This window comes from Rosa rugosa, chromosome 1 (genome assembly GCF_958449725.1).
Source record: "Rosa rugosa chromosome 1, drRosRugo1.1, whole genome shotgun sequence".
Classification (NCBI taxonomy): domain Eukaryota; kingdom Viridiplantae; phylum Streptophyta; class Magnoliopsida; order Rosales; family Rosaceae; genus Rosa; species Rosa rugosa.
In genome coordinates, this window is record NC_084820.1 from 52,174,331 (window position 1) to 52,245,646 (window position 71,316).

The 71,316-nt window shown below is 39.9% G+C and overlaps 3 protein-coding genes and 1 long non-coding RNA gene across 22 annotated transcripts; all 4 read right to left on the reverse strand.

Annotated features, from left to right (window-relative positions):
* Positions 1-2,145: 2,145 nt before the first annotated feature.
* LOC133725380 (uncharacterized) lies at positions 2,146-3,723 on the reverse strand. The gene is made up of 2 exons (XR_009854406.1): positions 2,963-3,723; positions 2,146-2,419 (listed from the first exon to the last, which is right to left on the reverse strand). It is a non-coding gene; the product is annotated as an uncharacterized LOC133725380 (long non-coding RNA).
* Positions 3,724-5,407: 1,684 nt separating this feature from the next.
* On the reverse strand, positions 5,408-24,330 carry LOC133725378 (ABC transporter C family member 8-like). Of its 17 annotated transcripts, none has more exons than XM_062152607.1 (20): positions 23,708-24,330; positions 23,555-23,628; positions 22,763-22,882; positions 21,178-21,611; positions 18,909-21,069; positions 12,560-12,687; positions 12,251-12,409; positions 11,700-11,747; positions 11,318-11,372; positions 9,405-11,025; positions 8,999-9,319; positions 8,816-8,902; positions 8,061-8,678; positions 7,761-7,925; positions 7,362-7,656; positions 7,044-7,258; positions 6,644-6,949; positions 6,433-6,496; positions 6,064-6,303; positions 5,408-5,719 (listed from the first exon to the last, which is right to left on the reverse strand). In XM_062152607.1, the coding sequence occupies exons 10-20, from the start codon at positions 10,875-10,877 to the stop codon at positions 5,619-5,621; spliced, it is 3,885 nt and encodes a 1,294-aa protein (XP_062008591.1). In that variant the 5' UTR covers positions 10,878-11,025; positions 11,318-11,372; positions 11,700-11,747; positions 12,251-12,409; positions 12,560-12,687; positions 18,909-21,069; positions 21,178-21,611; positions 22,763-22,882; positions 23,555-23,628; positions 23,708-24,330; the 3' UTR covers positions 5,408-5,618. The 17 variants fall into 17 exon arrangements, with proteins under 17 accessions (XP_062008591.1, XP_062008599.1, XP_062008597.1 ...); XM_062152615.1 differs by having other exon boundaries at positions 9,405-10,684; positions 10,945-11,025; positions 12,251-12,687; XM_062152613.1 differs by having other exon boundaries at positions 9,405-10,437; positions 10,522-11,025; positions 12,251-12,687.
* An 8,633-nt stretch (positions 24,331-32,963) lies between these two features.
* LOC133725381 (ABC transporter C family member 8-like) lies at positions 32,964-39,224 on the reverse strand. 2 transcript variants are annotated; one of them, XM_062152621.1, is made up of 13 exons: positions 39,158-39,209; positions 38,818-38,894; positions 36,925-38,614; positions 36,517-36,837; positions 36,300-36,386; positions 35,549-36,166; positions 35,283-35,447; positions 34,894-35,188; positions 34,596-34,810; positions 34,187-34,492; positions 34,041-34,104; positions 33,688-33,927; positions 32,964-33,355 (listed from the first exon to the last, which is right to left on the reverse strand). In XM_062152621.1, exons 2-13 carry the CDS (start codon positions 38,868-38,870, stop codon positions 33,255-33,257), a joined length of 4,155 nt encoding a protein of 1,384 aa, XP_062008605.1. In that variant the 5' UTR covers positions 38,871-38,894; positions 39,158-39,209; the 3' UTR covers positions 32,964-33,254. The 2 variants fall into 2 exon arrangements, with proteins under 2 accessions (XP_062008605.1, XP_062008604.1); XM_062152620.1 differs by having other exon boundaries at positions 36,925-38,894; positions 39,158-39,224.
* Positions 39,225-59,803: 20,579 nt separating this feature from the next.
* LOC133725382 (ABC transporter C family member 8-like) lies at positions 59,804-66,701 on the reverse strand. 2 transcript variants are annotated; one of them, XM_062152623.1, is made up of 13 exons: positions 66,004-66,679; positions 65,625-65,698; positions 63,735-65,352; positions 63,325-63,645; positions 63,156-63,242; positions 62,410-63,030; positions 62,152-62,316; positions 61,774-62,068; positions 61,452-61,666; positions 61,060-61,365; positions 60,867-60,930; positions 60,517-60,756; positions 59,804-60,106 (listed from the first exon to the last, which is right to left on the reverse strand). In XM_062152623.1, the coding sequence occupies exons 2-13, from the start codon at positions 65,627-65,629 to the stop codon at positions 60,006-60,008; spliced, it is 4,038 nt and encodes a 1,345-aa protein (XP_062008607.1). In that variant the 5' UTR covers positions 65,630-65,698; positions 66,004-66,679; the 3' UTR covers positions 59,804-60,005. The 2 variants fall into 2 exon arrangements, with proteins under 2 accessions (XP_062008607.1, XP_062008606.1); XM_062152622.1 differs by having other exon boundaries at positions 63,735-65,698; positions 66,004-66,701.
* Positions 66,702-71,316: the final 4,615 nt, after the last annotated feature.

Sequence of the window (71,316 nt, forward strand, 5' to 3'; positions counted from 1 at the left end):
TTGATGCTGAGTCTTCTAGTGTAATATGCCATTCTTTGGGTCTCGTTTTTTTTTTTTTCAACTGCAGCAATGCAATAGGTAGTCTCTCTTGTATAAGAAAAAAAAATAGGTAGTCTCTTACCAGCTATTTATCTCAATTTATTTCAACAAAAAAAAAAGGATATGTATTTAATGAAAAGATGTTGTGTATTGTGAATGAGGATAGTTTAGGAAGTTTGGGGTTGTGTTTCTAGTAAAATATTAAAATAAAAAAGTTAATGGGTTGTGTATTGTAAGAGATGTGTATCTATCATTTAGCAATGTGTTAATAAAATTTCTCAACAATTAATTATATATAAAAAAAAGGACAAAAACTCAGCAATGAATTGTCAGGGAATTCTTGCTCGATGTTCAAGCAACTCATCTTGGTTGGGCTTGTTTCTGTATCAAACTAGATGCAAATTGATTCAAGGGAGAATTATGAACAACAGCATCCAAGATTAATTGTACATACCTTTTAGGTCCTCCGGCTCATATTTATAGAGATCAATGTCTCTAATAACTCCACCATAATCAATCCTGCCGGTGTGAACCTTGTTTAGTAAATAATAAATAAATTCTTCCTGTGAGGGAACAAACTTGACTCCAGGTGGTAATCCCTTCTTCCATTCAAACTCTTCTTCTTTGATCTCAGTAGGCAATACTATAGTACTTGAACAAGATGTCATGCCTAAATCTTTCCCTTTGCTGCGTGATGAAGTTGAAAAAATACTTGATAACTTCATCTCCGAAGTTTTCTTCTTCTCTTGAGACTCAAAATCTTGGTCTCTTTTTTATTTTATATATAATTGGATTGTATCGAACTCTCAACTCTGTGTCGGATACGGAAATACAAAAGCCCTAATTTTATGATTTTTTTTTATTCGTGTATAAAGAATATATATAGAATTTTGTCACACTTTATTATCGAACAAATTTCAACCTGACACTTCGATCAGGATGGAATGGTTAATAAATTGACACTGTTAATTATTGGGTATGTACTCTATTATATATCAATCCATGTGGCCGGTTTCAAAATTTCATTTTGATGATGATTTCTGTAACAGCTCGGACTCCTTCTCTAGCTTATGGGGGTTCAAAAGACGAAAGCGACCAGACACAAATGAGTAACGTTGTTAGTAATTAATGGACAAAATATAGAGGAAGTGGGAGAATACAAAAGATATAGACTATTTGCCTGGAATTTTCTAAGAAACTCTCGGTTATTGAACAGGAATCAGAGACTTCTTGACTGAGTATACTACTTAAAATAAATAAGGATTAATTAATTACATATAAGTGCATCTTTTTTTTTTTTGATTAAGCATATAAGTGCATCTTTGAATGTTTTTTTAGTCATAAGGCCATTAATTAGTTTTTTTTTTTCCCTCATAAGACCACCAGATTAAAAAGGTGTTATATTTTGGATATAAAAATCAATATATTTACAGAAATACCATTAGAGTAAAAAGTCAACAACCATTCTCTCTCTCCTCTCTGGCAATGTCTCCGGTCAACTCCGGCGGGTCTTCGGCCGACCTCGGCCAACTTCCGACGGGTCTCCAGCCAACTTCCAGCGAACTCCGGCGACCACAAAAGCTATTGTCATTAACATTAAAAACTACTGTGGCTAGCAATAAAAGCTACTCTGATGAGATTTCCGGCAACCTCCGGTGTGATCACAAAAACTACTGTCACTAGCACCAAAAGCTACTGTCGCTAGCAACAAAAGCTACTCTGGTGAGATTTCCGGCAACCTCTGGCGAGGTCACAAAAGCTACTGTCATCAGCAACAAAAGCTACTGTTACCAACAAAACCTACGCTCACCAACACCAAAAGCTACTATCCTCACCAATAAAATCTACTGTCACTAACACCGAAAGCTATTCTAACCAGTAAGAGACGCTGCTGTCACCAACACCAGAAAATTACTCTCGCCAGTAACAAAATCTACTCTCACCGTCACCAAAAGTTACTGTATTCAACACCAAAAGTTATAACCAAGCAGAACAAAAACTACTACCACGCAGAACAAAAGCTACTCCCATAGACTGAGAAAACTATTGTCAAAGACTAAGAAAGCTATGGAAATGTAAATGATACAACCAAAATAAAAAAGCTAGTACAATCAAGAAAACAAATCATATTCAATGATACAAAAAGTATCTCGGGTTCAACAATGATATAATTATGTAAAAAGCTACTTTCATTGTTGTAAAAAGCCATTAATATAGTTGTGAAAATCTATTACAATAGTTATATAAAGTTACTATCAGCACGAGACTTCATTTCCACATTTCTTGGTTAGCCGAATGATCTCTTGGCCAATGGAAATTTCAATATCCAAATTCACATCAGTTTCGAAATCTACCACTACAAATGCAAAAGGGAAGAATTCTACAAGAACAAAGATACAACAAAATATTAGTATTTGAAATAAAAACTAAAAACAACAATGTATTGCTGCACCGCAAACATGGCACTCTTTATCAACTAGATAATAAAAATAAGCAATCTAAAAAGCTACTGACATAGGTACAAAAAGCTACTATAACACACGTACAAAGCTACTAGACCAATAATAAAAAGCTACGGGACTATTAATAAAAAATTACTGACATAGGTACAAAAAGCTACTACCAAACATGTACAAATTAAGCTACTGGTTCTATGTTGAAAAGCCACTATAACAATCATGGACAGCTATGCCGAAAATTTCCAATGCATAAGTAAGGAAACCAACTCATGAAGTAAGGCAATGCCAACTATTCTAGCATCAGAGCACATATCAAGAAACCTCAAAAAAGAAGAGAAAAACACAACAATAGAGCCCCAATGTGATTCGGTAAAACATAAAACATCAAGTATATGATTTCATTATGCATGCTTATCGGACTCGGATTTGGTAACTGCTTCAGGACCTTCATTATCTCCAATTACCTTTAAAATTCCACTCTTAGTCTTCAGCTACGTTCACAGCACATTCATACCTGCATTTTAACTTAAGGTTTCACATACTATAAAATATTAACTAAAAGCTAAACAAATCGAAGATGATACAGTAATAAATCCTTAGCTGGATCCAAATTGATAATTGCAACTTTCCTGCAGTCAAATTGATACATGGTAAATACAATTGTACACTGTACACTATGATTTGTCCCAAAACACAGAGGTGAAAACCAGAATCAGAGTAGAGAATAACCGGAGTCTGGAAGGGTCTTCTAGGATTTGGATTGGATTCGCTCTTTTTGTTCCTTGTAAGTTCTTACCTTCTAAGCCTGGCCGTTGATGATTATCGTGCGACCGCAAAAAGCTATGTACACTCCACGCACGACAACTCTGAAAGCTCAACTTCATCGCCTTTCCTCCATAACTCGATCGAGTAAGTTTTCGAAGCGGCTTCGTTTCGCCGAAACTTCTCTTCTTCAAATCGACCTCACCTCACTCTCAGATCCAATTGAGACTCTGCTTGACTCGCATGAAATTCCGCCGCTGAAGTACGAGCACGAGGTTAAGTTCACAGAGAAACCAGAGGCCTCGCTGCGAGCATTCGGTTTTTGAGACGAGTAGAGAATCAGAGTCCGATCGGAACTTCTTCGTCGTCGTCATCTTTGTCTTCAGGCGTGGCGGCGCCGTTTCGAGGTTTTTGGATCAATTGGAATCTCATTGAGAGAGAGAGAGAGAGAGAGAGAGAGAGAGAGAGAGAGAGATTTTGATCTGATTTGGGGCTAAGGGTAAAATAGGTATAGCATAAAAAAGAGCTGATGGTTTTGGGCCCCAAAGTAGCCTTATGTGTACAAAACAATTTAGGTGGCCTTATAACTAATATAAGTCTCAAAGTGACACTTATATATAATTTTTTAAATAATTAAAGCCCTTCATTATTAACTGTCACCAGGCGCATATGTGAGTAATGACCCATTATCATGTAGCATAATTACCAATTTGTTATCCTAGTTTTCACATTAACTAATTAGTGTCAATTTGTTACTATGTTTTATTTAAGCCAATTTGCTATTATAGGCTTTCAAAATTAATCAATTTGCTTCTCTAAATTTTCAAAATTAGTCATTTGCTATCCTAAATTTTCAAAAGTAATCAATGTTTGGATGGAGGAATGGACAAATTAACATGATGAAAATGTAGTAAATTAGCTAATTTTGAAAACATAGGATAGTGAATTGGCAGAATTAATACTTTGGATAACAAATTAACTAATTGTGAAAACATAGTGTAGCAAATTGATAGAAATATAACCTAGAGTAATAAATTGGCACCATAGTAAAATGTAGGGTAGCAAATTGGCTATTAAGCCAAAACATAATTCTAAACAGTTCTAACAGTAAGTTGCATGTCCCCAAAAGTCCGTAGCATGTGCCCTAATAGCAATTTGAACTCTTTCACTGTGGATCGGACCTATATACAGACATATACATATATAATGTATATATGCATACAGATATACCTAATATGTCTACATATAGATCGCTTTTTGGCTGTAGGGGTTGATCGAATTAGCAGCTTGCATTTGGGGCAAAGTCGGCCCTTAATTGGGTTGTGATTATCTAAGTTGTGGTATATATAATCTAGAACATTTCATCAGTGTTCTACTTGTAAAGTGTAGAAATGGAAATGAAGAAAATGAAGCTTCACTCCGCACAGCTCATCTGCAGAATAGTCCAAGAAGAGGACGCGTGTTCAGTTGCTATAGGGTAGTTAGTAAAATCAGTTATCTCTTAGCTTAAAAACCAACGTCCTGTACAATTAGCAAAGATCAAAAACAGAGAAAGTCTTCGTTTCGCTCCCGCATTTGTTCATAGCTTGTTCTTCAGCTTCTTCAATTTTTTCACCATTTCTGGAAAATTTAGCACTACTGGTGTATATTTACTCTCTCTATTTTCGTTTGTTGGATATCCCCTTTCATTTGAATTGATGTCTTGGTCGGTGACTTTTTCTTCCGAGCAGTAACGTTGTATTGGGTTTTTCTAGTCTTAATTATAATTAAGACTAGAAATTGTTGCTCCCTTTCGAGTCATACCAACTTATATCCCGACCAGTATAATTCCTCGAACCTCGGAAGTCATATCCCCACATTTACCTTCGTCTCAAAAAGTAGTTTACGAATCTTTAGACCGAGCAACCTACAAGCTAGAGATTTCATATATAGTTTGTTCTGAATGTGTAATGTTGTACCTGAAATTTTGTATTATAGAAAATAGGGGTACATATATGATCAATGCTTTCCTATTGTATTAAGGTTTGTTGTGAAGCTGTATTTTACTAGCTAGACTCTTGGTAAACTTCTCCATTTGTACTGCAAAGATTGCAAACATCTCTCCTATATATTCCTTTTGCTCTGTTACTTTCCTCGACATATAGAAGTGAAGACCCCATCAGGCCATAATTCCGTATATATAGTTACCAGAAAGTAGGTTTTACTGATAAAAATCAAAAGAAAACATGGCCGGAAATAAGAGACAGAGCACTCTCAAGTCTTAACCTCACAATTAGTCAATTACCAAAAATTGTGCAAAATAATGGAAAATGAAGCAGATGGATATCAATGGTTGTAGACACGCAGGTTGGGCAATTATCAGTTTGTCTTGCTACTGGACCAATATTCAGCTACAAGCTTGGAGAAGTAGGAGTTGGTATCCAATAGCTTTGAAGGTTCTTCATACTCCACCAGCTTCCCTAAAATTATAGACAAACAAAGCCACACTGCAGATTAGGAACAGCCTTAATTAATAGGTTACATCCAAATACCCAATTAACTGGCTTACACTACATTACCCTTAGACAACTGATACCAACTCAAGACACATTTACACCCCTTGGTAGAATGCACTAAAGAACTTTCTACAATGGTAGAACCCCTCAGTTTGTTTACCTCTGTGCTACTTGTTTTCTTTTTTGTTCTTCTTAACACTTGGCAAATAACATACTTCGCGCAGAAGAAGAAATCAAAAACATGCATGGGCAGAATTTTCAATGTCTAATTCAAATTTGATTCGAGATTCAAATATATATAAGCTTACCATCAGAGAGGACCATAACTTTGTCACTGTCTATGACTGTTGGGACTCTATGAGCTACAATTATCACAGTGCATTCTGCAAATTCCTGCCTGATGATTCTTTGTAGAGTGGCATCTGTTGCAGAGTCGATGGAAGCAGTAGCCTCATCTAGAACTAGAATTCTGTTCCTCTTGAGAAGCACTCTTCCAAGGCAAAACAACTGGCGCTGCCCAGCGCTCCAATTTTCCCCTTCATCACTCACTGTTCAAATAACTATTGTAATAAATGTTGTGTATCACTTCACAAACTCATAGACTAAATGGAATTGGCCACTCAAGGAAGATTTTAATGATAGCTTTTCTCAAATATATACAGGAAGCAGAAACTCACCAGATGAGTCTAACAGATTAGGCAGGCTGCTGACTGTTGCCTTGAGCTGACACTTTTCTAAAGCCTAAAAATGAAGATGTCATTATAATGGTCCATATTGGTAGAACTGCATCTAAAATCTTAGACTAGGTCTGATTAGTAAAACTATACTGGAAAAATCTAATTATGCAGGAAAAGCCTTTTCAAAATTAGGGTCGATCAGTTGGCTCACCGTCCATATTTCATTGTCCGAGTAAAGGCCTAGAGGATCCAAGTTGGTTCGGATGGTGCCCCTAAAAAGAGTTGTTTCTTGAGGGATGATGCTGAGCTTCATTCTCAAATCTTTTAGACCAACAGAACAGATATCAAGTCCATCTATAATAATTTTTCCACTGCTCGGCTCTACTAAACGAAACAAAGCACTTATGAGTGTACTTTTTCCACTTCCTGTCCTTCCAACAACTCCTATTCTAGTCCCTTCTTGAAATGTGCAAGTGATCCCCTTGAGAACTAGTGGAGAATTCGGACGATATTTTATCTTTAACCAACAGACATAATTAGTGATTAAAACATGATCAAATGTACGCAACACCAATAAAGAAGTTCAAGTGTATGATGATGAATATATATACCTCCAGACAATGCAGCTCTATTCTACCCTTTTGAGGCCATGAAAATGGTGGCCTCTTGTCCTCCACAATTGCAGGTGGCTCTGGTGAAATCTGCATGAATTGTTTTATCCTTTCAACTGATATTATGTTGTTTGCTAAGTTGCAATACCATTGAGTCAGATAAATTTGTGTTGTTGTGAGTGTTAAGGCGTAAGAAAGAGAGAGCCCCACAAGCCCTGCAGAAACACTCAGAAAAATTTAGGCTAGACTGTTAATACCTTTGAACAACCTCAAATTCCTTAGTTCAAAACAATCAAACATGAACTACAAGAATAATACCTGAAGAAATGTATCCCTTAGGAAGTAAAACAAGGAGAAAACCAGTGGCGTAAAGGGTCAAATTCTGAAGTGCTTCTGTCCTTAATATTAACCACTCCCTGGTTGCATTAGAATGAAAGAACAGTCTGGCATCAGTGTCAACTAGCTTTAGGTAGTCGTCGAAGAACCTGTTGACCATTTTAAAAGCCCTTATAGTGACCACTCCGAGTGATGTTTCAGCTGCATAATTCATAACAGGAGCTTTGGTTGTTCCATTGATTCTTGTTAGTTCCCTTGCAGAGGCTTGACAATATCTCTTCAGTCAAAAAAATAAAACAAGTAGTAAGTAGATTTCCATCATTCAATTGGTGAAGAAGAGATGGAATGAAGAAACTAAAGCAACTCAAAATTCCAATCCACCTGAATGTATTGTGCAGCAACAGTAGCGAGAATAGCTACAATGAGAACTTCCCATATCACGGAAGCCAGAACTGCAATAGTTGTCAGCAGTTGAATAACAGCCGAAACAGTAAACATAATGGAGAAGGGTATCTCAAAATCTAGAGTACTTAAATCTGATGAAGCCTGAAAAAGTAGTAGAAGTATACATTGTCATGCATGAATCTGAAATAGGTGATTTAAAAAAACAGAAAAAATACTTGACAGGCTACTTTAAGTAATATTTTTTCCAGGTGTTGTTGAAGATCAAAGTACACTCACTCGTGTTAAAATCCTCCCAACAGGGGTTGAGTCAAAGAACAACATGGGAGCTTTAAATATAGCATCGGTGAAACCTTCAAAAAAGGCTCTAGAAGCTTTTAATCCCATATGGGCTGCAGAATATGACCTTAGAAATACAAAGACAGCACAGAGTGAAGAAATTGCAGTGTAAACTCCAATCAGTGTAGCACTGGTTATATTAGGAATCTTAATGCCTAGAGCTAGCCAATAAGTTGAAGCAGCCAGAAAAATAGAAAAACAAAACTGTGATAATATCCCTGAGAATAGAAGAAGTGTTCCCTTGGAAACAAAAATATAATCCCAACAGGACTTCCAGCTAACATCACCAATCTCTTTCTCTTCTTCTTCTGTTAGCTGAACCCCAGGAATGCCCGCCATGGAAGTATCCCCTTCAGTTTCACCAGTGAGATTAGTCCTTTGAGACTCTTCTGGCTGGATCATATCTTCCTTCTCAGATTCTTCTTGGGTTTGGTAGTTTGGGCTGTCCAATGTTGTTACTGCATCTCTATGAGCATTCACAAGCTGCTCAAATGCAGTTCCTTTTGTCAAGAGACCCTCATAGCTTCCGGATTGAGTAATTCTTCCGCCCTCCATTACCTGGAAAGTGGAATAATGTAGGTGTGTAAAACATGTATACCTTGTATCTAAATGAAAAAAAAAAAAAATACACATAAATACCAAGATGTTACTATCTTCTTAGAGAAATTCAACTTGATGAGCTACGGAACATATACCAAGATGTTATCAACTTCTGAGAGAAATTCAACTTGATGAGTCACCAGAATCACAGTTTTCTTTGCTAAAGCAACCTTGACACAATCCTGCATAGCAAAATCATTCAAACTGACTAAACTATTTCTACAATGACAGTAAATTTGGTTTTCAGGTATGAAAATGTTTAAATTTTTCTTTCTTACATGAAATAAAATTGCAGCTGTAGTTGCATCAACTGCACTAAAGGGATCATCAAGTAGATAGATATCAGCATCACTATAGACAGCTCTTGCTAGCTGAATCCTTTGCTTCTGTCCTCCGCTCAAGTTAATGCCCCTCTGCCCTATTTCAGTAAGATCCCCGTGCTGAAAGCTATCAATATCTTTATCCAAAGCACAAGCTTTTATGGTCTCCTGATATTTAGACTTCTCCATTGGCCTCCTATAAAGTATGTTATCGCGAACTGTCCCACTTTGTATCCAAGATGTCTGAGAAACATAGGCAATGGTTCCAAATACATCAACCTGTTTAAAAGCAATTTGAAAGTAAGTGAACATCTTAGATAATGATATATAATACAAAATATGTAACATCTGCTTTTACACTCACATTTCCAGAGACTTTGGGAATTTCTCCAAGAATAGCAAGCAAAAGAGATGATTTTCCAGCACCAACTGATCCACAAACTGCAACTTTTTGCTCCCATTGTACTTCTAAATTCACATCTGTCAGATTTGGGATTCTTGATTCAGGATTCCAGCTGAACATACCTTTTTCTACTTTTAAGATGTCATCTGAATTCTGTGATGTGAGTTCTCTTATTTCATTATCCATTATCTCTTCATCAATCAAAAAAGCATTAAGCCGATCAAATGAGACCTTGACTTGGATCATTACTGAAAGAGCTTCTGGTATAACTCGGACAGGGTCTCCCATGCTCTTCAAGGCTGCTAGAACCGTAAATATGGTAATTGCATTTAGAGGAGCACTCTGGAAAACAATGCATCCTACAAAAACAACTGAAGAAATGATAGTTGGTGCCATCCAGAACAAAACAGTTCCATAAGCCTTGTGTACTTGTGCCTCAGCCAATGGTTTGAACTCTCTTTCGCGAAGGGAATCAATCGAGTTCTTGAACTTCTCTTCCCATGATTGCAACTTAATGATTTTTATACTATTTAGGATCTCAGAAGTGGCTCTAAGCCTCTCATCTTGAGCTACCATGATTTGGGACTGACGCTTCTGTAGTACCTTTGCAAATGGCACATTGAGGAGACCACAAATAATTAGAGGAATTAAGCCAGGCAGAGCACCAACACCTACCACCACATAAAGAACAACAATGCAAAGCAATAGTTGCAATGAAAGGCTCCACATTGAATGGAACCACCAGAGGAACTCACCCATTCGATAAGCATCCACCGCTATGTAGTTCACAATCTCTCCAGCTGAGTGCCTTGTCCTTCCCAAACTAGAAAGCTTCAGCTGCTTTCGATAAACTGCCACCATTAAGGCTGACCTTATTCTCATTCCACACCTTCTCGACTCAAAGAACCAGCATCTCTCGCTCAGAGATTCAACAACTTTGGCGATAATTAGACACCCTACTAACATGAGGCCTTCAGAGAGGCTTTCCGTCTCACTGTTTGAGTAACTTACAAAACCATAGAGTATAAGAGGGGAAGCTACAACTGCAATAGTCTTGAGGAATGCACAAAATACTAACCATATATTTTCTTTCATGTAAACTTTTGCTATGGCTCTGAGAACCAGGTTCTTCATAGTGCTTGAGCTCTTCTCTCTTGACAGTGATTCAAATGCATTAGCAAACTTTTGGTATGCTACATTGGCTTTATCTTCAGAAACCAGAGAAGGGATGTCTTCGAGAGCTAAAGTTTTTGAGAAACCCAATTTCAGTAAAGGATTAATCCAAGAAAATATCAGTTTGCTAAGGAAACTCGCATGGCCTAGTTCTGTTTGTTGGGTTTTCCCAGCTGAATTTTGGGCCAACAAAGGCTCAGATAGACTGCTATCCATGCCTCGTTTATCGACAGAGTTACTGGGATTTCTAAGAGTACACATGAATGCTAGTAGGCTAGAAAAATGCTTCTAATATAAGGAAAAAAGCAAAGAGAAAGAGCAGGTGTACAGCATCAACGCTAGTTTCTTCAGTGCATTTTAAGAACCCAATTCATGTTCTGAATCAAAAATCCAGAGGGGTAAGTACTCCCTGCATATATAATCCATTGCAAGGAAAATTATCAGTATAATATATATAATAGAACTGCACGTTAAAGGTGAACACCTAGACAGCAGTAACATAAATAAAATGATGAATTAAAGTATGGCTATAAATGAAGCCAGAGAGATACATGATCAAACATTCAAGAAATAAAAACACTGATGAAGATCTGTGAATACCAGAATACTGAATATTGCTTCACTGCAAGTGTAAGATAGCAGCAAATGTATTCTCCAATCAACAATTCACATAGAAACTTAGTAGTGTATGTACTATTTACCAAGTAGTCAACTCCTCAAGGAAGCCGGACTGCCGTAGAAATCTCTATGGCTGACCTGGTAGTAATGCATGATGTTCTCAGACTTTGCACATGATTCAAAAACACATCAAGTTTCAGTGGAAAACGGAATGATATTAAACATGTTTGACTAGTTATAAGAGGAGGCCTATCAGTTGATGCTCATCTCAACCTACTTTCCTACTGCACCCTACATTCTCTATTCTTTATTGAAGTCTGTTCTTCTCACCCATTTAGATATCTAAATTAACCCGATTTATGTATGAATCTAAGTGGTCATTACACTCTTGATAAAAAAAAAAGGAAGTTGTTCATTAAGCCTCTTATGTAATGGAAAGGAAAAGAAATATCACAACCTCCATACCTCGATTTATGAAAATGTAATGTTGTTCTTTCAATTACCAAGCAGCTTCTGTCCTACACCAAACAAACAATATGAGTTTTCACTTTCAATTAGTAGGTTTAATTCAGTTTTTCCAGTACAATTAATGATCATCATTGATTACCAGGCCCGCCACCCCCATCCCCCCCCCCCCCCCCCCTTGCAATCTGGTTGATCGAATACTCTCATCACCTGCATGTCACTTCTATATGTAGATGATATTAATGTGTATGGCCGGAATGCACCCACTCTTAGCTAGCAAGGACCAGTTTTCAGTGGGGAGTTAATGTAGCCTGGACAATGTTTAGTGATGAATGTAAAACATGCCTATATAGTCCTTTCAGGTTGATAACATGCATAGAGTCTTACCAGATAACTTGATGTTTTGATCTGGAATTAAGACTGTTGAGATTATACATCCCACATGGGAAAAATGGGACCTTGCTTATGAGTTTATAAGGGTTTGGGCCACTCCATCAACTGCCAATTGATTTTGGATGTGAACTGTAGTTTACTTTATCATGGTATCTCACCTTCAGAGAAAACACCTCTATCCTACCCTTTTGAGGCCATGAAGATGGTGGCCTTTTGTGCTCTACAATTGCTGAAAGGAGGCAAAACTCTTACTCCTTCAAATTCCTCGGTATGAAAAATGGACAACTGCATGAATAAATACCTGGAGCAACATAACCCTGGGAAGTAAAATAAGGAGAAAAGCAGCAGTGAAAAGTGTCAAGTTCTGAAGTGCTTCTGGCCTTATAATTAACCACTCCATGACTTCATTAGAATGAAAATACAGTCCTGCATCTGTGTTAACTAGCTTTAGGTAATTTTGGAAGAACCTGTCAACCATGTTAAAAGCTCTTATAGTCATGACTCCAAGTGATGTCTTAGCTGCATGGTTGATGACATGAGCTTTGGTTGTTCCATTGATCCTTATTAGTTCCCTTGCAGAGGCTAGATAATAATTCTGCAAACAAAACAAGGAAGTCCATCATTTCATTAGTCAATAATGAGAGAAATTTGTTTTAGAATGAGAGAATTCAAGAGAGATTGATGAGAGAATTGTGTGTTCCACTATTGATAATAGGAGCCCTATATATAGGGATTACAAAGTAAATATTCTAATGATACAAGGAAAACTATTCCGAATAGGTCTAGGAATTCTAGAACCTTCTCTCCTATTACAATCATAGAACTAATCCTAGTTTGATAAGGCACACAAAGTCGATATCCTTCAACACTCCCCCTTGTGCCGCTCAAACTTGGTGGTGACGCTTCATCCGTTGCCTCGTTAAAAACCTTGCTCGAGTGAAAAACCCTGTGGGACAAAAACAAACTCGAGAAGGAGAAAAATAGTACAACACGTCCTTCACTCTTCGAGATCGAACATGTAGACATCATACCTCCCCCTGATGTCGATATCTCCCCCTGATTGCTACAATCATGGGAGTTCGGATAACTTTCTCAATCCGATGCTCTTCACATGTTTCTCGAAGGTGGATTTAGGTAATGACTTAGTGAATAAGTCTGCTACATTATCCTCTGATCGGATTTGATTCACTTCAATCTTTAGATGTGATTGTTGTTGCTGATTATAAAATAACTTAGGCGATATACGTTTGGTGTTGTCGCCCTTGATGAAACCTAACTTCATTTGCTCAATACAAGCTGCATTATCCTCATAAATGCATGTAGGTTAATCCGTGGTAGACTTCAAACCACAACTTCCTCGAATATGTCTAATTACAGACCTTAGCCATATACATTCACGCATGGCTTCATGTAGAGCAATAATCTCTGCATGATTTGAGGAAGTAGCAACAAGGGTCTGTTTTGTAGACCTCCAAGATATCGTAGTGCTTCCCATGGTAAAGACATAACCCGTTTGGGAGCGACCTTTGTGAGGGTCAGAGAGGTACCCTGCATCAGCAAAACCCATCAAAATATCATTGTCATTTTGATGGAGGGAAGGAGGAGGACGTCGGCCACCTTGGACGGCGCCGGCGGTGGTAGCATGGTCGGCGGTCATGCTATGGACGGGGGCAACTTGCCTCTTAGGGTCCGATCCCAATTTTCCGTCATTCCTTTTCTCTCTGTAGGGATAAAATAGGCCCATATCAATCGTACCTCTTAAGTATCGAAAGATTGTCTTTACACCAATTCAATGGCGGCGTGTTGGTACAGAACTATGTCGAGCTAACAAGTTCACTGCGAATGAGATGTCTGGTCTTGTACATTGAGCTAAGTACAATAATGCACCTATTGCACTTAAATAGGGCACTTCGGCCTCTAATAACTCTTCGTCCTCATCCTTTGGACAAAATGGATCTTTTTCAGGCTCAAGTCTACGGCCAATCATGGGAGTACTCACAGGCTTTACTTTATCTTCATTAAAGCGCCTTAGGATTTTCTGAGTATATGCAGACTGATGGATCAAAATCCCATCACTACGGTGCTCGAGTTCTAAACCGAGACAAAACCGTGTTTTCCCAAGATCTTTCATCTCAAATTCGGATTTCAAATATTTAGCAGTTTCCTTTAACTCATCTAGAGTTCCAATTAGGTTCATGTCATCGACATAAACTGCTACAATTGCAAATCCGGAACTTGTTCTTTTAATGAACACGCATGTGCATATTTTATTGTTAATATATCCTTTCCCAATCAAGTAGTCACTTAGATGGTTATACCACATCCGTCCGGATTGTTTTAATCCATATAGTGAGTGTTTTAATCTTATTGAAAACACGCTCTGTGGTTTAGAGCCACTTGATTTGGGTAATTGAAGTCCATCTGAAACCTTCATATATATCTCTGAATCTAGATCCCCATAGAGATATGCTGTAACCACATCCATAAGCTGCATGTCAAGTTTTTCAGAAACTACCAAACTGACAAGGTAGCGGAACGTTATAACGTCCATTACGGGAGAATACGTCTCCTCGTAGTCGATTCCAGGGCATTGTGAGAAACCTTGCGCCACGAGGCGGGCTTTATATCTAACCACCTCATTTTTCTCATTACGCTTTCTAACAAAGACCCATTTATGGCCAATAGGCTTTACATCTGGGGTGTCTGCGTTATAGGCCCAAATACTTGTCTTTTTGCTAGTGAATCTAATTCAGCCTGGATCACATCTTTCCATTTAGGCCAATCCGCTCTTCGTTGACATTTTTCAACAGAGCGAGGTTCGATATCATCATATTCTATAATTCCTTTTGCAACATGATATGCAAATGCATCATCAATAGCAATAGAATTTCTATCCATCATCTCATGTACACTAGTGTAATTCATGGAGATCTCCCTATTCTCTGGAATTGGTTCTGACATTGGAGCGTCCCCCAATGATGTCTCTTGGACATAACCATAATCCGGAATATTCTCATGAGATGGATTATTTACATCGATGATTAATGGATTATTTTGTGCCAAACTCGCTTTCTTTCTTGGACGAGAATCCATCGAACCTATGGGCCTCCCGTGCTTCCTGGGAGGAGCCGTGAGCCTAGCCACAACGTCACTATAGGAGGGGATGTTGGCGCCATGCTCAGGTGCCCTTGAGGTGGCGTCATGTCCTCTAATTTTAGGGACATCAATCCTTGCAGGCACGTTTGCAGCAGGTATGTGTGATCTCGTCACTTTAGCGATATCAGAAAACGCATTAGGCATCGATTCTGCTACGTTCCGAAGATCGAGAATTCTCCGCACTTCAATTTCGGACTGTGTGGTTCGGGGATCAAGATGAGCCAAAGTGGGGACAGACCACGACAATTCATGTCGTTCCTGTTGAACATTTGTGTTCTTATCTCCCCCTAACGATGGGAAGACTATCTCATCAAAGTGACAATCCACAAATCTAGCGGTAAAGAGATCGCCTGTCAAGGGTTCTAAGTAGTGGACAATAGTTGGAGAGTCATATCCAACATAAATGCCTAATCGTCGTTGAGGACCCATTTTGGTGCGCTGTGGTGGCATAATTGGCATATAAACTGCACACCCAAATATGCGTAAGTGTGAGACATCAGGCTCATACCCAGTCACCATCTGGGATGCAGAAAAGGGTTGAGTGGTAGTGGGCCTCAGACAAATAAGCACAGTTGCAGACAATATTGCATAACCCCAAGCAGAAATATGGAGATTGGTGCGCATTACCAATGCTCTAGCAACCATTTGTAGTCGTTTAATGGTAGCTTCTGCAAGACGATTTTGGGTGTGAACATGAGGAATGGAATGTTCAACTTTAATCCCAATGGACATGCAATAATCATCAAAAGTTTTTTATGTAAACTCCCCAGCATTGTCTAGTCTTATAGACTTAATAGGATGATCAGGGTGGTGAGCCCTTAACTTAATAATTTGTGCTAGGACTTTAGCAAATGCAGCGTTCCTAGTGGACAAAAGCATGACATGTGACCAGCGTGTCGATGCATCAACCAACACCATAAAATATCTAAATGGTCCGCAAGGTGGTTGAATAGGTCCACAAATATCACCTTGGATTCTTTGCAAGAATGGTATGTTTTCTTTAGTGTCCTTTGCATAGGATGGTCTCGATCCTAATTTTGCTAAAGAGCAGGCTTTGCAGAACGAATGATGGGCTTTAGAAACAACCAATGAGGATTTTGGTTGAGCCATGAAGTCACAATGGACTTTAGAAGTAGGAATTGGAGTCAAAGGAGCATAGGTGGTGTCAAAGCCACCCTTGGGCAGCAGGGGGACTGCAGCACCGGCCTATGAGGGCCGGTTATGCAGGGGGATGGCGCTGTGAGGCGCAGGGACTCCTTCTTGGTCCAAAATTCAATTTTTACTTCTTTTCGTTCTGAAAAATGGATGTCCGTGTGAAGTCTTTAATATACGAATCATCATATCACGACCTGAATGTCCCAAACGGTCATGCCAAAGCCTATATGTGTCGGAATCCCATAGATCATCTCTCATGACATGATTGGATTCAATGATTCAAATAGTGGTTGCATACAACCCACTAGATCGACACATAAGTTTCTCTAAGACTCTTTTATGTCTGTAGTCATTAGAGGTGATGCAAAGGAACTCTCGTCCATTCTCACAATGTGTTTCCACATGAAAACCATTGGCTCTTATATCTTTGAAACTCAATAGGGTTCTTCCTACCCTAGGAGCATAAAGAGCTTCGGTGACATTTATATTTGTGCCATTTGGCAACATAAATAATTGGGCTGGTCCTCTACCATGAATCAATTGAGATGATCCAGCCATTGTAGTCACAGAAGATCGAGTAGGCGTCATCCATAGGAATAATTGCCTATTTCAAAGGATTGTATGTGTAGTTGCACTATCCATGAGGCATTCTAGCTCTCCGGGAAACATACTGAAAAATTATAAAGTTCGAAATTTAAATATGTCCAAGACATTCAAAAATAAATCGATACTTTATTAATAATAGCCAATGATTACATCAAAGTTTCTTGACCAAAATCTAATCCAAAATAAAAATCAAACTTTAGACAAATCGTAGTCACTCAATCCGTTTGGTAACTTCAATTTGGTTGTGACCAGGTAAGGTAAGGCGAGATTTTGGTGGAGCAGTGCTTACTTTTAAAATCGTTCTCTCAGTTCAAACATTTCCTAGACATCACAATTACTCTTGGATGAGCCTAGTGAGAAAGAGTTAATACAATAAGTCATTTTATTGATTTAAGGCATAATTGCCATTACATAATTTTTGGAAAAATAAAGGACTATACTAATCAAAATCTGCAGCATCCTTGTGCAATTCTTTGTCAGATTTGAAGTCCGCTATGGTGAGATTAACGTTGGCATCATCACCATCATCTTCTTCTTCATCGGCAAAATGTGCCTCTTGATCTGTTGCTTCTTTATATGCTTTATAATGTGCAGCCAATTTGTTGCTTGCATTGCATTATGTGAACCAATGTTCAATATATCCACATCTATGGCATGCATCATTGCAAATTCCTCCCTTGAATTGAGGTGCATCTTGTGCACGAGGACAAGATTGACGTCCTTGTTGGATGATGGCGCCACCTCTATGGCCGACGGCATGGTGTCCTCCTCTCCCACTTTGGCTTTTGTTGCCACGTGTTCCTGCTCCATTTTGGCGGTTACCTTCCTTTGTAGGGCGGTTATATGGACCAAAACGTCCATTTTGTCCCTTAATTTTAAGGTTCTTCTCCTTGCGCACTCCTTTGGGTGCATTATTATAATTCGCCTCTTGAACGCTCTTAGTTCAGACGGGCCTTGAATTATAATTCTTCACGAGAATATTCATGTTTCTCAGCTACAGACATGACATTAATTAGCTGATGAAACCTCGTGATCCGTCCAACATTGTACTCACCTATGTATTGCTTTGATACCAAAATTGTTGAGACGAGGAAGGTGGAGAGAGTTTTCTCAATTAGCTCTTACTCCGTGACGGGTTGTCCACAGAACCCCAACATAGTTTTGAGGCGTAGAGTTTCTGAATTATATTCAGCAACAGACTTGAAGTCGGCGAATCGTACATTGCCTCATTGAACCTTCAAGTCGGGGAGGAGGGAATCCTGGACATTGCCAAAACGCTCTTCTAGCGCAACCCATAGTTCTCTAGCATCTTTGATCACCATGTATTCCAATCAGAGTGATTTATCCATGTGGCGTGTCATCAAGATGAGGGCGGTGGCATTATTCGTAGCCATACGCTCGAATATGAGCTCAGGGTTTGGTGCCTGAATTACTGGTAGGATCCCTTTTGAAGTGAGATGATTCTCAACATCCGTGACCCAACTGTCGTATTTCGAGCCAGTTGAATCAAGCATAGGAAAGTCGAGCTTCGGTTTCGACATCCTGAAAGCAAGAAGAAGAAGTATATTAGTTTCGGAGTCAACGCTTCCACGACAACTAATAAATAATAAGATTTCCGAGCTATGCTACCAAGAAATCGATTTCCAAGAATTTTTAGATTAGACCGAAACAATGATGTCTTATATGGTCATTAATCGATGCTTACGGACGCTCTTAGTCTGAAGTCTTACGAACGCTCTTAGTTCGTATATAGCGTGAATCCCCACGATTTCGCTTTTCAAAGAATCGAACCCACGTTATAAGGAAGGTGGGATGTAGAAGAAGGGAGGTTGCAAGTCCCCGAGAAAAAGAAGAAGAAAATTAAATTTCAAAAAGCAGGAACTTTAATTTAAAACTTACTTGTTATTTCGTAGCTTGAAAACTTGAGTTCTTGAATCCTTGAAGTTGGAAGATGACGTAGGCCGAGTTGGTGTGGATGGAAGGCCTTGGGGAGCACACGGGTGTGTGATAGATGAGGATGAGGCCAAGAGCAGTTCAAGTTGGAGTAGAGGAGGTGTGTGGCAGTTGTGGCCAGGTTTCGTGCGAGGTGAGGTGCGGCCAAGAGTATGGCCAAGCTGGCCGGGCACAGCAGGGAAGACTGAGAGGGCTACAAGGGCAGGCTAGGGCGTACGGCGGTGCTACAGGGGCAGCAGGCGTTCGACATGATAGGAGCATTTTTATGCAACGTTTTAATAATTATTTCCTCATATTTTTCTTAGTTATTTCCTTTACTTAATCAATTTTAATTTAGTTTGGCATGAGCAGATAATTTGGTTGAAGCTGTGTGGCATGAGTAGATAATTCCTAGGAAATTAATAGAAGATTCATGAAGACTTGGAGACCAAGTTTCCATCCTCCTATAAATAGGAGCATTCACCACACCACTTCTCCCATAATTCTACACACCAAAAATTCTCTCCATTCTCTAGTCTTCAGAAGCTCTGCGTCTCAACCAAGGAGGAGAAGAAGTTATACAATACATCAAGATCCTAGCCGCCATCCACCATTGTGTCATCCCTAGAAGATTGCTTGCTTTCAAGGATTTTCAAGTTCTTCGTCTCAAGGCTTCGTCATTCATCTTTCACGGTGTATTTCGTACTTTCTTTTGTTTTCCTTTGTTTGATTCGTAGAGTTATGAATTCTAGTTAACATGACGTTAAGGGCAAAGTTTAAAGCTCGTTTATATGTTTTGAAATAAAGTTGTGATTTTTATATGTTGCTTATGTGAGATTGCTTAATTGATTTTGGATTACAGAAAACTTTTGCATGTTTATGTTCTTTGGTGGCCAACTTAGGATATATGCATGTAATTGGAGCTAGATTTAGGTTAACAATTCACCTAATAGTTTTGTGACCCTAAATCATAAGTAGTAAAGGCTTTGGACAAAAGTCAAAATCAATTAAGGAGGATTGCAAATAGATGAACTTTTTCATACTAGGTTGTGCACTTTGGTTAACATCATTTCTTTGTTCTTCATGCGTTGAATGTGTTCTTGATTAGCTAGCTTTCTAGACTATGATTGCACGTTCAATAGGATTGATTTAGGTGCTTTCACTTAGATCAATTATTCAAGGAAAGTAAAATATGGGAAATCGTTTGCTTATTAACGTTTCACATGGTCAACTTCTCTCTCATGACATAGAAAATCGACTATAGGAATTGTAATTGGATTTCATGCATATGATTGTGGTTTTGATCTTTGTTCCTTGCGTTCCACTCTTGTATATATGTTTTTACATTTTCTTTATTTTATTTATTTAATTTTTGATTTAATAATCTTAGAACCCCCTTATTTGTGTTTACTTGTATATATCTTTATTCTTTGTTTTATTTTTGTAAATAATACTTTTTACTTTTATTAATAATTATTATTATTTTTTTTTGCAATTACAGGTGTATCCTCAATCCCCGGCTTGAATGATCCCTACTTATTCTATACTGACAACTACATTTTGCAGGGTTAAATTGCGCGCTTACTTTTAGCGCGTCACGGCAAGGCTAGCCTGGGCTAGGTGCTGCGGTAGTGAAGCTAGAAGGTTTTCGGATTTTTGGGTTTTGGTTTTCTTTTGCTTTTGAGTTAGGGCTCGTGCTGATAACGTGTTTTAGAATGAGAGAATTCGAGAGAGATTGATGAGAGAATTGTGTGTTCCACTATTGATAATAGGAGCCCTATATGTAGGGATTATAAAGTACATATTCTAATGATACAAGGAAAACTATTCCGAATAGGTCTAGGAATTCTAGAACCTTCTCTCCTATTAAAATCATAGAACTAATCCTAGTTTGATAAGGCACACAAAGTCGATTTCCTTCAACAAAATTGAAGAAAATCAAGAAACTATAATTCTGATCTACCTGAGCATATTGAACAGCAAACATGGAAGGAATGGCTACAATGAGAACTTGCCATGTGATAGAAGCCATAATTCCAATGACTGTGAGCACATCAATACCAGCGGTCAAAGCAAAGATAATAGAGAACAGTATGTCAAAATCCAATACACTTAAATCTGATGAAGCCTGCAAAAAATGGACATTGACATGAATTTTGAAATAAGTAATTCAAATACACTTAACAAAGTAACCGAGAGTATGACTTTTTATGACTTAAAGGTCAAGTACACTCACTCGTGTAAGAATCCGCCCAACAGGGGTTGAGTCAAAGAACAACATGGGAGCCGTAATGACAGGACCCGCCCCGGATTTCACCCCGAAATCCGGAGTGACCCTGCGGGGCCCACCTTAGAAGAAATTCTACCAAAAATTTGGCAAAACTTCCCCTAAAAGTAGGCTACCCAAACATGTAGGAAAATTTTACACTTCTAAATCAATCCATCCTTATTCTCCTGGAGCCGCCCTGCTCCCCAAATAACATCAACTTCCATTTCAAAAAGTACAACTATCAACTTGATAACTTGATAACATGAATCCCACAGGTTATCAGAGCAGCTCTAATAACAGATAAATAAGGAAAATAGAAATAAAATGAATGCACGGAAGCTATGTTGTGGACTATGCCTCGACTCCATGTACGCCCGACCACGACTAATCTAACCTGCACACTGGGCATTTGAAACCGAAGGGCCCAGGGGAAAAGTAATTTAAAACACGTTAGCGTGAGTGGACAAAAATAAATAATTTAATATGAATAAAACAAAATAAAACTTCATACTTTCCCACATTTTTCGATATATATATAAAATCCGGATGCATGCAACATTTATAAAACACTTAAGAAAATAATCCGAAAAACGTTGAACTCCAGAAAACCGACTAGCCCCGCTAGTCACAACAACAGAGTAAAAGATTGAAATTTCAATACTCGAAAATATAAGTCCAGCCCCGCTGGTTAAGAAAACTCAGACTAGTCCCCGCTAGTCAAAAATAGTATAAGTAGGGGAAGCTGATAGCCATACGAATAAGCCACTCAGGCTTGGGTGATAGCCTCCCAGGCTAAAGAACTCCCATAACTCCCGTAATATACCCTTACGCCACTAAGTGTAGCGATAGGATACTGGGCTACAGAATTACTGTCACAGAGACAGTAACCTGCACCACAAAGGCGGAAAATCAATGCTAGCATGATAAAATCACCCCTTAGTATGGCACAGGGAAACATAACCGAAAATCCAGTAAATCCAAAAATACATAAGGCTTCCTCATCTCTCGCAAATGGATTTCCAACGACGTGTCCCACACGCCAAGATAATCTCAAGTTCAAAAATAAATAGGAGAGAAAATAATAATAATAATAAAACATAATCTCCGTAAGTTGAAATAAAACCAAATCCAAAATCATCATCAAGGCATTCCCAATGCCAAAACCGAAAGTCGATAAATAAATAAGAAAGATCAATAAATCAACGGCGTGTCCCACACGCCAAAATATTCTCGGGTCAATAATGAATAAGCAAGGAAGTTCAATAATGAACTAATATTCCATTTTGGAAAATACCCTGGAAAATACTTTATTGAAAAACAACATAAATCATAATTTCAAATCCGAGCATAACAAAATTAATATCTGAAAATCACAACCGGAATAATTTATAATCACTTCAGAAAATCATTATTGAAAGCAAAACCACGAGATAAACCGAAATCAAATTCCGAAATCCATTCATATGCTCGAAAAGTAATATGTTAATTAAATAAAGCATTAACTCAAGAAAATAAGCGCATGCATCATTATTTAAAACAAAAGTCCACTCACAGTGATTCAAATGCAATAATCGTCAACTCATCCATCCCAAGTCAAGAGCTCGGAAATTTCTCCGTTCAATCATTTTCGATATTGAGCTTTCGTTCTATCTCAAGTAGTCACGCTCGAGTCCTTAATAAAATAATTAAGTCCAATTAGTAACTTATTAACAATGAAAACTTCCTTAAATAACCAAAACGTGTTAAATTCACCAATCTACTCTGAATTAATAATTACAGGTAACCATTTCCGAATAATCCACTTAATAAAGTAAACTCATTCGGAATATGGTAATTACACTATTTCCAAGTTATCATTCAAGTTAACCATTCGACCATTTACTTAGCCTTTAAACCTTAAATGTAAGATTCATGATCACCATTTCCAAATGATTCTGTCTTTACGGTAATTCTCGGATATGGTAGTATTAGAATATTCCAATTGGCAACTCGTTTCATTAATCTTCGTCGAACAATCGATTTAACTTGCTCAAATAAAATTTGTCATTCTCACTAACAATTTCCTCTCAACATCAATTTCAACTTTCAGTTACTTGCCAAACTCGTCAAAACCGATCCATTCAATATTCACCAATACCTTAATTATTTGGCCAAACTACTTACCACTTCTAGTAAGACATTTCCACAATGGTAATCAATTCGTCACTTCCAAACTTTGCATAAGCATAACACCATCGAAAATATATTTGAAACCATTCTAGTTGCAAACCAATAACTCCATCAATTCAATAATTTGACCAAACCAATTACAGCAATTATAAGGTCACCGAACCCAGTTCCTTACCAATTCTTCATCTTCAAACAGAGGGCCAATTCTAAATAAGTGTAGTCCTCCACCACCAACAACCATTCGAACTCCTAGCAATAACAACACAATTAAATAACAATCTTCAACCAAATTTATATCTCAAAAAAAAATAGAGTTCCTGCTTCTTACCTTCCTTCCTTCATTATACATCAAACTGAACCAATGCCCATTCCTTTCTCCAAAAACTTCATAACTCATAATCAAAAACTAATAAAGGTGGCCTGGAATTCCGGTGGCGGAGCCACGGTGGTCCACACGGCAGCGGCAGCGCGTGCAACGGTTCTGGCCGAAGCAAAGGTCGGGACCAAAGGGTTTTGAAGAATGAGGAGGCTCTGATTCCAACTTTGGTGGTTGTGCAGCTCAATTTGGGCTGGAGATTGGAGAACGAGGACAAGCAGATTCGGAGTCACCGGCAGTGATGCATATAGCAGCTTTCCGGCGTCGATTGGAGGAGAAACATTTGGGTTTTGTGGCTTGGCTTGATCCAAACACGTTGGCGGCAGCGGTGAGCTGAGGGAGTCGCCGAAATTGAAGGAGACAAAATCGCGGGGACTGTGGTTGCTGTGCATGGTGGCTAGGCTCGGTAGAACTCGTCGATTTGGCCTGGGCTTGCGTCGAAACTAGGTGTCGGACCGATTGGTGGTGGCGGTGACGAGAGGTGGTGGCCGGAAACTAGCATTTTCCGGCGCTAGCAGAAGAACGACGTGCAAGAGAGAGAAGGGGTCGTGCGGCCGAGAGAGGGAGAGAGGAGAAAAATGAGAGAGAATTTGGGGTTTTTCCCTTTTTATACTTGACTTTGTGAAAAGTCGGTTTTACCCTTCACTGACTCTCAAAAACTCTGGTGTAACTGAACTTCCGTAGACCGTAACTCATTCATACGAATTCCGATTTTTGCATGCTTCGTGTCTACGAACTCCGTTTAATACATTTTACAACTTTCATGAAGGAAGTTTTCTCAAAATTGAAACCGAACAAAAAGTCAACTTTTGGTCAACGAAAAATACCGAAACGAAGTAAAAAGTGAGAGTAATTGTTGTTTACCGCCCAAATGACCAGTAAATAGGTAAATTGAGATACGAGACGTAACACGTAAAGATAGCATCAGTGTATTCTGCTATCTCAATACTTAGTTCTGTGTTTGTATATCTAAGGACAATTCTTGCAGTCCAATTGGGGTTGAAAGCTTCTGAAGCCTTTTTCTCTGGTAAAAAATTGAATGGCTACAGCTAGCCAATTTTTACTTTTTGTCAACCTATGTAAGGTAGACCTGTAAATAGACTGGATTTTGATCCGAATCCGCTCCAGATCCGTTGTTATTGAACGAGTTTGGATTGAAAATTTAATCTGTTAATCCGTTAATGGTCCAAATCGGTTAACTTGCTTATTTACCAGATCAAACATGGATTTAAATCGAAGCTCATATATGTCTTCGTGCTTCTGGATTGGCTTTTCAAGTTTTTGATTTTAGTTGCGAGATAATTTTGTAGAGATTTTGGAGTGATGGAGTTATCATTTAGTTGAAAAGACAGATTGAGAGAGTTTTTTTTTTTTTTTTTGGCGATGGGAGGATTTTTATTCAACAAGAAGCAACATTACAAGCGAAAGACCCAAACTGGGCCCAAAGAAAAAGAACAAACAAACGAAAATAAACAGTCCAACAAGCTTCAAACACAGTGCAGATCGACAGGAGAGAGATGACGCAGTGACGTCGCCGCCACCAGCCAAACCCAAGGGTGACACAGAAACGTCACCAGATCGCCCGGCGAAAACTTGGATTCCAACCAACAATCCCATACAAGAATAGCAGCACAGAACCCATCGAAATATCTCCATAACCCAAATCTCTAAACCATAGAAAACATCTTCCAAAACAAACATAGGAACCAACAAAGAACAAAAAAATAAACGATCCGCAGAGGGATCAAAGGGACAGACGGCCAAAGACCATGCAGACCCTTGTTGCACTACCGAATTCATCGGATGTACACGCGATAACGGGACAATCCCGTTTAAAGAGACGATCCAAACGACGCCGACGTCGGAGCTCCAGAGGACCAACGAGCTATCAGTGAAGTGGAGTCTGAAAGGTGAGGAGGATGTGCATCTTGACCATGAAGAATCAGAGATTTGAGAAATTGAGGAAAAGGAAGGAAAAAGAGAAGAGAGAATTGATGGAAAGGACATGAGAAGGAAGAGGGGTGGTAGGGATGGGGAGGATGAAGAAAAAAGAAGAACAGAGGGTTGATAGGGATGAGTAAACTGGAATTGAAAAATTAGGAACGGTTGGGAGAAGGGATCTGGGGATGAAAGGAAAACAAAGGCAGAAGAGAAATCATACCGGCCACCGCCGTGGCAGAGAGCTACCACGAGAAGGGTAGGGAAAAAGCCTCACGAAGAGGGAGGGTATCTCCCCCGACTTTCAAGCCAAAGATCCAGATCAAAGAGATCTAGATCTGGCAAGAAAGGGGGGAGGAGGGGGAAAGCTGTGTCGGCTGGGTTTTTTTAGAGAGAAGGCAGAGTTTCTCTCTCTACTTTAGAGAGAAGGCATTTCTTTTTTGAAAGGGGTTTGGAACCCAGCCTAGCTGGGAGGCTCAGCCCCACGCCCGGTTCCATTTATTATATTAATAGTAAAATTTTGCATCGGGGGGGACGTATCACCTAAACCCCGAGCTACAGATAAACAATGACAATAATCCTCATAGAGAACATCCTGAATAATAGCAGGTGTCTCCCCTAACCAAACATCATCAAAAGAACCACTACTAGCAAGATGTGCAAGCCTATTTGCAACACCATTTGCTTCACGGTAAATATGACGGACTCGAATAGACTGGAAAGCATTAAAGTACTCTTTACAGTCATCCAAGACCCGACTTACCTCCGAGAAATTCTTCTCCTCACTCTTGAGAGCAGCAATCAAGATGGCAGAATCGCTTTCAATGTCAACGTCAGCCCAACCTTGGTAAATACCAAGAAGTAGACCAGCTCTACACGCCTCCGCTTCCATATTCAGAATCGAGTGTGCATGTACAAAAGGTCTAGCTAAAGCAGCAATACCCGTGCCAGAATCATCTCTTACCACTACTCCAATACCCCCACGACCATCCTCCAAGCAAAAAGCCCCATCAACATTAATTTTAAGTCTTCCACTCGGTGGACACTGCCACTTAACCTTTGGCCTGCCCTTTTTCTTAACTGCTTTGGGATGATATTTCTGATAATCTTCCAACAAACTCGACGTCCACTGCACCAAATTCATGGGTTGAAATGAAACCCCCTTCCACAATATATTATTACGTTCGGTCCAGATTGCCCAAAGCCCCATGAAAAAATATTCCCGTTGATCCACCGTGAGAAAGTCCATCATCTCCATTATCCAGTCCACCACATTACCCGCTGGGTGGAGCCTAGCATCTAACTTCAAAGGCCCAAAAAGCCAAAAGCAAAGAAGAGCAGGACATGATTTGAAAACATGCGTACCTGTTTCCAATTCTCCCATGCAAAAAAGGCACTGTGGGTCCTCCACCCTAATCTTCCTTCTCACAAGTGATGACTTTGTTGGCAGGATACCATGCAATAATCTCCAGACAAAGGATTTCACTTTTGGAGGCACCCGGGCCCCCCACAAAGCCACCCAATAATTATGTTCCACTCTTCCACACCCATTCAGAGACGTGGAGGCCTTGTCCTTGCTGCACATGAAATTGTTAAGCACATGGTACCCACTACGCACACTATAAAGGCCTTTCCTATCATAATGCCATATAAGACGATCAACCCTCCCACGCAAGCTTAGAGGGATGCATGCAATTTTCTCCACCTCCCCCTCCGTGAAAAGCTCCCTCATAAACTCTACATCCCATTCATTTGTATCAGCATCAATCAAAGCCATCACCCTTAGCTCCTCAGTACCCTCCAACTTAGGCGAATATGGCCTAAATTGACAAGGCTGTGGAACCCACGGGTCATCCCACACCGAGATATCCTGGCCATTGCCCACCTGATACCGCAACCCCAATTTTAAAACTGCTCTCCCTTTAAGAATACTCCTCCACGTATAAGACTCCCCCCCTTTAAGCTCAGCATGCATGAAGGAACAGTGAGGAAAATACTTAGCCTTTAGTAACTTAGTAACAATTGAATCGGGATTCTGGATAAGGCGCCAACCCTGCTTTGCCAAAAGTGCCAGATTAAAATTCACCATGTTTCGAAATCCCAAGCCGCCGTCCTTCTTCGAACAACACATCTTCTCCCAAGCCATCCAATGAATCTTTCTAGTATCACCCTCATCCCCCCACCAGAACTGAGCCATTAATCTATGCATTTCCGAACAAAGATGTTTAGGGAGCTCGAAACAGCTCATCACGTAAGATGGAATTGCCTGAGCAACTGCTTTAATCAAAATTTCTTTACCCGCTGTGCTTAGTGTCTTCTCTCTCCAACCTTGAGTGCGGTTTCTAATTTTTTCATTTAAAAAACCAAAAGCCTCCTCCTTAGAATAACTCAGCTCAGTAGGCAACCCCAAATACTTATCATGTTTCTCCACTCTGTTCACTCCTAAAATCGCCGCAATTCCCTCCTGCATAAGCATGTGTACATTCTTGCTAAAAGAGATACAACTCTTCAAGTAATTTACCTGTTGACCAGAAGCCCTCTCATAGTCTACCAGGATACCCTTCAGAGCCTCACATTGCTCTCTCCCAGCCTTGAAAAAAATGAAAGAATCATCCGCAAAAAATAAATGGCTTATGCTAGGAGCCTCCTTACAGATTTTGACCCCCTGCAGAACCTGCCTTCTTTCTGCATGCAAAATACAACGAGAGAGGACCTCTGCACACAGTAAGAAAAGATATGGGGATAATGAATCACCTTGCCGCAATCCCCTCGACGGTAAGACCAAGCCTCTAGGATCCCCATTGATGATAAAAGAATACGAAACCGTGGAAACACAACTCATGATCCATTTCACCCAAACTGGCCCGAAACCCATCCTCACCATCACTGCCTCCAAAAACGTCCACTCTACTCGATCATAAGCCTTACTCATGTCAAGCTTCAAAGCACAAAGCCCGACCTTACCACACCTCCTCCTCTTCAAACAATGTGAAATTTCAAACGCCATTAATGAATTATCAGAAATTAGCCGACCAGGCACGAAAGCACTCTGATACGGTGAGATCAATGCATCCAGAAACGGTTTCAATCTGTTAGCGAGGACTTTTGAGCCGATCTTATACACCACGTTACACAGGCTAATGGGCCGAAGCTGTGACATAAACTGAGGAACGTCTACTTTCGGGATTAAAGCCACAAAAGTCCTGTTCACCAACCTCATGCACCGATCCGAGACAAAGAACTCCCTGACCGCCTCAACCACGTCATCCCCAATCAACCCCCAAAACGACTGATAGAAACACGGAGCAAAACCATCTGGCCCCGGAGCCTTCGAGGGATGCATGCATTTAAGTGCTGACCACACCTCCTCCTTTTCAAATGGTTTCGTAAGGGCCAAATTAGCGTCCTCCATCACCCCCTCCGTTACTGCTTCTAGAATATTCCAGAACTCTCCAGGCTGAGTCGACGAAAAAATATCCCGAAAATAATCCAGGACGATAGCTTCCAGTTCGTCGTCCCTTGAGCACCAAACCCCATCATTATTGAAGAGCCCTGTAATAGCATTCTTCTTTTTCCTGTTCTTTGCGCGCTGATGAAAAAACCGTGTATTTAAGTCCCCATCCTTTAACCAGAAAATCTTCGCCCTCTGACGCCAGAAGACATGCTCCTTGTGCAATAAGTCATTCAACTTAGACTGAAGGGCTGCTTTATTGCAGTCAAAAGCCATCGACAAGGACCCATCATAAAAGGAAGCTAATTGACTATTCACCCTATCAATGTCCTTTTTAATATTCCCAAAGCTTTCTACACTCCAAGACTCCAACGTCTCCCTTGTTTTGTCTAATCTATTCCATAACTTTTGAAAGGGACCCACTCCAGTAGTACTTACCCAACATCTCTCCACCACCTCCTTACACTTGTCCTCCACCAACCAAGCTTCCTCGAACCGAAACCTCTTTTTCCTCTTTTTCCTCTTTTTCTTTTGTTCTCTGACCTCAAGAAGAATGGGGAGATGATCAGAAGAATTTGGGTCCAGGTGGCGGACCCTAGACGCTGGAAAGCACTCCCTCCATGCAGACGAACACGTAAAACGATCTAGTCTAACTTTCACCAATTGACCACCACGAATCCCACTCCACGTGAACTGAGGACCCACAAAGTTAATGTCCCCCAACTCACAAAAATTCAAAGCTTCCTGCATGTCATTCATTTGTCTGAAATTCCTCAAAGCACCACCTAATTTATCCGTTCGAGAGCAGATTTCATTATAGTCACCACCCACCACCCATGGAAGATTTCCTTGAAGACTCAAATGCCTCAAAAGATTCCACGTCCTAATCCGGTCCTCCACCTTAGGGTGACCATAAACCCCAGTAAACCTCCACCGTTTTGGATCCCCGGCCTCACCTATAACCACATCAATATGATTCTCTGAAAAGGACTGTAGCGACACCTTGATATCCTCATTCCACAAAAGACACAGACCCCCCGCTCGGCTAACTCCTTTTCCTTTCCTTTTCTGAACAAACCTGCAACTAACCACCAAAGCATTCTTCCAACCGATCCGTTTCCGAAGCCCCGAGATGTCATCCTCTGTACACCGAGTTTCGCTAAGGAAAATTAACTTGGGAATGTTGAGAGAAATTATCCCTTTAAGCCCTGTAACTGTCCAAGGGTTCCCAATCCCTTGGCAGTTCCAACACAAAACATTCATGGCTCGTGATGGGTCGAAACCGGACCCATCACGGACGAACGTTCGGAAGCACGTTCACAGCTCCATAAAGTAGACTTCAGCACGTCCCCAGCCCTTGCCATACCTTTCCCTCTACGACCCCCCACTACAAAACCTCTCTTCACACCCTTCTTCCTTATTCCTGGCTTCGTAGACTTGGAGGTCAGCCCAGCCCCAGCAAACCCCCCTTGCCCACTTTCCACTCCATCAGAAGGAGCGTGACTTTGTTGCTGCCCCAAAACCCCCAACCCATTAATCTCCTCAACATGCACGGGGTCCACCTGTTCCCTAACCTCATTGGGCCAATTTAAGTCAAACCCAGATGGCCCAGTCTCCCTAGACTCCCCCGAATCCACCGGAACCCGCTCAACTAATCCCGAAGAAGGTGGGATAATGATCTCTCTACCAAAAATCTTGGACCCCAGCGGGTTATCCTCCCTCACCTCCATATTACCCAAAATCACGGACCCCAGCTGGAGATCCTCCATCACCGCCTTATTACCCAAAAACAATTCCTTATTACCACCAACGCCATTAAATGTCTCCGTAGAATCCCTATCACCATTAATTCTACGAGCCCGGGAAGGAAACAACCCCGAAGATGACTCAGCCACCAAATCCGTCCTTTGACGCCGTCGTTTGATCTGTCGACCGCCGTCCTCCTCCGGCGAATCCTTATCGAGGTCCATCCCGTTTTCAGAGGCTGTCCCGCCAACCATCTCCTCCCATTCCTCCCTATTCCGAACCATCCCAGAAAGCGGGAACTCTGGCACCTGCATCGACCATCCGCCCTTACCTTTTTCCAGGATACCAAAACGACGTCCATTCCGAACCAAATTTTCGAGCGCAGCCTCTCGCTCCCGAGCTTCCTTCTCCGCCAACCACCGATCCTTCTTCTCCGCACAAAGCAGGAAATCAAATTGTTTCTCGCGAATCACACCACTTTTATGAAGCTCACAACTGTTCGAGTCATGGTGGAGCACACCACAGTAATAACAAAACATAGGAAGCTTCAAATAGTCAAGCTCGAAACAGGAACCCTTCTTCTGCCCCGGGAGTCTAACATGCGCCACCCTCCTCAAAGGTAGGTCCGTATCAATGAGAACCCGAACCTTCAGACTCGTACCCAGGTACACCCCATGTTCAGATTCCTCCATCCGCACAAAACGCCCCACCTCATTGCCAATCCTGACCCCTGTCTCCTTCTCCATGTAAAGAGGTGGGATACCCCAAGCCCGAATCCAGAAGAACTGCCACTTTAATGAAATCTGCCGCAGATCATCCAACCCATCGCTAGCCGCAATCGCAAAAAGAGACTTGTTGAAATGCCAAGGACAACCCCATAACACCCGGTTCCGGTCATATTCATGGGAGAACGAAAACACCACCCTGTCACTCCCCTCAAGAGCCACCGCCGTAACCCTACTTTGTTCCCCTAGATGTTTCTTTGGCGTCCAAAGCGCCTTCATCGTCCCAATCAATGCCTCCATGCTATACTTCTTATTCGTCAACAAACGTCCAACCAGCAAAAACTTCCTAGATCTCCATTTCTCCGGGCCCTCAGGAAGAATAATTTCCTTCGCCTCCTCCTCCGTTAAGACTAACCGCTTAATCAGACCCCCCAACTCGTCCTCCATCCTGCAGATCCCCGACCCCACCGATACCAACCCTTTCCACACCGAAGACACCAGATCTGGCATGCGTTGAGACCCAACGCAAGACAAGGATCAACTGTAACCTTTGCCCGTAAGTCAACGAAGCAAAAGGAACCCTAACTCCCTTCCGTCGCCACAGAGAGACGAGAGAGAGAAGGCATTTCTAGATTGAGAGAGTTTGAAATGATAGAGAATCATTTGCGGATAGGTTTTAAAACTGTCAGTGGCACATTTGTAAATACATCATTGAGCTTAACCCAAAATCGTCATTTCACTCTTTTTTTTTGTTAAATGGGCTGATGAGAAAGCAGTTTTTGTTGGTGGGCTGTTGGGGAAAATTTTCTCTAGAAATGGACCTATGTGTTAACGACCCTTGAATTTTTTAGAGAAATTTTGAAGAACGTTCTCTTTTGAGAATATCAAATTGATCTCACCTTATTTTTCAAACAGTTAAAAAATTATCATTTAAAGACATAACATGTCATAACTAGCCTTGATCAAAACTTAACTGAAATATGTTATCATCTTCTCATCTTCTTATACATTTTTGGGTTTGAATCCTCACTATTCAGTAGTTAGTTGCATTTTTATGTAGTTGATTAACTTTTGCAATTAAATTGGTGAGAATTTTAGGCGTTCTTGACTCCAGTCTTATCTCTATCAAAGAACTAGAGTCTACCATTTTAAACACTGCATAAAATTGGCAAGTAGTGAAGATGTAGAAGCTACGAAGGTAAAATGAAAATAACAAAAAACAAAAAACAATGAAGAGAAACGTATCGGAGAATGATTTGAGTTTTGGATTTCATCCGAATATTTGGTAAAGTAAATTAGTTGACCAAAATTATTCATGTCTGAAGAAAAAAGAAAAAAAAAGAACAAAAAGCAACAACAACAAGAAATGACAATTTACACTAAAAAGTAAGTGTAAGAAAATAAATAATAATATGGGCGTGAGGATAAGCCTCTCAGCTTAATTCGGTTCCAAACTCCTTTTTAAAAAAAAAAAAAAATAAATAAATAATTGGTTTAAAGTTTCAATCCGACCCACAGTTCAGCATTGCAGCATTTCCAAACTCATAACAGCCTGTCAATTACTCAATTCTTCTAGGCCCAAGCTCCCATTAATATCTTGGTCCGAACAATGCAAAATGTCAGCATTGCATTTTATGCATCAGTTTGTATTGCAGCTCGACCAATATTCAGCTACAAGTTTGGAAAAGTAAGAGTTGGTATCCAAGAGCTTTGAAGGTTCTTCATACTCCACCAGCTTCCCTAAAATTATAGACAAATAAAGCCACACTGCAGATTAGGAACAGCCTTAATAGTTTACCCAAACTGGCTCGCACCACAGTACCCTTAAACAACTGATACCAACTAAAGACACATTTACAGCTAGCCCATGATAGAAAGCACCAAAGTACTTTCTACAATGTAAGAACCCCTCAGTTTGCCTCTGTGCTATTTGTTTAACTTTTTTGTTCATCTAAACACTCAGCAAATAACATACTTCGCACAGAAGAAGAAATCATAAACATGCATGGCATGGGGAAAATTTTCAATGTCTAATTGAAATTTGATTAAGGTTCAAATATATAAAAGCTTACCATCAGAGAGAACCATGACTTTGTCACTGTCTATGACTGTTGGAACTCTATGAGCTACAGTTATCACAGTGCATTCTGCAAATTCCTGCCTGATGATTCTTTGTAGAGTGGCATCTGTTCCAGAGTCGATGGAAGCAGTAGCCTCATCTAGAACTAGAATTCTATTCCTCTTGAGAAGCACTCTTCCAAGGCAAAACAACTGGCGCTGCCCAGCGCTCCAATTTTCCCCTTCATCACTCACTGTTCAAATCATTATAGTTATATACCCTATTAGAATTTGTTAAATTGGGTGCGTTAATAAGGAGTTCGACATAACTTTTCTCTTTTGCATACAGCAAACAACATTAACTCACCAGATGAGTCTAGTAAATTGGGTAGGCTGTTGACTGTTGCCTTTAGTTGACACTTCTCTAGAGCCTACAAATGAGAAAGAAGTCATCAAAATGAACTACAATTCTAGCCAAGAAATAATGACATTTTATGCAGAATACACAATTACCCTCCATATTTCTTTGTCGGAGTAAAGGCCTAACGGATCCAAGTTGGTTCGGATGCTACCCCTAAAAAGAGTTGGTTCTTGAGGGATGATACTGAGCTTCATTCTTAAATCCTTTAGACCCATAGAGCAGATGTCAAGTCCATCTATAATAATTTTACCACTGCTTGGCTCTACTAAACGAAACAAAGCACTTATGAGTGTAGTCTTTCCACTTCCTGTCCTTCCCACAACCCCTACTTTAGTCCCTTCGTTGAATGTGCATGTAATTCCCTTGAGAACTAGTGGAGCATTTGGACGGTAATTTAACTATTGAACCAATCAAAAAGAACAATCATTAGAATTTGTAGTGATCAGTTGATAAGTGGTCCATCAGCAGGAAGCTCATGTGGATTACTAAAGCAATTCTTACCTTCAGTGAATAAAGCTCTACTCTACCCTTTTGAGGCCATGAATATGGGGGCCTCTTGTCCTCCACAATTGCTGGAGGCTCTGGAGAAATCTGCATGAACTGTTTTATCCTTTCAACTGATATAATGTAATTCGATAAGTTGCAATACCATCGAGTCACAAATATTTGTGCTCCAGTCAGTGTCAAAGAATAAGAAAGAGAAAGCCCCACAAGCCCTGCACATATCCACAAAATTAGGCCTTAAACAGCCTCAAGTTCTATAGTGTGAAAATTGGACTAGTACTGATAAAATAGGTACCTGGAGCAACATAACCCTTGGGAAGTAAAATAAGGAGTAAAGCAGCAGCGAAAAGGGTCAAATTCTGAAGTGCTTCTGTCCTTATTATTAACCACTCCATGGTTGCATTAGAATGAAAAAAGAGCCTTGCATCAGTGTCAACTAGCTTTGTGTAGTTGTCAAAGAACCTGTCTCCCATTTTAAAAGCTCTTATAGTGAACACTCCGAGTGATGTCTCAGCTGCATAATTCATTACAGGAGCTTTGGTTGTTCCATTGATTCTTATCAATTCTCTTGCAGACGCTAGATAGTAGCTCTTGAACAAATCATAAAAGTTGGTTTTATTATCCCGTTGTTTGAAAAAGAGAGAACTGAAATTAAAGAAGAAAGAAACTGAAATTCAAATCCACCTGAACATATTTGGCAGCAACCATGGCGAGAATGGCTACAATAAGAACTTGCCATGTGACAGAAGCCATAATTCCAATTGTTGTCAGCATTTCAATGCCACCAGCAACAATAAAGAAAATGGAGAAGGGTATGTCAAAATCCAAAATACTTAAATCTGATGAAGCCTGCAAAAATATAAACATTCAAAGGAAAGCTTAAAAGGTAGTAAATACACTTAACTGGATTCAAGTGAAAAGTGTGTTCTTTGAAGTTCAAGTATACTCACTCGTGTTAAAATTCGCCCAACAGGAGTTGAGTCAAAGAAAAGCATGGGAGCCTTAAAGATAGCATCAGTGAAACCAGAGAAAAATGCTTTAGAAGCTTTCAATCCAACATGGGCTGCAAGGTACGACCTTAGATGAACAAAGATAGCACTAAACGTTGAAACTGCAGTATAAACACCAATGAGCATTCCACTTTTTATATTTGGAATTTCAATAGCTATAGCAAGCCAATAAGTTGAAGCCGCTTGAAGACCAAAGAAACAAGACTGTGCTATTATGGCCAAGCATAGAAGAATTATTCCCTTAGAAACAAAAATATAATCCCAAAAGGGCTTCCATCCAACATCACCGGTCTCTTTCTCTTCTTCTTCTATTAGCTGCACCCCAGGTACGCCCTTCACAGAAATATCCCCTTCACTGCTATCTTCAGTGAGGTTAATCAGAAAAGACTCCTCCGGAACAACCATTTCTTCCTTCTTGAATGCTCCCTGACTTTGATAATTTGAAGTACCTGATGTCACTGCATCTCGGTGAGCATTAACAAGTTGCTCAAACGCTGTTCCTGTGGTCAAGAGATTCTCAAAGGTTCCTGATTCAGTAATTTGTCCATGTTCCATTACCTGGAAAATGAAGTGATAGGGACATGCTTTGCTTATTTATCAAGCAATATATTCATGCAGTTGGTTCAATGCTAAAATCAATATTTTTCTTTTGTTGCACATAAAATATGAATGTAAGTTAACAATATTGTACCAAAATCTTATCGACTTTTGAGAGAAATTCAACTTGATGAGTCACTAGAATTACAGTTTTCTGTGCCAGAGCAGCCATTACATAATCCTGCATGAATCATTTAAAATGAGTTGGATGAGTAAACTCAGTCTACAATTAGAGAAATCATGGTTTTAATGCATCTAAAATTTGAATTTGTGACACCAGAAAAATGTATGCTTGAATTATTCTTTCTTACATGAAATAGAATTGCAGCTGTATGTGCATCCACGGCACTAAAGGGGTCATCAAGGAGATAGATATCAGCATCACTATAAACAGCTCGCGCCAGCTGAATCCTCTGCTTCTGTCCTCCGCTCAAGTTAAGTCCTCTCTCGCCTATTTCAGTAAGATCACCATGGTCAAAACTACTAAGGTCCTTATCCAAAGCACAAGCTTCTATGGTCTTTTCATACTTATTCTTCTCCATTGTTTTCCCGTAGAGAATGTTATCACGAACTGTCCCACTTTGTATCCAAGAATTCTGAGAAACATAGGCTATGGTCCCAAATACATCAACCTGCATGTTTGCAAGAAACATGACAGTAAGCAACTGAAATTAGTGGCAAAAGGCATGTAAACTTTTCACTTAATGAAACAAACTCACAGTTCCTGAAACTTTCGGCATCTCTCCCAGTATAGCGTATAAAAGTGATGACTTTCCAGCACCAACTGGTCCGCAAACTGCAATTTTCTGGTTCCTATGGATTTCCAAATTTAAATCTCTCAGAGTTGGAATTGATGATTCAGGATACCAACTGAACATGCCTTTATCTATTTTCAAGCTCTCTTCAGAATCTTGTGATGGTAATTTCTTTATTTCATTATCATTTACCTCATCATCAAGTAAAAATGTATTTAGCCGGTCAAAAGAGACCTTGACTTGAATCAGTACTGAAAGCGCCTCTGGTATCATTCTGACAGGTTCTCCCATGCTCCTTAATGAAGCAAGAACTGTAAATATGGTACTTGCATTTAGAGGGACACTTTGGAAAAGGATACATCCTACAAAGATTACTGAAGTGATTATGGTTGGTGACATCCAATACACTAGAGGTCCATAAGCCTTTTTAAATTGCGTCTCAGCCAACCATTTGAACTCTCTTTCGCGAAGTGAATCAACCAAGTTCTTGAATTTGTCCTCCCATGATTGTAACTTGATGATTTTCATACTGTTTAGGATCTCAGAAGTGGCTCTAAGCCTCTCGTCCTGAGCTATCATGAACTGGGACTGACACTTTTGAAGAACTTTTGCAAATGGCACATTTAGGAAGCCACAGGCAATGAGAGGTACTAATCCGGGAAGAGCACCAAGACCAACCACCCAGAAAAGAACACCAATGGCAAGGAATAGTTGCAATCCAAGGCTCCATGTTGAATGAAACCACCACGGGAACTCACCCATTCGATAGGCATCAACTGCTATGTAATTCACAATCTCTCCAGCTGAGTGCCTTCTCCTTCCCACAGTAGAAAGCTTTAGCTGCTTTCGATAAACTGCCACCATCAAAGCCGACCTCATTCTCATTCCAGACCTCCTAGACTCAAAGAACCAATATCTCTGGCTCAAAGATTCAACCACCTTGGAAAGAATTAGACACCCCACTATGATGAGGCCTTTGGAGACATTTTCCTCCTCGACATTTGAATAATTTATAAAAGCATACACTATAAGAGGAGAAACTACAACTGAAATTGTTCTGAGGATTGCACAAAAGGCTATAAATAAATTTTCTTTCATGTAAACGTTTGCTATTGCTCTCAGAACCAGGTTCCTGGTATTGCTGGAGTTCTTCTCCCCCAATAGTGAATCCCATGCTCGAGCAAACTTCTGGTATGCTAAATTTGCTTTATCTTCGTTAACCAGTGATGGGATGTCTTCAAGAGCTAACGTTTTCGAGGAACCTAAGTTGAGTAAAGGGTTGATCCAAGAAAATGTCAATTTGCTTAGGAAACTGGCTCGGTCTAGTTCTGATTGCTGGTTCTCTCCAGCAAACCTTTTGGCTAATAGAGGCTCAGATAGGCTGTTAGGACCTCGTGTATGTTGGTAAAAACAATGACCGAGGTTTCTAACAGCACATATGAGAAGTAAAAAGTTGACTGGCCATGTCAGTACATCAAGAATGTCAATGTTGTGCGTTCTTACCAATATTTCAATGTTTAGAGCGGAGACCAATGCAAAGGAGCACCCCCACCAAACAGAGTTCAAAACTTTGATCCATATAGACCTTTGAACTAGAAGTGAAATTGTATAAGAAATCCAAACTAGTCCTCTGACAAAGTAATCCACCGAGCTTCTGAAACGATCAGATCCCACATCACTTTCGGCTATTAGATCCCATAAACCAGCAGTAAAAGATGCAAAGCTACCAAGAGAGCAACAGATTGAAACAACTACAGAAAAGCGATCCCTTATAGTTGGACTGCTGCTACTATAATGCTTTGTTATTGAAGCTACAATTGTAAGAAAGCAAAAAACGAAGAGGAAGAGCAGATTTACAGCATTGATGATAGTTCTTTGAGTGCAGTAGGAACCAAACTCAAGTTCTCCATCGCACAGCCATGAGAAAGTACTCCCTGCATGTTAAAAAGTACTGAGAAGTTGGAAAACAATATAAGAAATGCAAAAAGTAGTGCCGGGAATGCAGTTATATGGACATGATCAAACAGAGAAAACATGCAAACAAACTGATGCAGATCCTTGCATACCAAAATATTGAATTCTGCCGTTTCAAAAAAAAAAATATATATTGAATTCTACCTCATAAATATAAGAGCAGCAAACTGTTAATAATACCATATTTGAGATCAAGAAAGAGAGAAATCCATATGTTACTTACCAAGTAGTACTGAACTCTTCAATGAAGCCATTGTTGTAGCAACTTGTTTGGTAGACATACTATATATACTAATTTTTTTTTTTTTACTATATATACAGATATACTAAATATCTTGTCAAGGCAATGTCCATAAATTGCATTTCTTTTTGGGTCTTTCTAGATGTACTCAGCAAATATCTAACTATACCCAACAAATCAATTTTGCATGAAAAGACAATTATGCCCTTGTAAGAAATGACGTTAAAAGTCATGGTAAATTAAGATAATAACAAAAAGATCCTAAAATTTGAATCATGTTTTCTATTTGTACCTAGCTGTTCACAGTGTTCACGTACGTAACAACATCGTTTTCTTTCAGTAAAAACTTTAAACTCAATTTTTACTTTTCATTATAATTGCTTCATTTCTTAGGTTTTACCGAGTGTTTGGGTTTTCCTGAATTTTATTAAAGAAAAGATATTATTGGAAAAAATATGTTGAATGTACGTACTTAGAGATTTTATGATTTTGCCTAATGTAAGAAATTTGCTGGGTGCAACTTTTAATTTTAAAAGTTCTAATATATTTTCGATATCATGAATTCAGCTCTGAAAACGAAGTAATATGAGATTAGCCATGTCAAAATGAATCATTACACTGGGCAGACAATGAATAAGTGTGGAAATAATGACAATGAATAAGTGTGGAAATAATGCTTATTTAGAACTCATGACACAGGGCAGACAATGAATAAGTGTGGAAATAATGCTTAGCTTCCGCATGAAACCCACACTTATCCAATGGAACATGAGTGGAAAATGTACAGTAAAACTAACATGAAAATCAAAAAAGAGATTAAGAAACAGAGCCAAGATGATAATAGATAGGCTTCCCATTTCCGTCTTTTCACATGCATTTCTACCAAAATCATGAAAAACATTCAAATCAATCAACTCAAAAAATGGTCTAATTAAGAACGCATAACTTTGTATACACAACGATGAAAAACAAAAATGTCTATTTCAACTAACCCAGATACCCCAAAATAGAAACATTATTTCTCCCCAACATATCAAAACTTCAAAATGATCACAGAAATCACAACTAAACATTCATTCTTTACAGATTAAAGATAGGAAACAGAGAAGGTGTCTAGAAAACCGTGCATTCAAGCAAGGTCGTGTTTGCTTGTGGTTGAATCTATGAAACTGGTACATCTGCATGACTGCATGGACCCTAGCTCAACTTCGTGTTTAAGATTTTAGTTACTTTTACCAATTTGATTAATGATTATCAACCCTGAATACAGGTAATACGTACCTTTCACATATTCACCTACCCTTCTAACTCAGCTTACTTAACCTTCGTCTACCTTACTCTATTGAACCTTTTCTCTTTTAGGGTGCCATGCTTAGTTTGTTTTGTGCGTGAAATAACAAATAGGTTTGGAAAATTAAGCTAGGGTTAGGAATAAAAACATCTGCCCTGAAAACTGTAATCTAAATATTTATCATTTTTTCCAAAATTTGTAAATATGCATATTCTAATATGCATACGCTAAATGCTTTGAATTTAATATGCAAATGCTAAATGCTTTGAATCTAAATACATAAAATATGTATATTTTTTTATCGAAGTATATAAAATATTTTGATTTGTTTTATAGTTTGCTGTTAGATAGAAAAATCAGTACCTGCAACGCGTGTTGTGGCCATCAACCTTTTTTTTTTTTGAGGTAATCTATCATATATTTTTGGGACTTAGAAGCAAGTGGAGGTAATTAAAATTGGGGGGGGGGGGGGGGGGGGGGGCGGCTAGCTAATACGACCCTACTGTATTTTTTGTTCACCCTACATTTGATTTTTAACAGCAAAAGTTCCAACATTACCCTTAAATAATAAAAAAATAAAAATAAAAAACGAATTTAACAGGAAGAACAAAAAATATAAATAAACAATAAGATATAACCCAGTACAATTCATGCACCAATTGATTTGCAGCAACAGTCTACTATCCTCCTCTCTCTCTCTCTCTCTTCAATCTTCTTTCTAATATTGTTAGCGGGTTCATCAGAGAGCAGATGCACTTTGTTGACATGGGTTGGAGTTAATCAAGATGCACAAAAAGCTTCGAACTAATAAAGAACAAGATCAAGGTACCTGAGATTGAAAGACAGAGAAAATCGTGGTGGCAAGGAATTCCATCAAATTAACAGCTCATTGAACATTGGTTTGATGGATTTATGGAGCCAAAGAAATAAAAAAATTAAAAAAAGGAGACTGCGATGGCAGGTGAGTTGTACGTTCAAGGCGAGGCTAGGCGGCACAACGGGAGGTGCAGTACGTGGCCTAGTACACTGCGGTTGTGTTTGTTTCATAGGACTCTGATGCCCAACCTTAATTTCTATAGGAGTCCAGGACTACCATAACTTGGCTTAAGCTAGATTAGTACCTGACTCATGTTTGGTGCTGACAGGGACTAAGGAGCAGACCAGCACCACCCCGAACGATGGCCTCCAACTCCAAGTAGCCACCGTGGACCCAGCATCGAGTCCTGGGTCTCCCCCAGCAACACCACCTGCCCAGTCACCCGAACCCAACTCGCCGACTTCACCCTCATCCCCAACCACACTCTCCGCCGGCTCATTCAAGTCTGAGGTTGCCTGTGGTCACGAGCTTGTGTCGGTGTTGGCAAGAATGAGATCGATTGTACTCGGATCTGATCGGAATGATCCGACCCGGTTCGGTCTAATGGATCTGATCTGGGAGGGGGTTGATTGGGATGGGTGATGTTTGTCAATGGCGTGACGAGGATGGTGGCGGTCCTGCGGAAGTGACTGTGCAGTGCAGCTGGTAGTCTTCAGGAGATGGGTTTCGGCCAGGCTTGATTGTTGGTCTGTGATATTCTTTCTTCCTCGGTCGGAGCGCCAGAGATGCTGATCAACACTCTCGCCGACTTCAAGAAATGCGACTCGGAGAGAGCCCTGGCCACCATAGAGAGCTCCTCTGCGAAGAGTAGAAGGAGGCTTGCACAATCCCATGGTTTTTGGTGGGTTTGTGGTAGAAGGTGTTGGGGCTACTGTTGGGACTGTGGAGTTTCATTAAAAATAGTCCTCCTTGCTGCCCATGTAACAAACACAGCCGCAGCAAACGCTCTTTTTGAGTTTTATTTTTTATTTTATAAAATTTCTTAATTACAAGGGTAGGATTGGAATATTTACTTATGTAGGGTGAAGAAAGAAAATAATAGGGTGGCAATAGCCGCACCCTTAATGGGGTAATGAGCATTGGTTGTGTTTTATTTTATTTATTTATTTTTATTTTTTAAATGAGCATTGGTTGTGTTTTTTTTTATTTTTTCAATCACACGGTGTCTTCAAAGGCTTCCCAGGCCCAGAGACTAATCTGTGCTCGGGGGATCTTGTTAGAACGCTTCCTCCCCCCTGGCCACCAAGAATATATTGGGATTTAACTCCAATAAAAGTCGTCGGGATTCGAACCCGAGTGTGGGGGTTCCACACCTGGAGGCTCTTACCAACTCGACCACCTGTGGTGGTTTGAGCATTGGTTGTGTTATCTGGATTTGTAGCTGTCAATTTATTATTGAGATAATCATTCAACTAATTTTTAATTAATTGTCTAATAAAAATAAAAGAACGAGGAGGATTTAGAGCACCTACGTGCACTTACGCTAACATAAATGGACGGTTGGATTACATTAAATACACTTTTTGTTTATTATAAAAAAGTTAAATATAAATATCAAGGGTTGAGATCATCTTGTAAGTGTTGCGTCACTTGTACCGTCGGTACATAGAAAAACTTTGGTAATTCTTATTAGAGCTAGGGAAGAGAAATTCTTTCAAGAGTTAAGAAATTAAGGTGATTGAGGCAAGAAGAAACTAATTAAGACTTTTCTCCCCATAAATCAATCTTTACTGACATTACTATTGGGTATAGAATATAAAAACTCAGCTCAGTTACTCTACTAATATAGAATCTATCGATCATCTTTTCTTTAATTGTTCTTTTTCCAGAGATGTTTGGCATTTATCTAATCTCCATATTATTCCTTATGATTGGCAACACTCTTTCTTAAATTGGTTGGATCATATTGCTATTAACAATTCTTCTCATTCAACTACTTTACTCTCTAAGGCTCTTTTTATATGGTATCATATTTGGATTACCAGAAATAATCTTTAGAAATGTTTGTAAAAAGGTCATCCAAGTTGCTTTTGCTACTGCTAATATGTTTCTTGCTTACTCCAATTTTGCTGATGTTAGAAATTTTCAAACTCCTAATATTAAATTTATAAAAAATAGCGGAGGAGAAAACCTAAAGCGTTGAGAGTCATGCCCTGTCCGACGGCGTGCCCTCTCGGCGTCGTCGTCGGACGGGCTCGAAGGGACCGCGTGTCCGGAGGAGAGAGGCCCAGTCGGCGTAAGAGCTACGTGGGATTGGCAGCGTCGTCAGGATCAGTTGGAGGATCTTATGGGGAGGGACAACGACGGCTAGCGGCAGAGCCAGCATCTTTCGACTCCAGAACGAAGCGTAGGCGGCTTGAGGGTGGGTTCGAGTTGATGTCGCCGGATCGGAGGTCGCTTGGTGGTGATCTCTTCATGGCGGCAACGCTGGGATCGTTGATGCCCGGATCGGATCAGCCAGATCCGATCTTCCTTTGGTTGATTGTTTTCGATCTGGGGAGGAGCAGCGCCTCTATCGCGATCGCTCTGCGTCAAGTTGGGGTCGGTGGTGATGCTGCCGGTGGTCGGAAGATACGGGGGGTACAGGCGAGACGGTGGCGTGGTGTCTCCTGCAGGCTTGATTGTCGGCTTGGGCACGGTGATATTTGGGCCTGGGCTTTGGCTCTGGGCCCGATTTGGGCTAGAGTTATGGGTTGGGTTCACATTGTGGGCCCTATCTCAGATTTTATTCTATTTATAGTTAATTATTTTGTTTGCTTAGATTATTTTCGCTTATTGCGAGTAATAAGTACCTACACTTTTTGTGTAGAGCTAGTCAGGCTTTGTGCCTGTGCATGCACTCAAAGTGCCTTGTCTGCTCTGGGTAGGAGAAGATTTTCTTGCTTTGTCAAGTGGTCGTTACCGCCTAGTGGCAGGGTGAGACTAAGTGTCGTTGGATCTAGTCTCCAGCGGCAACATAGGAGGAAAGCTGTGCTAAAGCTGGTAATTATGCTATGTTGTAATCGGGTTACATATCAAGTTATCTTTCCGCTGTGTCACTGCTATGTTAAAGCAAATGGAGTAGCTATTTGTGCACTCTTTGCTAGTTGGTGCTTGTTAGAATACAAGTCTCCTGTAGAGATTTCTGATATTATTTCGGAAATTACTCTAGACGCTTATTGTAATCAGGGGTTTAGGCTCAATGTCCCCCCCTTGTATTCGACAGTTTCATTAATCAAGGCTTGAGGGCAGCCGCACCAACCCTTTATTCAAAAAAAAAAAATATTAAATTTATTAAGTGGCTTCCTCCCCTACTTATTTTGTTAAACTCAATTTTGATTGCTCTGTTCGAAATAATAATCAAGGTGCTGCAAGGTTTATCATCAGAAACGATCAGGGTATTCCTATACTAGCCTCTTGTAAGAGACTAAGTTATTCAAATGTCCTTGTGGCTAAATCTTTGGTACTCAGAGCAGGTCTGCAAGCAGCTGCTATTCATGGCATGTCTAAAATCAAAGTCGAAGGAGACTCCAAGATCTTGATCGATTGCATTAATAATAAGATCATAGTTCCTTGGAAGCTTCATATGCTGGTTTTTGATATCAAAACTTTGGCGTCACAAGTCTCGGATATTGAATTCAAGCACGTTTGGTGTGAGGCGAACTTTGTTGCTAATGCTCTTGTTGATTTGGTTTATAACACATATATAGCTAGTTGGAATGGTCTCCCTCTTAGTGTCTTACGTGCTTTTAACTTTGATTTTCATGAATTAGGTTGTTTTAGAAATTTTTCTTTGTACCTTTTCTTTTCCTCATGGAGAAAAAAAAAAACACCCTTTATTTTCTTTCAACTTAGAGCTCCATCCTTTTCGCATGGTATTGGCATGGGCTCAATTATATATCCTTTTCAACAATTTCCAATTCTGCTTGTTGTCGTCAGATTGACTCTTAATGGGGATCTAAAATACAGGACACTCAGATGTATATCGCCGGGTGACTCTTAGTTTGTTTTTTGCGTGAGATATCAGAAAGGTTTGGAAATTAATTAAGCTAGGGTTGGGGAAAACGTCGCCCCTGAAAACTGTGATCAAAAATATTTTGGACACGTCCCCCCCTTGTATTCTGCAATTTCATTAATCAAGGCTTGAGGGCAGCCGCACCAGCCCCTTTTCAAAAAAAAAAAAAAAACTGTGATCAAAAATATTATTTCCCCAAGATTTACATGCTAAATGCTTTGATATTAAGTATGGACATCACATGCTAAATGCTTTGAATTTAAGTGTATCAAATATATGTTTTCTTTTATCAAAGTATATAAAATATTGTAATTTGTTTTAGTTAGCTATTAGGGCATCTCCAACCAAAATTAGAATCTCATTTTTATTTTCATTTTGAATCTCATTTTTATTTTCATTTTGACACCCCAAGTCTCAATACTATTCATTGAGATCATCCATCTCCAACTGGACCAACTCATTAGTCCTATATCTATGAACTATATTTATTTTAGATAAACATTTAATTATACTATGAATTATATATCATAAATAATTATTTTATATAATATTTTGTCATTAATTGAAATTTTTATTTTTTAGTTTTTAAAAAAAAATTCGTTAAAAATCCTTTACCTCATTAATAGCCGTTGGATTTAATCTAGGCCGTTAATTTATATAATCAGTTTTTTTAGTTTTTAAAGGAATTAATCTGGATCCTTGATTGTTAATTGAATCAATATGGGCCATTGGATTTTCCACCCTTGAATGTGTCACAGGAACTTCAGACAAGTGGGCTCCACATGTCTCCCAAGTTGTTCATTGCATTTTCAGCGCGTGTAATCATCTTCAGCCCAATATTGTATCTTCTGCGAGAGTAAGGAACTCAGGCTCTATCAAAGAGCGTCCGCCAAAGAACGCGTCAAAACTCAAAACTGATCCATTTTAGATCGTGTTTTGAGCAGACACAAAATGGGATTAATTTATTGTGGGTAGGTTGGAGAACAATTTTTAAGAGTGAAGACCCAAAATGACTTTGGCCCCTTGGACACCGGAGATGTCCTCAGAGCAACTCTAACAACGGCCTCATATTTTAATTTTTCTCTATTTTATAAAAAAAATAAGCATATTTTGCTCCACCAGATTCTTTATAACTATCCTCATTTTAGGGATAGTGGTGAGGAAAGAGAAAATAAAATTTCCTACATTTACAGCAATATCTAAAATTTTAAGAAAGAATTATGGAGATTTTAAAGATTGCTGTAAAATAGAGAATATGTTGGAGTTAGAGAAGACAAATAGGCTAAAACTTTAACTTTTGCATCCCTATAATACAGAAATTATAGAGAAGATGTTGGAGTTGCGCTTAGATAGAGAAATCAGTGCAACACGTGTTGTGTCATCTACCATATATTTTTGGAACTAAGAATCGAGTGGACGTAATTAATGGGGTAATAAGCATGGGGTTTGGTGTTATCTGAACTTGTATTTGTCAATTTAGTATCTTAGAAGATTGACCTACCAGCAAACGTTTTTAAATTTTGGGTCTTTGTCCATTTACCCCATTTCTAGGGGTTTTTTTTCCCATTTACCCCATTAACTTTTTTTAATTATTCTTTACCCAAAACACTCTAAAGAAGTTTTCCCTAATACCCCATTAAGTTTTTTTTAGACTATTTTACCTTCACCCCTTTGTTACTTAGAGAGAGAGAAAAAAAAATGGAAGAGAGAGAAACCATATGAGACTTCACCGGAGCCCGGTCACCGGCCGCCAGAATCCGGCCAACTTTCGTAGGAATCCGGTCACTAGCCGCCGCCGCCCACCGGATTTTTCTGGAAACCTCGCCGTAGGTCCCCAAAGAAGTCGTCAGAGATCTCATAGGTCGCCGGAAAGGTTTATTACCCCCAATAAACATCTATTACCTCCCAATAGAACTTTCAGTCGCCAGAATGAGAACTAATTTTCTTAAAACTAGACAAATAAAACTTTGATTAAAGGAAAGAAAAAAAAGAGGAGATTACATCAATTCAAAACATCTATTGCCCCCCAATAGAACAATTTTTTTTTTTTTTTCCTTCTTCCCCATTTTACCAAAAAAAAAATGATTTGGGCACCTACGTCTCTTCTGTTCTTCAGCGGTTGTTGACGGTCCCTAATCTTCGGCATCATTGACGACCGAAGATCTCACTCCTCATCCAAATTCCAGTGTTTGTCGACCTCAACCACCGAGAACGACGAGTTTGCGCTACGACGGGCCGGGTTGGGCGAGTTCTAATCAGATTTATCCTCCAGCTCCGGAGCTTTCATGGCACAGAGAGAGAGAGAGAGAGAGAGAGAGAGAGACCGGAGGGCAAGGACCCAGGGGAGGCAGAAGCCTTCGTCGCCGATGAGGTCATTCTGAACCGCCGAAGAGGTCGATCTCGACCATCACTCACATCCTCGCCTTCTTCGCCGGCTCTGACGGTATCATTCTCAAGAATCTCACCGGTGTTGAAAAACCGGCGTGGAAAAACCGAAGGTAATGTGTGCCGGCGTGCTGGAGAGAGAGAGAGAGAGAGGAGTAGTGGCACAATGTAATGTATTAATTAGGTTGAGGGTAGGATAGTCATTTTTCTTTAAATTGGGTTAGTGGGAATAAAAATTTATTGCTAGGGTAAGTGAGATCATTTTAGTTTATTTGAGAAAAATTCAGGTACCGTCCCCAAACTATTCTGCCAAGGCCAATTTGATACCCGAACTCTCAAAAGTATCAATGTGATACCCAAAGACCTTATACGGCATCAACGTGATACTTCCGTCAAAAATTTCTAACGGCTCCGTTGATTTGCTGACGTGGCAAACAAGTCAAAAAAAAAAAAAAAGAGAAAAGACCAAAATGGCCCTGATGTTAAATCTCATCACCAATTTTTTTTTAAATTCTTTTTCTGGGGTCTGCTTCTTCTTCGAGCTCGGTGGTTGGATGCTGAGAAATTGAAAAGGATGGGTTGGGTTGGCGGCGGCGGCGGCGGAGGGTGACAGGAGAAGCGGAGTTCGGTGGGGATCGGGAGTTGGGTTGGCGACGAGGTCGAGGCGGGAGAGATGGGACTTGATCGACGAGGTCGACTAGGTCAAACACCAAACAGTGCTAAACTTTCTATGACTCCCCAAAACCCAAACCATCAAACTAAACGCCTCTTCATCACAACAGCCCCACTTCTGACCCCATTTGAAACCCAAAAACGCCAACTTCCAATCCCCCCCCCAGCTCCCAAATCGCTTGAAAGAGCGTATCTTGCTTTGGCTCGACTCCCGACTCGTCGAGAAAAGCCATGGCGTCGGCTTCAGAGGCCAAACCGGAGGTACTTGTGAGCAATTCGAGAAACTGGGTGAGACCCAAGTTGCGGGAGTGGTCTGTGTTGAAACGCTGGTCATTGAAGCCCAATGGGTGGTGGGGGATTTCGGCAGAGAAGGGTCGGATAGTGGAGAAATGGCGAGGGGTTTGGGATGGAGAAGGCGAAGATTGCTGTGATTCAGTTCCAGATTTCGCCTCCCAAAACTGATATTGAGCAGAGCATTGTGGTTTCGGACTATACCCAGATGGATAGGATTTTGAAGGAGGAGAGGAACTACAGTCTCAGTATGATTAAGAAGATCAAGTCGACGGGTTGTAATGTTCTGCTCATCCAGAAGAGTATTTTGAGGGACGCAGTGACTGATATGTGGTTACATTACTTGGCCAAAACCAAGATTTTGGTGGTTAAGGACTGGAGCTTGCAGACGATGGTGGAGCCGACCAGTTTGTTTGCACTCTGATTACCGGAAATGGGTCAAGTTTCAAGAAAGGAACTGTAAAACTATAAAACATAAACTGCAAAGCAAACCAAGAATGAGTTGGACCCATCAATTTCAACCCTCCCAATACGAGTTCAATACGAAGAGGTCGAAGATTTGTACGATTACCAGAGACATTTGGAGATTAGTTCACAATTTGTAGCAATTCCTTTTCAATATTCAAATTTTGTTCATACCAGTTTTTCGTAGCAATTCTTTCTCAAGATTCAATCTTCAAGCTTTTCATCAATGACGTCTCCAAATCAAGCTTGTATTGCTATTTCCGTTCGAATCGATGAAACCAATGATCACATTTGGATTTTTCAGATGCATCACTTCCTTCGTGGCCATGGTTTTCTGAAATATGTTAATGGGTATCATCGAGAGAGAGAGAGAGAGAGAGATGGAGATGGAGCTCTGTGCTTTGTTTGTTTTTATTTTATTTTTTTAAATTAGTTAGTAGTGAAAGACTATTCTGTCCTTGATAAAAATATCACATGGGACCCACGTACTTGCCACGTCAGCAAATTAACCAACGGAGCCGTTAAAATTTTTTGACGGAAGTATCACGTTGATGCCATATAAGGTCTTTGGGTATCACATTGATACTTTTGAGAGTTCGGGTATCAAATTGGCCTTGGCAGAATAGTTTGGGGACGGTACCTGAATTTTTCTCAATTTATTTTGGTGCTTTGGGTCAAGGACCCTTAAATTTTTCATATTTAACCTATCTTATTTCTTGTGGGTTTTGATCGAGTTATGCTACTGGGTCATGTCCGAATGGATTGTACAACCTCTTTAAGGAGAATGTCAGCCTATATAATCTGATATGGGGAAAAACTATGAGATATATCAAACTATGGAATTGATTTAAGTACTTTCCTGCCCAATTTATAGCAACTTTGCGATGAAACAATACACAAACACGATCCGCTAACACAAATTACCACCTCATATTACTTTCCAGTGTATTGGTTAACTTAACAAACGTTCTTGTGGAATTGTAGTTATAGGTTGAACATACACTAGCACATGCACGTGCACGAATCAAAAACGTATGCTTCTGGTATATACTTTTGTGAGGCTATGATTATTGCAGCTAGCATTCTTATTAATTAGGACCTTGATATGATGGAAAACCAAGCTTTTAATGTGTGGAGACTATTTAGGACCTTTATCTGATTGAAAACCAAACTTTTAATGTGTGGACAGTGGACATGACACACTTAGCTAGCTAGCCATGACTTCAGTAATCATGTAAACCATATATATATATGCACGGATATCCGGATATCCCGATAGAAACATAGTTGTCCATTTTGATTACGTTTCGGGTGTCACTAGCTAATCTTGATTTTTTCAATAAAAATCATCTGTGAAATGTGACAATCAAGCTTTGCTCTATTGCAAATATCATCTGGTGTGCTTGAAAAAATGGAGAGGATTCACAACCAGCTAAAAAATGAAGAGATGGAGCCAAATTCGGAGAGGCAATAAGATCTTTTCAAGCTGGTTCCATATACGCTAGAAGGAAATTTACCTATCATAATCCTAAGGGACTCTAGACTATAATCCAAAGGTTGTTGCAGTAACCTAGTTTTGGTGTGATTGGTCCAAACAAAGTATATTTAGTGTGAGTGATTGGTCCAAACAGAGTATATTTAGTGTGATTGGTCCAAACAAGAATGTGAATCCTTATGTAATAGGGAGAGTATATTTAAAATAGTGAAAGTTGGTCTTTTAAGTTTTTTTTAAGACTATTTTACCCTCACCCCTTTAGTTTCTCTCTCTTCCATAGAGAGAGAAACCATAAGAGACTTCGCAGGATTCCAGTCACCGGTCACCGAAATTCGACCAACTTTCACTAGAATCCGGCTAACTTTCGCCGGATTCCGGTCACTTGCCGCCGCCTACCGGACTTTTATGAAAACCTTGCGGGAGGTCCCCAAAAAGGTCGTCAGAGATCTCATAGGTCGCCGAAATGGTTTATTACCTCTAATAGTCGTCTATTGCCCCCCAATAGAGGGGCAATAGAGGTCTATTACCCCCCAATAGTCTATTGTCCCTCAATAGAGGAGCAATAGAGGTCTATTACCCCCCAATAAAACTTTCGGTCACCGGAATTGGAACTAAGCTTCTTAAAATTAGACAAATAAAACTTGGGTGCGGCTATTGCCACCCTACTATTTTCTTAGTTCACCCTACAAACATTTGAATTATAGAAAGACTATATTACCCAAGTACAAAATGACTAATAAGTACACTGATTTTCTAAAATCCAAATCTGTAAGAAAAATAGATAGATAACCAATTAATTAAATACAAAAACTGTTTAAGAAAAATATGATTTGCAGAGAGATTGATGAGAGAATTGTGTGTGTTCTATTATTGATAATAGGAGCCCTTTATATAGGGATTTACAAAGTACATAATCTTGTCATACAAGGAAATAGAATCCGAATATAATTAGGAAATCTAGAACCTTCTCTCCTATTACAACTCTAGAACTAAACCCTAGTTTGAAGTTTGAAGAGGCACACTCAATGTCGATATCCTTCAACACTCCCCCTTGTGCCGCTCAAACTTGGTGATGACGCTTTGATCGTTGCCTCGTTAAAAACCTTGCAAGGTAACAAAAACCCTGTGGGACAAAAAGAGCACAACACGTCCTTCACTCTTCGAGATCGATCATGTAGACATCATTCCTCCCCCTGATGTCGACATCTCCCGCTGATTGCTACAATCATGGGAGTTCGGATAATTTTCTCAATCCGAGGCTCTTCACATGTTTCTCGAATGTGGATTTAGGTAACGACTTAGTGAATAAGTCCGCTACATTATCCTCTGATCGGATTTGATTCACTTCAATCTTTAGAAGTGATTAATGTTGTTGTTGATTGTAAAATAACTTAGGCGATATATGCTTGGTGTTGTTGCCCTTGATGAAACCTAATTTCATTTGCTCAATTCATAAATGCATGTAGGTTCATCTGTAGTAGACTTCAAACCACAAGCTCCTCGAATGTGTCTAATTACAGACCTTAGCCATATGCATTCATGCACGGCTTCATGTAGAGCAATAATCTCTGCATGATTTGAGGAAGTAGCAACAAGGGTCTACTTTGTAGACCTCCAACATATCGCAGTGCTTCCCATGGTAAAGACATAACCGGTCTGGGAACGACATTTGTGAGGGTCAGAGAGATACCCTACATCAGCAAAATCTATCAAAACATCATCATGGTTTTGATTAAGGGAGGAGGATGACGCAGGCCACCGTTGGTGGCTGCGGCTTTGCCGGTCACGGTGTCTTGGACGGCGCTACTTGGGCTAATGAGATCCGTTCTCATTCTTTTCTCTCTGTAGGGATAGAACAACCCCACCATATCTATCGTATATTTTAAGTAACGAAAGATTGTCTTTATACCAGTCCAATGACGTTACGTTGGCGCAGGGCTACATCTAGCCAACAAGTTCATAACAAATGAGGTGTCCGGTCTTGTATTGTGTTAAGTACAATAATGCGCATATTGCACTTAGGTAAGACACTTCTGCCAATTAACACGTCTTCGTCATCATCCCTGGGATGAAACGTATCCCTCTTAGGGTCAAGACTACGGACGGCCATGGGAGTGCATCTTTGACTTTATCAAAATGCAAAGCATTTATTGACAGGGTATACAAGTTCTAAATCTAGACAAAACCGTGTTCTCCCAAGGTCCTTCATCTCAAACTCGGATTTCAGGTGTTCAGCGGTTTCCCTTAACTGACGACCATGGGAGTGCATCTTTGACTTTATCAAAATGCAAAGCATTTATTGACACGGTATACAAGTTCTAAATCTAGACAAAACCGTGTTCTCCCAAGGTCCTTCATCTAAAACTCGGATTTCAGGTGTTCAGCGGTTTCCCTTAACTCTCAAGGGTTCCAATTATGTTTATCAACATAAACCGTGACAATTGCAAATCCAGAACTTGTCATGAAAACGAAGGGGCATAGTTCATCATATCCCTTCCCAATCAAGTAGTCACTTTAGTGAGCGTTTCACCCTCATTGCAAACGCGCTCCGTGGTCAAAAGCCACTTGATTTGGGTAAATGAAGTACACAAGACCCTTCGTTATTTTTCGTATCTAGATCCCCGTAGAGATACGTAGTGACCACATGCATTCATAAGCTGCATGTTCAGTTATTCGGAAACTACCAAACTGACAAGGTAGTGGAGTGCAATGACATCCATTACGAGAGAATATGTCTTCTCGTAGTCGATTTCAGGGCGTTTTGTGAGAATCCTTGCGCCATAAGGCGAGATTATCATCCCTTTTTCTCATCACGCTATCTAACGAAGACCTATTAATGTCAACAGGTTTTATGTTAGGAGGTGTTGGCATCTCAGGCCCGAAATCCTTCCTCTTCGTTAGTGAATCCAATTCAACCTGGATATCATCTTTCCATTTAGGCCAATTTTCTCTACGTTGGCATTCTTCAATGGAGTAAGGTTCGATGTCATTGGTCTCAATAATTCCACGTCTTCATGTACACTAGTGTAATTCGTAGAGATCTCTATATTCTCAGGAATTGGTTCTAACATTGAGGCGTCCCCCAACGATGTCTCTTGGACATAACCACAATCCAGAATATTCTCATGAGACGGATTTTGAGTATCAATGATCAATGGATCAAGTTGTGCCAAACTCACTCTCTTCCTAGGGCGAGAATCCATCGAACCTATGGGTCTCCTACGCTCTCTAGCGGAACCCATGGCCTATGACGCCATTATGCCACCTTTGTGGCGTCACCATACCACCATCCATGGTAGTGGTGTCGTACCCATCTCCTCTGGGTGGCACCATGTCCTCTTGTGGGTACATCAATCCTTGCAGACATGTTTGCAGCAGGTATATGTGATCTCGTCACTTTTAGGGGATCAAGATGAGACATAGTGGGGACAGACCACGACAATTTCTGTCGTTCCTGTTGAACATTGACGTTCTAATCTCCCCCTAACGACGGGAAGACTGTCTCATCAAAATGACAATTCGCAAATCCAGCGAAAAAGAGATCGCCTGTCAAGGGTTCTACATAGCAGACGGATAGTTAGATATTTATATCCAACATAAATATATATAAATATATATGCATTCGTTGCAATGACCCATTTTGATGCACTGTGGCGGCACAAATTGGCACATAAATCACACACTCAAATATGCATAAGTACGAGATATTAGACTCGCACCCAGTCACTAACTGTAACGCAAATAAAAGTTGAGTGGCTATGAGTCGTAGACGAATTAGCATAGCTGCATGCGATATTGCATAACCCAAGCGGAAATATTGGTGCGCATTACCAAAGTCCGGGCTACCATCGTAGTCTTTTAATGGTGGCTTTTCCGTAAGACCAATTGGGTGTGTACATGGGAATATGATACTTGATATCAATACCCAATGATATGCAATAGTCATCGAAAAATTTCAATGTAAACTCTCTAGCATTATCAAGTCAAATTGACTGAATGAGATGATCTGGGTAGTGAGCCCGTAGCCATATGTTCCGGGCTAGGAATTCATCATAAGCAGCATTACAAGTGGATGATAGCGCGACAAGTGATCAGCGTGCCCGCACATTAACCAACACCATAAAACATCTAAGCAGTCCGCAAGTTGGTTGAATCGATCCACAAAATCCCCTTGGATTCTATGTAAGAATGGAATTATTTCTTTAGTGTCCTTTGCATAGGATGGTCTTGATCCTAAAAAAAACAGGCTTTACAGAATGAAAGATTGGCCTTATAATCAACCAATGAAGGTTTTTGATTGAGCCACAATGTCACAATTTACTTTGAGAAGTAGAGAGAGGAGCCAAGTCTCCATACATGGCGTTAAAGCCATGATTTTGCGGCAGTGCAATGCTCTCTTTGAATCAACTTTTGATTCTCACTTCTCTTCGTTCTGAAGAAGAGATGTCCGTGTGAAGTCTTTAGTATCACAGATCGTCATATCATGACCTTAGTGTCCCAAACGGTCGTGCCAAAACCTATATGTGTCAGAATCCCTTAAGTCATCTCTCATGACATGGTTGGATTCAATGACTCGAATAGTGGTTGCATACAACCCACTAGAGCAACACATAAGTTTCTCTAATACTCGTATATGTCCGTAGTCATTAGAGGTGATGCAAAGGAACTCTTGTCCATTCTTACAATGTGTTTCCACATGAAAACCATTATATTGGCTTTTATATCTTTCAAATAAAGTTCGAATTAAGGTATGTCCAAGACATTAAGTAAAAGAATTGACACTTTATTAATAGCCAATGATTACATCAAAGTTTCTTAACCAAAGTCTAATCCAAAATAAAAATCAAACTTAGACAAATCGTAGTCACTCAATCCGTTTGGTAACTCCAATCAAATATGACCAGGGAAGTAGAGAGAGATGTCGGTGGAGCGATGCTCTCTTAAGTACCACTAATCTCACTCACTTTCCTAGACATCATACTTCATTGGATGCGCCACTTGAGAAAGAGTTAATACAAAATTGTCATTTATTGATTAAGGCATAATTGCCATTACATAATTTTTGGAAAATAAATGGACTATTTAATCAAAATCTGCGGCATCAACATGGTTGTTTTCCTCGCCAGATTTGAAGTCTGTAATGATGAGATTGACGTCATTGTCATTTCCATCATCTCCTTCAGCTGCGAGATGAACCTCATGCTCTCTCATATCTTTATACACTTGTATTGTGCAGCTTTGTTTTTCCACTCGCATTCTAGTGCTTAAACCAATGCTTTAAAGATCCCCATCTATAGCATTACCTCACCCATTAATTGAGATGCCCCTTGTGCATTTGGACATCCTCCATGGACGTTGGTGGCGACACCACCACTACCGACGGCGCCTGTTTTGTCTCTCCCACGTTGGCCAATGTTGTCACGTGTCCACGTATCTCGCGGTTTTCCTTCCTTTGTAGGGCGGTTGTATGGATCCACACGTCCATTTTGTTGTCCCCTAACTTTTAGGGTTTCGCTCCTTGCGCCCTCCTTTAGGTGCGCAATTTATAATTCGCCTCATGAACGCTCTTAGTTCTAACGGGCCTTTGAATTATAGTTTTTCACGAGTATGTTATCAGCTTACTCAGTAACTGACATAAGTTGATGAAACCTCGTGATCCGTCTAGCATTGTACATAAGCCTATATTGCTTGGCAATCATTAGCGCTGAGACGGGGAAGGTTGAGAGGATTTTCTCAATTAATCTTTATTCTGTGTGCTCTTCTCCACAGAATCCCACTAGTAGTGAGGTGATTCTTGACATTATTCACCCATCGGTGATAACCAATGTTATTTGAATCTGGTTTAGTGAAGTCGAGTTTTTGCACGTTTGCATTCAACATTCAAAAACGAAGGAGAATAGATTAGTTTCAGAGTAAAAACTTCCACAAAAACTAAAATAATAAGATTTCCGAGCTATGCTACCAAGAAATCAATTTCCAAGAATATTTGGATTAGACCGAAACAATTATGTTTAATATGGTCAAAATCTTAGTCCGAAGATTATGAACACTCTTCGTTCATTGATTACGAACGCTCTTAGTCCGTTTAGCGTGAATCCCCATAATTCCGCTTATTGAATAATCGAATCCATGTTCGTATATTGCAAATTCTGCAGAAGATAAAGGAATTTAAAAGACAAGAAAGCAGTAACTTTAATCTTTAAAACTTGTTGAAATTCAGAGCAGATTCACTTCTGAACAGCTCCCACTTCAAATGATGTACAGGTCTGAAAACGACTCCAATAGGGCTGAAATTTGGAGGTCAGATAGAAGAGGGAGAGACGAACAACTTTGATGAAGGAAGGATTTTTATCTGAGGTCCCGATCAAGACGTTTCGGGGCGTGCAAACAGGCTGATCTTCATATTCTCCACCCAAATTTGAATTTATTATTATTTTTTTTGTCTTTTTGTTGCATCCTCATCGTTAATTCGTTATTCAATTCACAAAACTATTAATGTTAACTTCATCAAAATCTTTGCAATACCATTTGTGAACAGCGAAAGTAAAATTTAAAACACGAAGAAAAAAAATCAATCTTTTTTTTCATTGCTCATATTTGTTAACTTACTAACCTTTTGACATAGATTAAAATAGAGGAACATCGAAACAAAACAAAAAAATTACTTAGAAAACTTGAATATATTTTAGTGTTTTTATTGGTATAAATTAAATAAAAGATTTTTCTTAAAAAAATATTTTTTTAATTGGATATGTGATATGTCATATAAGGACTCTTGGAAAGAGAAATGGGTTAGATAAGTAATTTTAATAATTGAAATTAAAATGTAGGGTGTAATGAGTAAGTAAGGTGAACAAAGAAAATAGTAGGGTGGCAATAGCCGCACCCATAAAACTTTGATTAAAGAAAAAAAAAAGGAGATTACATCAATTCAAAACATCTATTACCCCCCAATAGACATTCAAAACTCTTTTTTTTTTTTCCTTCTGCCCCATTACTTTAAAAATAAGGGGAAATGATCATTTACCCAATTTCAGCTTACAAATTGTCAACTTGCTCCACTAACAGTTTTTTAATACCATTTACCCAAAACACTCTAAGGGATTATTTCCCTAATACCCAATGAATTCTTTTTTTATTCTTTTTATTTATTTTTGGGACACTTTTGCCCTCTCCTTCTTTGTCACTTAGAGAGAGAAGTGATAAGAGACATTGCCGGACTCCGGTCACTAGTGGCCTGCAGCGGACTCCGGTGACCGGAATCCGGCGACCAGTTGTCGGAATTGATGACCGGATTCCGGCGTCTGATTTTATTACCCCCCTCCCCCCCAATAATACCTAGTAATCATATTATTGCCCCCCGATAAACTTGTTATCGGGGATCAATAATTAGTGAAAAATGAAGTTGTTTTGAATTTTGAAAAATTTCGGAGGTTTATCTAAATAAATAATTTTATTATTGCCTCTCAATAATCTTATTATTGCCCCAATAAACATTTTATTGCCCCTCAGTAATCTTATTATTGCCCTCCAATACTCATATTATTGCCCCAATAATCATATTATTACCCTCCAATAATCATATTATTGCCCTCCAATATCATATTATTGCCCTCAAGTGAACCAAAATGAATACACTACAGACACAATTGATCAATTTATATGTTCAATTGTAAACGTTCACTTTTTTTTTTCTTTTTTTTTTTCCTTCCCCATTCTCGGAGCTCTTCCCATCAAAATCAGAAAAAAAAAAAAAAAAACCATCAGAATTTTTCTCCGGCCACCCACGCTTCCCCTGTGGACACCCATGCTCCTCCAGCCCGATTCCGGCCGGACCGCCTTCGTCTTCTCCAGTCACTTACCTGCAGCCCATCTCCGACCAGTCCCAGCCCCGACGCAGCCCATCTCCAGGTCCTCTTCTCCAATCGCTCACCTGCAGCCCATCTCCGACCGGTCCCACATCTCCGCCTTCGTCTTCTCCAGTCGCTCACCTGCAGCCCATCTCCGACCGGTCTCAGTTTGGTGAGGTTCCGGCACCGCAGCGGGATGGGAGCTTCAGATCGGTGATCGGTGATTGAGGGTGGTCGGCACCAGATCAGTGATCGGTACCAGAACGGTGTTCGACGATTGACGGTGGGCTTGAGGTCGACGAAGATGGGGCTTGGGATGCGCTAGCCGGCGCCGGGCTCGAGGTCGACGAAGAAGGTGTTGAAGGCGTGGTCGCCACTGCCGGTTGGAGAGAGAGAGAGAGAGAGAGAGAGAGAGAGAGAGAGAGAGAGAGAGAGAGAGAGAGAGAGAGAGAGAGAGAGAGAGAGAGTCTGAGAGGAGAGAGATCTGTGAGTTTCAATTTGATTAATAGGGGCAAAACTGTCAGTAGATGTTGAATTGGGTAAATGAGGTTAGAAAACTCTTAGTGGAGCAAGTGGGCAATTTTTAAGCTGAAATTGGGTAAGTGGTCACGACCCCTAAAAATAATAATAATAAAAAATAACTGATTTGGGCACCCAGAAAATGCTCTGGGCACCCATGTCTTCACCGGTACCGCAGTGCAGGCGACCCCATTGGTGCACCTTGGGGATGAGTTCCAAGAGGTTGTGGTCCAACGCCGAAGCTCGCCGGAACCTGACCGGAAAACTAATTGTATGAGCTGAAGCTTAGTTAGGTTGGCGATGCTCCTCGGAATCTCGCCGGAGAGAGAGAGGACTGGAAACAAACTCGCTAGCGGTGGCGTTTAGCCGGAGAATGGAGCGGGACTCGGCGTTGGAGATGAGGTGGCCGTTAATGGCTTTGAGGCGACACTGAGGGACTGGAAACGAACTCGAAACCACAAAGCCCAGATCGTCGTCGCGGAGGAGAAAGAGAGAGACAGCGCGGAGAAGAGAGAGAGAAGGGAGATGGCGCCATTGCGGTAGTTGAACTGGTGGCCGGAAAGAGCGGGTGGTGAGGTCGAGGGAGGGCTGCGTCGTCGTCTTCAAGCGTGGATGCCATTGCCGCCATCGCTACGCCGGATATGGAGAGAGAGAGAGAGAGAGACCAGATCTGGAGGGAGGAGAGAGATAGAGAGTGGCATGTTGTAGTTTCTTAATTAGGTTAAGGGCAAAATGGTCATTTTCTGTTAAATTGTGTAGGTGAGAACAAAAATTTATTGCTGGGATAAGTGAGATAATTTTGGCTTATTTTGGTGTTTTGGGTCAAGAACCCTTTTCTTATTCTACAATAAAGATTACAAACTTTTGTATTATTTGGCTAAGAATATCACACTGATTACTAAAACTATAACAGATAATTCCATGCTCTCTTCCACGCGATCTGTTGGATATTAGCCAGGTCTGTCTTGTATGCAGCATTGGAAATTGTTGTTCAGTTTCCTCTACAGCTTGACCAATATTCAGCTACAAGCTTGGAGAAGTAGGAGTTGGTATCCAAGAGCTTTGAAGGTTCTTCATACTCCACTAGCTTCCCTACATAACCACACACAACCACACTATACATTAACCACAAGTTTGATATCCACATATTGTGCTCTTGTAACCTGCTGTTCCAACACTGACTTGAGGTCCTCTTTTTACAGGCATTCGTTTTCCATGTGGCATGTACCTTTTTTTTTCAAAAGTTTGCATACCTTTTTTTTCCAAAGTTTGCGCTTATGATATATACACCCTAAAACCCTCTTGGTCTACTAAGACAGGGATCACTTGGAGATCTATAAAATCAGATTTTACGTGGAGAGTGTTACTAATCCCACATCGGTTGGCTAAGTGTCTGATAGAAGTCCTATATATGCTAAGCTATTTATCTTAATATTCAATGTTGGATAGAATTAAAGTTGATCGAAAAATGATAAAGATATAACTGGAATGTAGAATCATACCATAGGAGAGGACCATGACCATGTCACTATCTATAACTGTTGGAACCCTATGAGCAACCGTTATCACTGTGCATTCTGCAAATTCCTTCCTGATGATTCTTTGTAGAACGGCGTCTGTTGAAGAATCGATGGAAGCAGTAGCCTCATCTAGCACTAGGATTCTGTTCCTCTTCAGAAGGACTCTGCCAAGGCAAAACAGCTGGCGTTGCCCAGCACTCCAATTTTCCCCTTCATCACTAACTGTAAAGCATTACAGTTATACAACATTATGTTCTATCCACTTCACAACCTCATTAGACTTGATGGAATTTGGCACTTAAATTAGAACCATAATAACTTTCCAAACTCACCAGATGAATCTAGCAGATTAGGTAGATTGCTGACTGTTGCCTTCAGCTGACACTTCTCTAGAGCCTAGAAATAAAAATGTCTCCATTATATACTATAGTACAAACAATAATGCATTTGAAAAATGCCTAAACTGGTTTTCAATATTTAAACTCTGAGAAATGATGAAGAAAAGCTATGCAGAAAAAGCCTTACCCTCCATATTTCATCATCGGAGTAAAGGCCAAGAGGATCCAAGTTGGTTCTGATGCTACCCTTGAAAAGAGTTGGTTCTTGAGGGATGATGCTGAGCTTCATTCTTAAATCCTTTAGACCCATAGAGCAGATGTCAAGTCCATCTATGATAATTTTACCGCTATTTGGCTCTACTAACCGAAACAAAGCACTTATAAGTGTAGTCTTTCCGCTTCCTGTCCTTCCCACAACTCCTACTCTAGTCCCTTCTTTGAATGTGCATGAAATTCCCTTGAGAACTAGTGGAGCATTTGGACGATATTTTATCTTTACCAAGCAAAAAATCATCAATGATTAGAATTTTTCAGTGATCAAAAGATGAGGTAGTTCATATGTTGATTCGAGTATCTAACCTTGAGAGAATGCAGCTCTATCCTACCCTTTGTAGGCCATGAAGATGGTGGTCTCTTGTCCTCCACAATAGCCGGAGGCTCTGGTGGAATCTGCATGAACTGTTTTATCCTTTCAACTGAGATGATGTAGTTTGATAAGTTACAATACCACCGGATCACAAAAATTTGTGTCATTGTTAGTGTCAAAGCATAAGAAAGAGAAAGCCCCACAAGCTCTGCAGACATCCAGAATAGAAGGAAAACTGTTAAACACCGGTAAACACATTCATTTTCCTAACTTCAGAAGTGTGAAAGAATCAAACATGTACTATTCTAATAATACCTGGAGCAACATAACCCTTGGGAAGTGAAATAAGGAGAAAAGCAGCAACAAAAAGAGTCACATTTTGAAGTGCTTCTGTTCTTATAATTAACCACTCCATTGTTGCATTCGAATGAAAGAACAGTCTTGCATCTGTGTCAACTAGCTCTAGGTACTTTTGGAAGAACTTGTCAGCCATTTTAAAAGCTCTGATAGTGACCACTCCAAGTGATGTCTCGGCCGCATAATTCATAACAGGAGCTTTGGTTGTTCCATTGATTCTTATTAGTTCCCTTGCAGACGCTTGATAGTAGCTCTTTAATTAAAACAAAGAAGTTAGTTCCATCATTCCATTGGTTAAGAATGAGACAGATTCAAGAAACTGAAGTTCTGATTTACCTGAACATATTTTGAAGCAACCATGGCGAGAAAGGCTACAATGAGAACTTGCCATGTGACAGAAGCCATTATTCCAATCCATGTCAGCAATTCCATACCAGCAGACACAACAAAGATAATGGAGAAAGGTATGTCAAAATCCAAGATACTTAAATCTGATGAAGCCTGCAAAAGTAGAAATATTAAACCAGAAATAAGTAATTCAAATACACTTGACAGAGTATATGTTTGAGGTGTTGAAGATTAAAATATACTCACTCGTGTCAAAATCCTTCCAACAGGAGTTGAGTCGAAGAACAACATGGGAGCCTTAAAGATGGCATCTGTGAAACCATCAAAAAATGTTCTAGAAGCTCTTAGTCCCAGACGTGCTGCAAGGGTTGACCTCAGATAGACAAATACAGCACTGAGTGTTGAGATTGCAGTATAGACACCGACAAGTGTAAGACTAGTTATACTAGGATTTTGAATGGCGAGAGCCAGCCAGTAAGTTGAACCAGCCTGAAAACAAACAAAACCAGCCTGTGCCATTATGCCTATTGCTAGCAGAAGTGTTCCCTTGGAAACAAAAATGTAATCCCAGAAGGGCTTCCATCCAACATCACCAATCTCTTTTTCTTCGTCTTCTGTTAGTTGCACTGTGGGTGAAGCCTTCACAGAAGTGTCCCCTTCACTGCTGTATCTAGTGAGATTAGTTACATTAGAGACCTCATGCAGGATCATATCTGTCTTTTCCGGTTCTACTTGGCTTTGATTATTTGAAGGACCTAATGTAGTTACTGCATCTCTATGAGCATTCACCAGTTGCTCAAATGCTGTTCCAGAAGTCAAGAGACTCTCATAGCTTCCGGATTGAGTAATTTGTCCGCTCTCCATTACCTGGAAATGAAATTATACATGCAAAACGTTAATTTGTCTTTTATTTTTCTAACAAAATATTCATGTGATTTCATAAATAATACAAGTCAAGTCTTCATTAATCTCTAACAAAAGCCAAAGCATACCAGAATTTTGTCAACTTCTGACAGAAATTCTACTTGATGAGTCACAAGAATCACAGTCTTCTTTGCTAGAGCATCCATGACACAATCCTGCATAAGCCATTCATATATTATGTGACCTGTTTTACAATAAGACTGTGCTTCAAAATATCGCTGACTACATCTTTCTTACATGAAACAGAATTGCGGCAGTGTGTGCATCTACTGCACTGAATGGGTCATCTAGGAGGTAGATATCAGCATCACTATAGACAGCTCGGGCCAGCTGAATCCTTTGCTTTTGCCCTCCACTCATGTTAATTCCCCTCTGGCCTATTTCAGTACGATCACCATGGTCAAAACTATTTATGTCCTTATCCAAAGCACAAGTTTTTATAGTCTTCTCATATTTGTTCTTGTCCATTGGCTTCCCATAGAGTATGTTATCACGAACTGTCCCACTTTGTATCCAAGAAGTTTGAGAAACATAGGCTATGGTTCCAAATACATCGACCTGTAAGCATAAAACAAGTAAGCAAATGAAACCACAAAAACAAACCTAGTGCATGGCAAATAAAATTTATCATCTGTTTTTAGACTTACAGTTCCAGAAATTTTGGGCATCTCTCCAAGTATAGCAAATAAAAGTGATGATTTTCCAGCTCCAACTGGTCCACAAACTGCAATTTTCTGCTCACATTTTGCTTCTAGGTTCACTTCTTTCAGAGTTTGAATTGCTGATTCAGGATACCAACTGAAAATGCCTTTTTGTATTCTCAAGCTCTCATCTGAATTTGGTGATGGGAGCTTCCTTATCTCATCATCTTTCAACTCATCATCAAGCAAAAAAGCATTTAGCCTATCAAATGAGACCTTGACTTGGATCATTACTGAAAGAGCCTCTGGTATCATTCTCACAGGTTCTCCCATGCTCCTTAGTGAAGCTAAAACTGTGAATATAGTACTTGCATTCAGAGGGACACTTTTGAAAAGGATACACCCTAGAAAAACAACAGAAGAGATAATGGTTGGTGACATCCAGTAGAGTAAAGTTCCATAAGCCTTCCTAAATTGTCCCTCAGACAACCATTTGAATTCTCTTTCTCGAAGGGAATTGACCGAGTTTTTGAATTTCTCTTCCCAGGATTGTAACTTAATGATCTTCATACTGTTTAGGATCTCAGAAGTGGCTCTAAGCCTCTCATCTTGTGCCATCATGAACTGGGACTGACACTTCTGAAGCGCCTTTGCAAAAGGCACATTTAGAAGACCACAAATGAGGAGAGGAATTAAACCCGGTAGAGCACCAACCCCCACCACCCCGAAAAGAACTCCAATGGCAAGAACTAATTGCAATGCAAAGCTCCATGTTGAATGGAACCACCATGGGAACTCTCCCATTCTGTAAGCATCAACTGCTATATAGTTAACTATCTCCCCAGCTGAGTGTCTTCTCCTTCCCACACTAGAGAGTTTCAGCTGCTTTTGATAAACTGCGACCATCAAAGCCGACCTCATTCTCATTCCAGACCTCCTTGAGTCAAAGAACCAATGTCTCTGGGTGAAAGACTCGACTACTTTGGTGATAATTAGGCACCCCACTATGATGAGGCCTTGGGAAAAATTTTCCTCCTCGGCATTCGAATAATTTACAAATGCATAGAGTATAAGAGGAGAAACTACAACTGCAATTGTCCTGAGGAATGCACAAAAGGCAATCCATATATTCTCTTTCAAGTAAACTTTTGCTATTGCTCTCATAACCAGGTTTCTGGTACTGCTTGAGCTCTTATCCCTTGACAGGGACTCCCATGCTTGAGCAAATATTTGGTATGCTAAATCTGCTTCATCTTCTGAAACCAGAGATGGTATGTCTTCAGGAGCTAATGTTTTTGAGTAGCCTAAAGTGAGTAAAGGATTGATCCAAGCAAATGTCAATTTGCTAAGGAAACCGGCATTGCCTAGTTGTGTTTTCTGGCTCTTTTCAGCAGACTTTTTGGCTAATAGAGGCTCTGATATGCTATTATCTTGGCTTTGGTCATAAAGAAAGTGGCTGAGGTTTCTAACAGCACACAATAGAAGTAAGAAGCTCACTGGCCATGTTAGCACATCGAAAATACGAATGCTATGGGTTCTTACAAGTATTTCTATGTTTACAGCCGAGACCAATGAAAAGGAGGACACCCACCAAACAGAATTCAGAATTTTGATCCATTTAGACCTTTGAACAAGCAAGGAAATTGTGAGGGAAATCCAAACTAGTCCTCTAACAAGGTAATCCATCCAGCTTTCAAAATAATTTGATAGATCATCACTATTGGCTATCAGAATCCACAATCCAGCACCAAAATAGGCAATGCCAGTAAAAGCACAACAGACTGAAACCACTACAGAGAATCTGTCCCTTCTGGATGGACTACTACTACTATAATGCTTCCTTAAAGAAGCTATAAGAGTAAATAAGCAAAAAAGAAAGAGGAAGAGAAGATTTACTGCATTAATCATAGTCGTTTGAGTGCAGTAAGAACCCAGATCAAATTCTCCATCACAAATCCGAGAAGTGATCCCTGCATATAGTCCATGGCAAGGGAAAAAAAATCTAAATCAATCATACTGTACACAGTTGCATGAATCAAGTGCATGTCTATTCATAGTAACACACGCCTACATACATACATACATACAAAACTTTCTTAAATCCGAACTTTCACATGCTAGTCACATAATCGGTGTTGTGAGAGAAAAGTTGTATACAACGGTTATATACAAGACATGCTCGAGTGGAAACACGGATATAAGAACTAGATTCATTATCGAAATCACTATTTAAACACAAGAAAGAAAGAAAGAGAAGGTTCATAAGGGAACATACCAAGTACAGAACTCTTCAAGGAAGCCATACTTGTAGCAACTACAGCTCAAACTATGTTGGAGAGCTCAAATCTCGAAAACCTCAATATATAATCCTCATTGAAAGAAGCACCCACGTAACACTCTCTATGATATAACATTAATCAATGACCAAAACTAGCATCTGCAGTCAGAATCTGTAGTGCGCTTCTTCACTCTCACATCAGCATCTTGTTTTCTCTATTGTTTCATTTGTTTGGACACTTTATGCTCACCAAAAGGCTTCTCTGATTCTCTCTCTCTTTTTTATTCTTGGTCAAGCTCACAAAAATGGTGAGAGAGGCATATCTTTGTCTGTATATAAATGCTACGTCTACAATTTGGCTTCCTATTCTATATATTATATACCATGTATTGGCTTTTGTTTTGTCTCTGTAATGCACATGGATACATACAAACCCAGATTTCCTTTTGGTTTTTTAATTCTTTCTTTGAATACAGGATTCAATTTTGTGTACGACGTATACGTGCGTGGAGATATTAATATGTACAAGAACAAACTGCCAACTTTGTTTACAAATCATTGATTTGGCAGGCATTCCCTGAAAACAAGATTAATTTCTGCGTGAAAAGGAAAGGTTCAACGCCCTAATTTACCCTTAGCTGCTAATACATGAAAATTATGATTATAATCCTAATTATCAATATCAGAACCCTTTGGTAATCTGGTTTTGTAGAAGATCGAGGTGAAGGCACTCACTTGGCAATGTGATTTCTTGTAATGAGGGTGTAATGTGTATGTTTGAAGAAGGTCGAGAATGGATTTCTTGAGTCCTGGCCAACCAAAAACAGATTCCTTTAACAAAATAAAAAAACATGTATCTTTGTCAAAAGAAAAACAACTAGAACATCTATGGACATCGACCAAAGGTTGAAGACCTACTTCATACGAATTTGAGACCATGTATTTGAAAATCGACATGAATCGAGTCACGCCACATGTATTCAAAAGGTCCAACGGTCATGAGTCATGGACGACCCTAACCGATGAGAGTGATCAGTTGGGATATTACAAATAGCACTAACATAGCGGAAACGATTGTTTTCACATGGTACAATGCAAGGTCACCAGAACCAAAAGAAGAAGGAAAAAAAAACATAAGGATTTAGTCACGAGGAGTTTTAAATACACACTCCTATTTTCTTAATACGCATCACATATTTAATTTTTCATTCTAATATTAGACTAAAGTAATGATTGTAATATGAGAGGTGTTTGTACCCTTCATGCTTGACCGAGTGAGGTCGTATGATTTTATATCAATGGATCAGTCTTCCATTCCCCTTAAAAAAAAAAATACACAACCCAAATGACCTAAAATACCCTTAATCTCTAAAACTATAAAATATCCTATTATTTGACTGTATTAAGATTATTATTTAATATGAGTATTATATAGGGTCCTTGACCAATAGCACCAAAATGAGCAAAAGTTATCCCACTTACCCCAGCAACAGATTTTTATTCCTACTAACCCAATTTAAAAGAAAATTACTATTCTGTCCTCAGCTTAATTAATGAATTACACACTGCCACTCATATTCTCTCTCTCATCCCGATCTCTCTCTCTCCCCCCGACTGACCGCCAGCTCCGGTAACGTTCCAGACCCTCCGGCAACGTTCCAGGCCCTCCGGCGCTCCACCCAGGCCCGCCCGCGTTCGCCCAGCCCCTCCGGCGCTAGACCCAGCCACTCCGGCGTTCGACGTTCGACCCAGGTTCCATTCCGGCGTTCGACGTTCGACCAAGGCGCACTGGACCCAGCCCCTCCGGCGTTCGGCGCTCTACCCAGGCCCTCCGACGCTCGATCTAGCCCCTCCGGTGCTCAACCAAGGCTCTCCGGCGCTGGACCAAGGTTCTCCGGCGTTGGTGGCGGAGGAGAACGATCATTAGGTGCCGAGAGCTTTTCTCTGGGTGCCCAAATCTTTTTTTTTTTTTTTTTTTTTTTTTTTTAAGTAATGGGACAGAAGGAAAGGGGAAAAAAAAGTTTTGGAAGTTTATTGGGGGGCAATGGACGTCTATTGGAGGGCAATAGACGTCTATTGGGGGGCAATAGACGTTTTGAATTGACGTAATCTCCTCTTTTTTTTCTTTAATCAAAGTTTTATTTGTGTAATTTTAGGAAAATTAGTTCCCATTTCGGTAATCGAAACGTCTATTGGGGGGCAATACATGACTGATAGTCGTCTATTGGGGGGCAATACATGGTTGATAGTCGTCTATTGGAGGGCAATAGATATCTATTAGGGGGCAATAGACGTCTATTAGGGGCAATAGACTATCGGGGCAATAGGCGTCTATTGGGGGGCAATAGGGGGCAATAAAGATCTATTGGGGGGCAATAGATGTCTATTGGGGGCAAAAAAAAACCTTCGGGTGAGATTTTCAGCAAATTCTGGTGGGCGGAGGTCGGTGACCGGATTCCGGCGAAAGTTGACCGGATTCCGGCGACCGGTGACGGGCTCCGGCGAAGTCTCCTATGGTTTCTCTCTCATCCATTTTCTCTCTCTCTATAAGTAACAAAGGGGTGAGGGGTAAAATGGTATTAAAAAAATTTAAAAACAAAAAAAAAAATCTTAATGGGGTATTAGGGAAGACTCCCTTAGAGTATATTGGGTAAGAGGGAATTAAAAAAACTTAATGGGGTTAGTGGGAAAAAAATCCCTAGAAATGGGGTAAATGGACAAAAACCCTATTATATAATAGTATATTGAGATTTCATAATTTTATTTTACATATTTTCTTCTATTTTTTGCTGGAAATACTCATATGAAAACTTAATATAATTAGAATGTTTGCATATGAGAATCTTGGGATTTAATTAGAATGTTTGCATATGAGTATCAAACATAGAAGAAAATACTAATATAAGATTATTATTTAAAAATATAAGATTAAATTTAAACTTTCAATATTGTCTGCAAAATTTAAACTTTCATGCACTACATATTCAGTATGTTTATGCAAGATGAAAACTAAAAACTGATAGGAAAAAAAAAAACCAAATGCTTTGCTTTCTTACTCTACTCACTCTCACAACTTACTGGCTACCACCTCTAAAACGACGGTGGATCTCAATGAGATAGCTCTTGAGATCACGTTGAATTGTATTCAATACAAGATGAAGAATACATATCTCAACTGAAGATTGTTGAACGAGGTCTTTAAATTCATGTCCATAGTCAAAATTCAGGTGATGAAGTGCGGAGAAGAAATATGTATATTTAGAAAAAAGAGATATAGAAATGCGCGATTCAATTTTTTTCTTCTTCTAATACATAGATGTCTATTTTGGTCATTTAATTTACTTATAAAATCTAATTTGAAATATAAAATATTAGGGATGTGTATTAAGTAGTTAGGGGTGTGTATTTAAAATTTCTCCTATAAATCAAAGTAAATGATACACTCAAGAGTCAAGAGTCTTATCAAGTTATTATTTGATCAAGAATGTTTATTTACCAAAAATATACTTTCGTGATTCAAATGAGAGACGCTTGTATTACTCTAATGTCTTGATTATTAATAGATCGAAACACCTTAAGTAAGCTACTCACTTTTTTTTTTTGAGAAATAGATAATTTCATTACTTATCTATGGACAGAAGGCACGTCATCATATGCTGTCTTACACCAAATAAAACCTAGATAGCCTAAGCTACCAAGCAAATGATAGGTAACCCTCATTATAAACAAAATGCGCACAATATTTAGACCTAGCCATATGAACACAAATCCAACACTACCTAAATCCTTGCTAGAGCAACCCTAATCGCCTAGAGACCTCAATTGGTGTACAATTAGAGAAGCTAAACTTAAATAGCAAAATACTAGAATCCAAATGCTAGGTACCGAGAAACAGAAAGCTTAGAGCTTTCCTTTGCCCTTGTCCTTAGGGCTAACCTCCTTAACAGCAGCAACAGTAGGGTAAGTGAGACGCAATGGAGCCCCACTCACCTTCTTTTATGGGCGAGGGTTCTTGTTCATGTTCCCAAGAGGCCTTCCCACCTTCTTCTTCAAAATTCCTTGCTCACTCTCATTGTCAGCTTCAACCAAACCAAGAGCATCTGCTTGAAGGGTAAGAAGCTTACCACCCAAAATTGTTTTAAACTTCTTTGGGGAGGGAGTACAACCTCCATTCCTGCTTCTTTTCTTGTAAACCTTAGTCTCCATCTACACAGCTTGAGCAGGAGGAGTGGATTTAGAAACACCATTCATTGATGCAGAGCCCGAAGCCTCCACACCAACCACAACAGGCTCTCTTGCCTCCTCCTTAGCCATGTCTTGCACGGTAACACGAGATGGGTCCAAGCCTGATGGCGATCTCTCTAACCTTTGAATAACAGGTTTCTTTTTCTTCAGCAAAGCAGAGGAAGGCTTAGGTAATTCACGTCTATTCTGGGCCGAGAAAGAGAAGGATCCTCTAGATGTTAAAAGGCCACCAAAGTGCAAAACCCTAGAAGTAGAGATTGTCGCATTAGGTTCCTCACACTTGGCCCCAGAATGAGTAATAAGGCCACATTGAGAGCACCTACCCTTGAGATGTTCAAACTGAAACTTCAATACAGGCTCAATCCCTGCAGTCAAGAAAATCTTGCGTTCAAGCAGAATAGGTTTTGAGATATCATGTGAGAAGAGGATGCGAATAATTCCTTTCCGAAACTCTTTCCTATCATAATCCAGAAAACCTTCCAAGAGATTCCCAATAAGAATAAAGTTATTAGGTTCTTCATACAGCGGAGGATTACCCAAAACCCTAACCCAGATACGAACATGTTTCATCGGAACCTCAGCAATAAGTAGAACCCCGTTGTACTCCTCCAGACAGACCGTAGCACGATCAAAGCACCAAACTCCTCCTCTGAGAACCTTATTCCGGTCCCGGGTTGATTCAAATGAGAACAAGAAAAGATTATCATCTCTTTCTTGTACCCTAAAATCCCTTTCCACCATCCATGTTCGGAGGAAGTGAGCATTTAAGGCTACGGAGTCCACAAGCTTGTGAGTGAGGGGTTTTCCAAGGAGAAAAGATTGGGAGGATTTGGGCACAGGGCCTCCACCAATCTTTCCTAGGTTGCGGGCTTGACCTCCTTCAGCGAGGGCCAAGGAGGCCGCAAAGCTAGCAGTGATAGCGTCAATGGATGCCATGGAGGAGGAAGACGTGAGGCTGGTAGGGGAGAAAGGCGACCTTGCCTGTTTGCTAGGGTTTTGAAACTAGGGTGAAAGAAAATCTGGTAGTTTTTTTCAACAAGCTACTCACTTTCTCATAATACATAA

Excerpts from the sequence above, each read along its gene's own strand:
- LOC133725378 (XM_062152610.1), bottom strand. The coding sequence starts at position 10,877 with ATGTGTACTCTTAGAAATCCCAGTAACTCTGTCGATAAACGAGGCATG. Across the intron at positions 8,679-8,815 it reads CAGAAGTTGATAACATCTTG|GTAATGGAGGGCGGAAGAAT; the intron begins GTATATGTTCCG and ends TCCACTTTCCAG. Across the intron at positions 6,950-7,043 it reads TAGAGCTGCATTGTCTGGAG|ATAAAATATCGTCCGAATTC; the intron begins GTATATATATTC and ends TGTTGGTTAAAG.
- LOC133725382 (XM_062152622.1), bottom strand. The coding sequence starts at position 66,031 with ATGGCTTCCTTGAAGAGTTCTGTACTTG. Across the intron at positions 60,931-61,059 it reads CCGATGATGAAATATGGAGG|GCTCTAGAGAAGTGTCAGCT; the intron begins GTAAGGCTTTTT and ends TTTTATTTCTAG. Across the intron at positions 60,757-60,866 it reads TAATCTGCTAGATTCATCTG|TTAGTGATGAAGGGGAAAAT; the intron begins GTGAGTTTGGAA and ends AATGCTTTACAG.
- LOC133725381 (XM_062152620.1), bottom strand. The coding sequence starts at position 39,215 with ATGTCTACCAAACAAGTTGCTACAACAATGGCTTCATTGAAGAGTTCA. Across the intron at positions 36,167-36,299 it reads CAAAAGTCGATAAGATTTTG|GTAATGGAACATGGACAAAT; the intron begins GTACAATATTGT and ends TTCATTTTCCAG. Across the intron at positions 34,105-34,186 it reads CCGACAAAGAAATATGGAGG|GCTCTAGAGAAGTGTCAACT; the intron begins GTAATTGTGTAT and ends TCTCATTTGTAG.